The 55444-nt window shown below is 42.1% G+C and overlaps 5 protein-coding genes and 1 long non-coding RNA gene across 11 annotated transcripts; 4 read left to right on the forward strand and 2 right to left on the reverse strand.

Moving 5' to 3' along the window:
* Positions 1–5852: 5852 nt before the first annotated feature.
* LOC125771885 (uncharacterized) lies at positions 5853–22882 on the forward strand. Its single transcript, XR_007419419.1, has 3 exons — positions 5853–6221; positions 12359–12548; positions 20529–22882. It is a non-coding gene; the product is annotated as an uncharacterized LOC125771885 (long non-coding RNA).
* LOC125771880 (uncharacterized) lies at positions 13543–16213 on the forward strand. The gene is made up of 2 exons (XM_049443022.1): positions 13543–13753; positions 14197–16213. Exon 2 carries the CDS (start codon positions 14546–14548, stop codon positions 16160–16162), a length of 1617 nt encoding a protein of 538 aa, XP_049298979.1. The 5' UTR covers positions 13543–13753; positions 14197–14545; the 3' UTR covers positions 16163–16213.
* Positions 22883–25805: 2923 nt separating the features above from the next.
* On the reverse strand, positions 25806–28542 carry LOC125771871 (40S ribosomal protein S15Aa-like). Its single transcript, XM_049442995.1, has 3 exons — positions 28450–28542; positions 27513–27838; positions 25806–26258 (listed from the first exon to the last, which is right to left on the reverse strand). Exons 2-3 carry the CDS (start codon positions 27809–27811, stop codon positions 26165–26167), a joined length of 393 nt encoding a protein of 130 aa, XP_049298952.1. The 5' UTR covers positions 27812–27838; positions 28450–28542; the 3' UTR covers positions 25806–26164.
* A 79-nt stretch (positions 28543–28621) lies between these two features.
* On the reverse strand, positions 28622–37867 carry LOC125771852 (proton-coupled amino acid transporter-like protein CG1139). 6 transcript variants are annotated; one of them, XM_049442965.1, is made up of 4 exons: positions 37834–37867; positions 30443–31651; positions 30191–30366; positions 28622–29982 (listed from the first exon to the last, which is right to left on the reverse strand). In XM_049442965.1, the coding sequence occupies exons 2-4, from the start codon at positions 31624–31626 to the stop codon at positions 29747–29749; spliced, it is 1596 nt and encodes a 531-aa protein (XP_049298922.1). In that variant the 5' UTR covers positions 31627–31651; positions 37834–37867; the 3' UTR covers positions 28622–29746. The 6 variants fall into 6 exon arrangements, with proteins under 6 accessions (XP_049298922.1, XP_049298896.1, XP_049298941.1 ...); XM_049442939.1 differs by lacking the exon at positions 37834–37867 and adding an exon at positions 35377–36122; XM_049442984.1 differs by lacking the exon at positions 37834–37867 and adding an exon at positions 33239–33264.
* Positions 37868–39564: 1697 nt separating this feature from the next.
* On the forward strand, positions 39565–45326 carry LOC125774742 (uncharacterized). Its single transcript, XM_049444922.1, has 2 exons — positions 39565–43001; positions 43077–45326. The coding sequence occupies exons 1-2, from the start codon at positions 39673–39675 to the stop codon at positions 43669–43671; spliced, it is 3924 nt and encodes a 1307-aa protein (XP_049300879.1). The 5' UTR covers positions 39565–39672; the 3' UTR covers positions 43672–45326.
* Positions 45327–45661: 335 nt separating this feature from the next.
* On the forward strand, positions 45662–46686 carry LOC125762329 (uncharacterized). Its single transcript, XM_049424292.1, has 3 exons — positions 45662–45781; positions 45842–46192; positions 46270–46686. Exons 1-3 carry the CDS (start codon positions 45662–45664, stop codon positions 46684–46686), a joined length of 888 nt encoding a protein of 295 aa, XP_049280249.1.
* The last annotated feature ends 8758 nt before the right edge of the window (positions 46687–55444 follow it).

The following is a 55444-nucleotide window of genomic DNA, read 5'->3' on the forward strand; positions in this document are numbered from 1 at the left end:
CAGTCCAAGAAGAAAATGTAGCCATTGGTGCCATCTATCGACCACAGGTTAAAGATTGGCGATTCGTTGGATACCGACCGAGTTATAGGCAAAACTTGGTGCAAAAATGAGGAAAATTTTCATTTTTTTTTTGAATTTTTTGATTTTTTTATTATTTTTCACTCTTTTTTTATTTCTAGCATTATTAGAGTGCAAAGAAACTCATTGCAACCGATTGGCATTAAAATAAATCAATTTAATTTTTTTTGCAAAATTTCCCAAAAAAATCGTAAGGGGTAAGCCTTATGAAATTTTCGAGTGGAAAATTTTTTTGAAATTTTTTTCTGATTTTTTATTCTTTTTTTAATTTAAAGCACTATTTAAGTGAAAAGAAACTTATTGCAATAAATTCCCATCAACATATATCACATTTCAAATTTTTGCTACATTGCTCAAAAATGAGAAAAATTTTACATTTTCTCAAACAGGGTAAGGAACATGGTTCCTCGAATAACTTCTGGCACAGACATCTGAGAGCATGGCCGTCTAAGAAGAAAATGTAGCCATTGGTGCCATCTATCGACCACAGGTTAAAGATTGGCGATCCGTTGGATACCGACCGAGTTATAGGCAAAATTTGGTGCAAAAATGAGGAAAATTTTTAATTTTTTTTTAAATTTTTTGATTTTTATAATATTTTTCACTCGTTTTTTTATTTCAGGCATTATTAGAGTGAAAAGAAACTCATTGCAACCCATTGGCATTAAAATAAAACAATTTAATTTTTTTTGCAAAATTTCCCAAAAAAATCGTAAGGGGTGAGCCTTATGAAATTTTCGAGTGGAAATTTTTTTTGAAATTTTTTCTGATTTTTTATTCTGTTTTTAATTTAAAGCACTATTTAAGTGAAAAGAAACTTATTGCAATAAATTCCCATCAACATATATCACATTTCAAATTTTTGCTACATTGCTCAAAAATGCGGATTTTTTTTTCAATTTCTCAAACGAGTATGGAACTTGGTTCTTCGAATAACTTCTTGCACAGACATCCGAGAGCATGGCCGTCCAAGAAGAAAATGTAGCCATTGGTGCCATCTATCGACCACAGGTTAAAGATTGGCGATTCGTTGGATACCGACCGAGTTATAGGCAAAATTTGGTGCAAAAATGAAGAAAACTTTACATTTTCTCAAACAGGGTAAGGAACTTGGTTCCTCGAATAACTTCTGGCACAGACATCTAAGGGCATGGCTGTCCAAGAAGAAAATGTAGCCATTGGTGCCATCTATCGACCACAGGTTAAAGTTTGGCGATCCGTTGGATACCGACCGAGTTATAGGCAAAATTTGGAGCAAAAATGAGGAAAATTTTACATTTTCTCAAACAGGGTAAGGAACTTGGTTCCTCGAATAACTTCAGGCACAGACATCTGGGGGCATGGCCGTCCAAGAAGAAAATGTAGCCATTGGTGCCATCTATCGACCACAGGTTAAAGATTGGCGATTCGTTGGATACCGACCGAGTTATAGGCAAAACTTGGTGCTAAAATGAGGAAAATTTTCATTTTTTTTTTGAATTTTTTGATTTTTTTATTATTTTTCACTCTTTTTTTATTTCAAGCATTATTAGAGTGCAAAGAAACTCATTGCAACCGATTGGCATTAAAATAAAACAATTTAATTTTTTTTGCAAAATTTCCCGAAAAAATCGTAAGGGGTAAAGCCTTATGAAATTTTCGAGTGGAAAATTTTTTTGAAATTTTTTCTGATTTTTTATTCTTTTTTTAATTTAAAGCACTATTTAAGTGAAAAGAAACTTATTGCAATAAATTCCCATCAACATATATCACATTTCAAATTTTTGCTACATTGCTCAAAAATGCGGATTTTTTTTTTCAATTTCTCAAACAGGGTAAGGAACTTGGTTCTTCGAATAACTTCTTGCACAGACATCCGAGAGCATGGCCGTCCAAGAAGAAAATGTAGCCATTGGTGCCATCTATCGACCACAGGTTAAAGATTGGCGATTCGTTGGATACCGACCGAGTTATAGGCAAAATTTGGTGCAAAAATGAAGAAAACTTTCATTTTTTTTTTTTGAATTTTTTGATTTTTTTATTATTTTTCACTCTTTTTTTATTTCAAGCATTATTAGAGTGCAAAGAAACTCATTGCAACCGATTGGCATTAAAATAAAACAATTTAATTTTTTTTGCAAAATTTCCCAAAAAAATCGTAAGGGGTAAGCCTTATGAAATTTTCGAGTAAAAAATTTTTTTGAAATTTTTTTCTGAGTTTTTATTCTTTTTTTAATTTAAAGCATTATTTAAGTGAAAAGAAACTTATTGCAACAAATTCCCATCAAAATATATCACATTTCAAATTTTTGCTACATTGCTCAAAAATGAGGAAAATTTTACATTTTCTCAAACAGGGTATGGAACTTGGTTCTTCGAATAACTTCTTGCACAGACATCTGAGGGCATGGCCGTCCAAGAAGAAAATGTAGCCATTGGTGCCATCTATCGACCACAGGTTAAAGATTGGCAATCCGTTCGATACCGATCGAGTTATAGGCAAAATTTGGTGCAAAAATGAGGAAAATTTTCATATTTTTTTTGAATATTTTGATTTTTTTAATATTTTTCACTCTTTTTTTTATTTCAAGCATTATTAGAGTGCAAAGGAACTCATTGCAACCGATTGGCATTAAAATAAAACAATTTAATTTTTTTTGCAAAATTTCCCAAAAAAATCGTAAGGGGTAAGCCTTATGAAATTTTCGAGTGGAAAATTTTTTTGAAATTTTTTTTTCTGATTTTTTATTCTTTTTTTAATTTAAAGCACTATTTAAGTGAAAAGAAACTTATTGCAATAAATTCCCATCAACATATATCACATTTCAAATTTTTGCTACATTGCTCAAAAATGAGGAAAATTTTACATTTTCTCAAACAGAGTAAGGAACTTGGTTCCTCGAATAACTTCTGGCACAGACATCTGAGAGCATGGCCGTCCAAGAAGAAAATGTAGCCATTGGTGCCATCTATCGACCACAGGTTAAAGATTGGCAATTCGTTGGATACCGACCGAGTTATAGGCAAAACTTGGTGCTAAAATGAGGAAAATTTTCATATTTTTTTTGAATTTTTTGATTTTTTTATTTTTTTTCACTCTTTTTTTATTTCAAGCATTATTAGAGTGCAAAAAAACTCATTGCAACCGATTGGCATTAAAATAAAACAATTTAATTTTTTTTGCAAAATTTCCCGAAAAAATCGTAAGGGGTAAGCCTTATGAAATTTTCGAGTGAAAAATTTTTTTGAAATTTTTTCTGATTTTTTATTCTTTTTTTAATTTAAAGCATTATTTAAGTGAAAAGAAACTTATTGCAACAAATTCCCATCAAAATATATCACATTTCAAATTTTTGCTACATTGCTCAAAAATGCGGATTTTTTTTTCAATTTCTCAAACAGGGTATGGAACTTGGTTCTTCGAATAACTTCTTGCACAGACATCCGAGAGCATGGCCGTCCAAGAAGAAAATGTAGCCATTGGTGCCATCTATCGACCACAGGTTAAAGATTGGCAATCCGTTCGATACCGATCGAGTTATAGGCAAAATTTGATGCAAAAATGAAGAAAACTTTACATTTTCTCAAACAGGGTAAGGGACTTGGTTCCTCGAATAACTTCTGGCACAGACATCTGAGGGCATGGCCGTCCAAGAAGAAAATGTAGCCATTGGTGCCATCTATCGACCACAGGTTAAAGATTGGCGATTCGTTGGATACCGACCGAGTTATAGGCAAAACTTGGTGCAAAAATGAGGAAAATTTTCATATTTTTTTTTGAATTTTTTGATTTTTTTATTATTTTTCACTCTTTTTTTATTTCAAGCATTATTAGAGTGCAAAGAAACTCATTGCAACCGATTGGCATTAAAATAAATCAATTTAATTTTTTTTTGCAAAATTTCCCGAAAAAATCGTAAGGGGTAAGCCTTATGAAATTTTCGAGTGAAAAATTTGTTTGAAATTTTTTTCTGATTTTTTATTCTTTTTTTAATTTAAAGCATTATTTAAGTGAAAAGAAACTTATTGCAACAAATTCCCATCAAAATATATCACATTTCAAATTTTTGCTACATTGCTCAAAAATGCGGATTTTTTTTTCAATTTCTCAAACAGAGTAAGGAACTTGGTTCCTCGAATAACTTCTGGCACAGACATCTGAGAGCATGGCCGTCCAAGAAGAAAATGTAGCCATTGGTGCCATCTATCGACCACAGGTTAAAGATTGGCGATTCGTTGGATACCGACCGAGTTATAGGCAAAACTTGGTGCTAAAATGAGGAAAATTTTCATATTTTTTTTGAATTTTTTGATTTTTATAATATTTTTCACTCTTTTTTTTATTTCAGGCATTATTAGAGTGAAAAGAAACTCATTGCAACCCATTGGCATTAAAATAAATCAATTTAATTTTTTTTTGCAAAATTTCCCAAAAAAATCGTAAGGGGTAAGCCTTATGAAATTTTCGAGTGGAAAATTTTTTTGAAATTTTTTCGGATTTTTTATTCTTTTTTTAATTTAAAGCACTATTTAAGTGAAAAGAAACTTATTGCAACAAATTCCCATCAACATATATCACATTTCAAATTTTTGCTACATTGCTCAAAAATGAGGAAAATTTTACATTTTCTCAAACAGGGTAAGGAACTTGGTTCCTCGAATAACTTCTGGCACAGACATCTAAGGGCATGGCTGTCCAAGAAGAAAATGTAGCCATTGGTGCCATCTATCGACCACAGGTTAAAGATTGGCGATCCGTTGGATACCGACCGAGTTATAGGCAAAATTTGGTGCAAAAATGAGGAAAATTTTTAATTTTTTTTGAATTTTTTGATTTTTATAATATTTTTCACTCTTTTTTTTATTTCAGGCATTATTAGAGTGAAAAGAAACTCATTGCAACCCATTGGCATTAAAATAAATCAATTTAATTTTTTTTTGCAAAATTTCCCAAAAAAATCGTAAGGGGTAAGCCTTATGAAATTTTCGAGTGGAAAATTTTTTTGAAATTTTTTCTGATTTTTTATTTTGTTTTTAATTTAAAGCACTATTTAAGTGAAAAGAAACTTATTGCAATAAATTCCCATCAACATATATCACATTTCAAATTTTTGCTACATTGCTCAAAAATGCGGATTTTTTTTTCAATTTCTCAAACAGGGTATGGAACTTGGTTCTTCGAATAACTTCTTGCACAGACATCCGAGAGCATGGCCGTCCAAGAAGAAAATGTAGCCATTGGTGCCATCTATCGACCACAGGTTAAAGATTGGCGATTCGTTGGATACCGACCGAGTTATAGGCAAAATTTGGTGCAAAAATGAAGAAAACTTTCATTTTTTTTTTTTGATTTTTTTGATTTTTTTGTTATTTTTCACTCTTTTTTTATTTCAAGCATTATTAGAGTGCAAAGAAACTCATTGCAACCGATTGGCATTAAAATAAAACAATTTAATTTTTTTTGCAAAATTTCCCAAAAAAATCGTAAGGGGTAAGCCTTATGAAATTTTCGAGTGGAAAATTTTTTTGAAATTTTTTTCTGAGTTTTTGTTCTTTTTTTAATTTAAAGCATTATTTAAGTGAAAAGAAATTTATTGCAACAAATTCCCATCAAAATATATCACATTTCAAATTTTTGCTACATTGCTCAAAAATGCGGATTTTTTTTCAATTTCTCAAACAGGGTATGGAACTTGGTTCCTCGAATAACTTCTTGCACAGACATCCGAGAGCATGGCCGTCCAAGAAGAAAATGTAGCCATTGGTGCCATCTATCGACCACAGGTTAAAGATTGGCAATCCGTTCGATACCGATCGAGTTATAGGCAAAATTTGGTGCAAAAATGAAGAAAACTTTACATTTTCTCAAACAGGGTAAGGAACTTGGTTCCTCGAATAACTTCTGGCACAGACATCTAAGGGCATGGCTGTCCAAGAAGAAAATGTAGCCATTGGTGCCATCTATCGACCACAGGTTAAAGTTTGGCGATCCGTTGGATACCGACCGAGTTATAGGCAAAATTTGGAGCAAAAATGAGGAAAATTTTACATTTTCTCAAACAGGGTAAGGAACTTGGTTCCTCGAATAACTTCTGGCACAGACATCTGAGGGCATGGCCGTCCAAGAAGAAAATGTAGCCATTGGTGCCATCTATCGACCACAGGTTAAAGATTGGCGATTCGTTGGATACCGACCGAGTTATAGGCAAAACTTGGTGCAAAAATGAGGAAAATTTTCATATTTTTTTTAATTTTTTGATTTTTTTATTATTTTTCACTCTTTTTTTTATTTCAAGCATTATTAGAGTGCAAAGAAACTCATTGCAACCGATTGGCATTAAAATAAAACAATTTAATTTTTTTTGCAAAATTTCCCAAAAAAATCGTAAGGGGTAAGCCTTATGAAATTTTCGAGTGGAAAATTTTTTTGAAATTTTTTTCTGATTTTTTATTCTTTTTTTAACTTAAAGCATTATTTAAGTGAAAAGAAACTTATTGCAACAAATTCCTATCAAAATATATCACATTTCAAATTTTTGCTACATTGCTCAAAAATGAGGAAAATTTTACATTTTCTCAAACAGGGTATGGAACTTGGTTCTTCGAATAACTTCTTGCACAGACATCTGAGGGCATGGCCGTCCAAGAAGAAAATGTAGCCATTGGTGCCATCTATCGACCACAGGTTAAAGATTGGCAATCCGTTCGATACCGATCGAGTTATAGGCAAAATTTGGTGCAAAAATGAGGAAAATTTTCATATTTTTTTTGAATTTTTTGATTTTTTTATTATTTTTCACTCTTTTTTTTATTTCAAGCATTATTAGAGTGCAAAGAAACTCATTGCAACCGATTGGCATTAAAATAAAACAATTTAATTTTTTTTGCAAAATTTCCCAAAAAAATCGTAAGGGGTAAGCCTTATGAAATTTTCGAGTGGAAAATTTTTTTGAAATTTTTTTCTGATTTCTTATTCTTTTTTTAATGTAAAGCATTATTTAAGTGAAAAGAAACTTATTGCAACAAATTCCCATCAACATATATCACATTTCAAATTTTTGCTACATTGCTCAAAAATGAGGAAAATTTTACATTTTCTCAAACAGGGTATGGAACTTGGTTCTTCGAATAACTTCTTGCACAGACATCTGAGGGCATGGCCGTCCAAGAAGAAAATGTAGCCATTGGTGCCATCTATCGACCACAAGATAAAGATTGGCAATCCGTTCGATACCGACCGAGTTATAGGCAAAATTTGGTGCAAAAATGAGGAAATTTTTTAATTTTTTTTTTTAATTTTTTGATTTTTATAATATTTTTCACTCTTTTTTTTATTTCAGGCATTATCAAAGTGAAAAGAAACTCATTGCAACCGATTGGCATTAAAATAAAACAATTTAATTTTTTTTGCAAAATTTCCCAAAAAAATCGTAAGGGGTAAGCCTTATGAAATTTTCGAGTGGAAATTTTTTTTGAAATTTTTTTCTGATTTCTTATTCTTTTTTTAATGTAAAGCATTATTTAAGTGAAAAGAAACTTATTGCAACAAATTCCCATCAACATATATCACATTTCAAATTTTTGCTACATTGCTCAAAAATGAGGAAAATTTTACATTTTCTCAAACAGGGTAAGGAACTTGGTTCCTCGAATAACTTCTGGCACAGACATCTGAGGGCATGGCTGTCCAAGAAGAAAATGTAGCCATTGGTGCCATCTATCGACCACAAGATAAAGATTGGCAATCCGTTCGATACCGACCGAGTTATAGGCAAAATTGGGTGCAAAAATGAGGAAATTTTTTAATTTTTTTTTTTAATTTTTTGATTTTTATAATATTTTTCACTCTTTTTTTTATTTCAGGCATTATTAGAGTGAAAAGAAACTCATTGCAACCCATTGGCATTAAAATAAATCAATTTAATTTTTTTTGCAAAATTTCCCAAAAAAATCGTAAGGGGTAAGCCTTATGAAATTTTCGAGTGGAAAATTTTTTTGAAATTTTTTTCTGATTTTTTATTCTTTTTTTAATTTAAAGCCCTATTTAAGTGAAAAGAAACTTATTGCAACAAATTCCCATCAACATATATCACATTTCAAATTTTTGCTACATTGCTCAAAAATGAGGAAAATTTTACATTTTCTCAAACAGGGTAAGGGACTTGGTTCCTCGAATAACTTCTGGCACAGACATCTAAGGGCATGGCTGTCCAAGAAGAAAATGTAGCCATTGGTGCCATCTATCGACCACAGGTTAAAGTTTGGCGATCCGTTGGATACCGACCGAGTTATAGGCAAAACTTGGTGCAAAAATGAAGAAAATTTTACATTTTCTCAAACAGGGTAAGGAACTTGGTTCCTCGAATAACTTCTGGCACAGACATCTGAGAGCATGGCCGTACAAGAAGAAAATGTAGCCATTGGTGCCATCTATCGACCACAGGTTAAAGATTGGCGATCCGTTCGATACCGACCGAGTTATAGGCAAAATTGGGTGCAAAAATGAGGAAATTTTTTAATTTTTTTTTTTAATTTTTTGATTTTTTTAATATTTTTCACTCTTTTTTTTATTTCAGGCATTATAAGAGTGAAAAGAAACTCATTGCAACCCATTGGCATTAAAATAAATCAATTTAATTTTTTTTTGCAAAATTTCCCAAAAAAATCGTAAGGGGTAAGCCTTATGAAATTTTCGAGTGGAAAATTTTTTTGAAATTTTTTTCTGATTTTTTATTCTTTTTTTAATGTAAAGCACTATTTAAGTGAAAAGAAACTTATTGCAACAAATTCCCATCAAAATATATCACATTTCAAATTTTTGTTACATTGCTCAAAAATGAGGAAAATTTTACATTTTCTCAAACAGGGTAAGGAACTTGGTTCTTCGAATATCTTCTGGCACAGACATCTAAGGGCATGGCTGTCCAAGAAGAAAATGTAGCCATTGGTGCCATCTATCGACCACAGGTTAAAGATTGGCGATCCGTTCGATACCGACCGAGTTATAGGCAAAACTTGGTGCAAAAATGAAGAAAATTTTACATTTTCTCAAACAGGGTAAGGAACTTGGTTCCTCGAATAACTTCTGGCACAGACATCTGAGAGCATGGCCGTCCAAGAAGAAAATGTAGCCATTGGTGCCATCTATCGACCACAGGTTAAAGATTGACGATCCGTTCGATACCGACCGAGTTATAGGCAAAATTGGGTGCAAAAATGAGGAAATTTTTTAATTTTTTTTTTTAATTTTTTGATTTTTATAATATTTTTCACTCTTTTTTTTATTTCAGGCATTATTAGAGTGAAAAGTAACTCATTGCAACCCATTGGCATTAAAATAAATCAATTTAATTTTTTTTGCAAAATTTCCCAAAAAAATCGTAAGGGGTAAGCCTTATGAAATTTTCGAGTGGAAAATTTTTTTGAAATTTTTTTCTGATTTCTTATTCTTTTTTTAATGTAAAGCATTATTTAAGTGAAAAGAAACTTATTGCAACAAATTCCCATCAACATATATCACATTTCAAATTTTTGCTACATTGCTCAAAAATGAGGAAAATTTTACATTTTCTCAAACAGGGTAAGGAACTTGGTTCCTCGAATAACTTCTGGCACAGACATCTGAGGGCGTGGCTGTCCAAGAAGAAAATGTAGCCATTGGTGCCATCTATCGACCACAAGATAAAGATTGGCAATCCGTTCGATACCGACCGAGTTATAGGCAAAATTGGGTGCGAAAATGAGGAAATTTTTTAATTTTTTTTTTTAATTTTTTGATTTTTATAATATTTTTCACTCTTTTTTTTATTTCAGGCATTATTAGAGTGAAAAGAAACTCATTGCAACCCATTGGCATTAAAATAAATCAATTTAATTTTTTTTTGCAAAATTTCCCAAAAAAATCGTAAGGGGTAAGCCTTATGAAATTTTCGAGTGGAAAATTTTTTTGAATTTTTTTTCTGATTTTTTATTCTTTTTTTAATTTAAAGCATTATTTAAGTGAAAAGAAACTTATTGCAACAAATTCCCATCAAAATATATCACATTTCAAATTTTTGCTACATTGCTCAAAAATGAAGAAAATTTTACATTTTCTCAAACAGGGTAAGGAACTTGGTTCCGCGAATAACTTCTGGCACAGACATCTGAGGGCATGGCCGTCCAAGAAGAAAATGTAGCCATTGGTGCCATCTATTGACCACAAGATAAAGATTGGCAATCCGTTCGATACCGACCGAGTTATAGGCAAAATTGGGTGCAAAAATGAGGAAATTTTTTAATTTTTTTTTTTTAATTTTTTGATTTTTATAATATTTTTCACTCTTTTTTTTATTTCAGGCATTATAAGAGTGAAAAGAAACTCATTGCAACCCATTGGCATTAAAATAAATCAATTTAATTTTTTTTTGCAAAATTTCCCAAAAAAATCGTAAGGGGTAAGCCTTATGAAATTTTCGAGTGGAAAATTTTTTTGAAATTTTTTTCTGATTTTTTATTCTTTTTTTAATGTAAAGCACTATTTAAGTGAAAAGAAACTTATTGCAACAAATTCCCATCAAAATATATCACATTTCAAATTTTTGTTACATTGCTCAAAAATGAGGAAAATTTTACATTTTCTCAAACAGGGTAAGGAACTTGGTTCTTCGAATATCTTCTGGCACAGACATCTAAGGGCATGGCTGTCCAAGAAGAAAATGTAGCCATTGGTGCCATCTATTGACCACAAGATAAAGATTGGCAATCCGTTCGATACCGACCGAGTTATAGGCAAAATTGGGTGCAAAAATGAGGAAATTTTTTAATTTTTTTTTTTAATTTTTTGATTTTTATAATATTTTTCACTCTTTTTTTTATTTCAGGCATTATTAGAGTGAAAAGAAACTCATTGCAACCCATTGGCATTAAAATAAATCAATTTAATTTTTTTTGCAAAATTTCCCAAAAAAATCGTAAGGGGTAAGCCTTATGAAATTTTCGAGTGGAAAATTTTTTTGAATTTTTTTTCTGATTTTTTATTCTTTTTTTAATTTAAAGCATTATTTAAGTGAAAAGAAACTTATTGCAACAAATTCCCATCAAAATATATCACATTTCAAATTTTTGCTACATTGCTCAAAAATGAAGAAAATTTTACATTTTCTCAAACAGGGTAAGGAACTTGGTTCCGCGAATAACTTCTGGCACAGACATCTGAGGGCATGGCCGTCCAAGAAGAAAATGTAGCCATTGGTGCCATCTATTGACCACAAGATAAAGATTGGCAATCCGTTCGATACCGACCGAGTTATAGGCAAAATTGGGTGCAAAAATGAGGAAATTTTTTAATTTTTTTTTTTTAATTTTTTGATTTTTATAATATTTTTCACTCTTTTTTTTATTTCAGGCATTATAAGAGTGAAAAGAAACTCATTGCAACCCATTGGCATTAAAATAAATCAATTTAATTTTTTTTTGCAAAATTTCCCAAAAAAATCGTAAGGGGTAAGCCTTATGAAATTTTCGAGTGGAAAATTTTTTTGAAATTTTTTTCTGATTTTTTATTCTTTTTTTAATGTAAAGCACTATTTAAGTGAAAAGAAACTTATTGCAACAAATTCCCATCAAAATATATCACATTTCAAATTTTTGTTACATTGCTCAAAAATGAGGAAAATTTTACATTTTCTCAAACAGGGTAAGGAACTTGGTTCTTCGAATATCTTCTGGCACAGACATCTAAGGGCATGGCTGTCCAAGAAGAAAATGTAGCCATTGGTGCCATCTATCGACCACAAGATAAAGATTGGCAATCCGTTCGATACCGACCGAGTTATAGGCAAAATTGGGTGCAAAAATGAGGAAATTTTTTAATTTTTTTTTTTTAATTTTTTGATTTTTATAATATTTTTCACTCTTTTTTTTATTTCAAGCATTATTAGAGTGAAAAGAAACTCATTGCAACCCATTGGCATTAAAATAAATCAATTTAATTTTTTTTGCAAAATTTCCCAAAAAAATCGTAAGGGGTAAGCCTTATGAAATTTTCGAGTGGAAAATTTTTTTGAAATTTTTTTCTGATTTTTTATTCTTTTTTTAATTTAAAGCACTATTTAAGTGAAAAGAAACTTATTGCAACAAATTCCCATCAACATATATCACATTTCAAATTTTTGCTACATTGCTCAAAAATGAGGAAAATTTTACATTTTCTCAAACAGGGTAAGGGACTTGGTTCCTCGAATAACTTCTGGCACAGACATCTAAGGGCATGGCTGTCCAAGAAGAAAATGTAGCCATTGGTGCCATCTATCGACCACAGGTTAAAGTTTGGCGATCCGTTGGATACCGACCGAGTTATAGGCAAAACTTGGTGCAAAAATGAAGAAAATTTTACATTTTCTCAAACAGGGTAAGGAACTTGGTTCCTCGAATAACTTCTGGCACAGACATCTGAGAGCATGGCCGTCCAAGAAGAAAATGTAGCCATTGGTGCCATCTATCGACCACAGGTTAAAGATTGGCGATCCGTTCGATACCGACCGAGTTATAGGCAAAATTGGGTGCAAAAATGAGGAAATTTTTTAATTTTTTTTTTTTAATTTTTTGATTTTTTTAATATTTTTCACTCTTTTTTTTATTTCAGGCATTATTAGAGCGAAAAGAAACTCATTGCAACCCATTGGCATTAAAATAAATCAATTTAATTTTTTTTGCAAAATTTCCCAAAAAAATCGTAAGGGGTAAGCCTTATGAAATTTTCGAGTGGAAAATTTTTTTGAAATTTTTTTCTGATTTTTTATTCTTTTTTTAATGTAAAGCATTATTTAAGTGAAAAGAAACTTATTGCAACAAATTCCCATCAACATATATCACATTTCAAATTTTTGCTACATTGCTCAAAAATGAGGAAAATTTTACATTTTCTCAAACAGGGTAAGGAACTTGGTTCTTCGAATAACTTCTGGCACAGACATCTAAGGGCATGGCTGTCCAAGAAGAAAATGTAGCCATTGGTGCCATCTATCGACCACAGGTTAAAGATTGGCGATCCGTTCGATACCGACCGAGTTATAGGCAAAACTTGGTGCAAAAATGAAGAAAATTTTACATTTTCTCAAACAGGGTAAGGAACTTGGTTCCTCGAATAACTTCTGGCACAGACATCTGAGAGCATGGCCGTCCAAGAAGAAAATGTAGCCATTGGTGCCATCTATCGACCACAGGTTAAAGATTGGCGATCCGTTCGATACCGACCGAGTTATAGGCAAAATTGGGTGCAAAAATGAGGAAATTTTTTAATTTTTTTTTTTAATTTTTTGATTTTTATAATATTTTTCACTCTTTTTTTTTTTTTTTTTTTTTTTTTTTTATTTCAGGCATTATTAGAGTGAAAAGAAACTCATTGCAACCCATGGGCATTAAAATAAATCAATTAAATTATTATTTTTTTTTTTTTTTTTTTTTTTTTTTTTTTTTTTTTTTTTTTTTTTTTTTTTTGCAAAATTTCCCAAAAAAATCGTAAGGGGTAAGCCTTATAATACTTGAGCGAACCACCGTGGCGAACAGACGTGTTTTTGGTAGCTCTAGTGCGTGTGAAAGTGTGCGGAATAGGAAATCTAATTTCCTTCTGATCCCGTGGTGCCAGGAGTGGAAAGATCACCAATCGACGCGTGGTGCGAATACGCATCGATTGGTACCTCGTGCGTGAAAATCGGTGGGAAAACACGCGAAGAAGAGACATAAAACCGACACACGTGGTTTTGCGGCAAAATCTCAAACGGTGCGTGGCGGCTTCCGCAGCTGGTGTCTGGTGTCGCCGCGTGTGTTGCCGTCCATGTGCCCGATGTGGCGTTGTCGCCGCGTGTGAATTCGGTTAAAATAAAACCAGATGTTACATTCGGTGTAACACTTTGGCTAAAGTGCTGCCTGGAAGGCACTTTTGTTACACCGAGTGTTTCTGTGTACGCAGTGTTGTGCGGTGAGAAACAGAAAAACGGACATTCCGGTCAAATCCGTGGGGCCAGGATTTTGGCTCTTGGTGTGCGACGCGGAATCGCGGGCCTAAAACATTTTCCGCGAAAATTTTCCGCGAAGCCGGAAAAACCTAGGAGTTTTTCGCGGATCACTTTTCCGGCGATAACTCCTACAGTTTTCCAGTTACCGGAGTGGAAAGCACATCAATCGACGCGGGGTGAAAAAACGCATCGATTGGTACATCGAACAAGAAAATCGGAGTGAAAATACGGGTATAAGAGACAAAAAACCGACATACGTGGTGGTACGGTAAACTGTGTACAGTGCGTAGCGGCTATTGCAGCCGGTGTTGTGTTGCGTGTTGCCGCGAGCGTTGTCGGGTCAAGGTGGGAGTGAGTGCCGCGCGTGTGTGTGCCAACAAGAACAAAGAGCGGTGAAGTCGGGCGTTGGCGGGTTGCACACCGGCTAGGCGTCTAGGTCCGGCGACTTCAACGCTGGACAAGGCGTCAAACCGGGCAACCCGTAAACAGTAATGTCGGTGATAAATAGTGTTGGGTCATTGGATGCGGAGGCCACCGAATCCATGAACCCAAAAAAGAGGAAGATGTCCAAGGTGAACATGTCCCCGCGGGTGGTGCTGACGTTGCTGGACTTGACGAAGTCCTCATCGGTTAGGAGCACGCCGGAAAGGGCTCCTACGCCAGCCCCGAGGATGTCTCAGGAGATTCCGGGAGAACCGGAAACGGCAGCGCGTAAGCGTACAGCGCCTACGCCGTCACCGAGGAGAACGGTCACCCCGGAGATGCCGGCCCCAGCCGCATCGCCGTCGGAGGCAGAAGCCGGCAGTTCCAACCCGTGGCCGCTCGTGAACGCGTCACATGAACAGGCGATCATGTATGAGCGTTTGGTGGAGCAGCTTGAAGAGCTTAACCGGCGGTTAGAGCGTACCGAGAGGGAGAACGCGAGGCTCCGGGCTGAGCTCAACTTATACCGGACCGGTATTAACACGGTGGTGAGGCTGGAGGATTCAGCGACTGGAGTGCGCTTGGGAAACCAAGCCACGACCAAGTCAGGCCCCAGCAAAAAGACGCTGAGGCGTAAGGCCCAAAGGGATAGAGTCCTAGCGCGTCAGTCGCAGGGTCCTGCCCAGCAGCGATTGCTGGAATTGCAGGAGCACCTACGGCGTGAAATAGCGGAGGAGCAGATTACGACGAGGAACGGACAGGGACAAGGGGAACGGCACAAATCCCAGTCCCTGCAACGGGATTACGCCTTTCCTCCATTGGAGGTTAGGCAGCAGCAGCAGCGATCATACCGGGATATGGTCTCCGGATGGCAGGTGGTGGGACAGCGGTCAAAGGCCCAGCCTTCAGCCGCACCCCAGCAGCAGCGGCAGCGGCCGCAACATCCGGTGCAGACTCAGCGCCCCGTCCAGACGAACCAGAGATCCGCACGCCGACGACCAGATGCCATCTTGGTTGTCCCGGCACCGGGGGTCTCCTTTGCGGAAATGTACCGGCCAATCCGGACGTGCCCGGCCTTAGAGGATGCCCAACAATACATCCGCATCGGGAAGCGGACGCCGAAGGGCAATCTCCGGATGGAGCTGGCCCGGGACGCGGACTCCGCGGCGTTGTGCCGCCGCATCCAGGCCACACTGGGTGAGCTGGGGACCGTGAAGGTGCTGACGGAGATGGCGGAGGTAGTGCTAAAGAATGTTGACAACCTCACCGAGGAAGATACAATAAGGGAGGCATTGAGGGAGGCACTCACCAAAGAGCCGGCGGTGGCCTCGCTCAAAATGTGGGAGAGGGCGGATGCCACAAAGAGAGCACGAGTGCGTCTGCCGCGGGTGGAGGCGGAGGTGATCCTAAGCAAAAACCATCTGCGTATCGATCACTCCTCCTGCCAATTGGAGAAGGCCCCCAGGTTGGAAGCGGCGAAGCTCCGCTGCTTCCGATGCTTGGAGAGGGGGCACATGGCGGCTGTATGCTCCGGGCTGGATCGCAGCAACTGCTGCATCCGCTGCGGAGTAACTGGACATCGAGCGGCCGCCTGCAGCAGTGAGGTAAGCTGCATTCGGTGTGGAGGGCCACACCGCATTGCAGCGCATGGCTGCAGAGGAGCTAACGTTCCCCCACGCCGATAAGCATGCCAGGGGGGAACCACCACCTACAGGTCCTGCAAATCAATACCAACCGGAGCCGGAGCGCGCAGGACCTGGCCCTCCATACGATGCGGACGGAGCAGGTGGATGTAATGGTGATCTGTGAGCTGTATTCAGCACCGGACAACAACGCGAACTGGGTGGTGGACCGCGACAGGCTGGTGGCCATTGTTGCGAGCAGTTGCTCCCACCCGGTTCAGCGCATCCGGAGCACGAGCTTTCCTGGCATCGTGGCGGCAGACGTAGCGGGCGTCACCATCATAGCCTGCTACGCGTCGCCAAGCATCGGGGTTCCTCAATTCATCGAGATGATGCAGTGCATCGAGGTACTCGCCTCAGGACATTCCCGAGTGTTGCTTGCTGGTGACTTTAACGCTTGGAATGGCGCCTGGGGCAGCACGAGGACGAATACCAAGGGCGAGGAATTACTGCAGCTGACGGAGGGGCTCGGGCTCAGCGTCCTGAACCTGGGGAGGGAAGCCACCTTCGTTGGGAACGGCGTCGCTCGCCCGAGCATCGTCGATGTCGCCTTCGCCAGCTCGACCATCTGCAGAGAGGACCTCGTCGGGAACCCCGACAGGCAATGGAGGATGCCAGGACTGTACTCGTACAGTGACCACAGATACATCCGCTTCGAGGTGGGGGAACGGCCGGCGACCAACAGCCGGCAAACTCCGGGAAGGGAGGCAGCACCAGCGGCGAGAGCAGCGGGCAGACGCTGGCGGGCGAAAGAATTCAACAGGGAGCTGTTTGATATAGCGCTGCAGACAGCCAACTTTGTGGAGGAGGCCACGGACCCTGAGGGCCTGACCCGAGTCCTGAGCCGGGCGTGCAGCGAGATTATGGCGGAGGTCTCCCCGTCAGTTGGCCACACTGGTAAACCGGCGTACTGGTGGACAACGGAGATTGGCCGGCTGCGGGAGGAATGCCGTCTGGCTTGGGATCGGCTCAGCAGGGTGCCGATCAGCGATCCGGAGAGCCGTCAAACAGCGTCCGCACAACACCAGGAAGCCCGCCAGCTGCTGAAAGCGGAGATCCGAGCCAGCAAGCAGAACCGGTACAACGAGTTCCTGGAACATCTGGAGGACGACGAGACGGGTAGGTGGCAGGGAGAGCTCCTGCGACGGCTCGGTGGAAGCCGTGTCGCACAAGAACGCGACCCGGCCGTCCTGCAGCGTACGGTGGATGCGCTGTTCCCGAACCACCCCCCTGTTACCTGGCCTGTCATCGAACCGGACGGCGTCAACATCAGGCCAGTCACGGAGCAGGAGCTGCTCGACATCGCGGCTGGCCTGAATCCTCGGAAGGCGCCGGGCCTGGATGGGTTGCCGAACGCTGCCCTTTCGGCAGCCATCCGCACGCATCCGGCGACGTTCGTGCGGCTGATCCAGGGGCAGATGGATGCTGGCCGCTTCCCGCGGCAATGGAGGAAGGCGAAACTGGTGCTGCTCCCCAAACCGGGGAAACCACCGGGCGAGCCGTCTTCGGTGAGGCCGGTGATGCTGCTGGATACACCCGGGAAGGCGTACGAGCGAGTATTGCTGAACCGCCTGAACGACCATATCGAGATGCCGACAGAGCCGCTGCTCTCGGAACACCAATTCGGCTTTCGACGTGGTCGGTCAACACTTCAGGCGGTTGGGCTGGTGACGGAAGCCGCCAGATTGGCGATGAGTTTTAAACGGACGAACCGACGAGACAAGCGCTGCTTGTTCGTTGTCGCCCTGGACGTCCGCAACGCTTTTAATTCCGCCAACTGGCAGGACATCGCACAGGCGCTGCAGGATAAAGGAGTTCCCTCAGGACTTCGCAATATCCTGAAGGAGTACTTCTCGGACCGTGAGCTCACGTACGACACCAGCTCCGGTCCGGTGACACGTCGAGTAACGGCAGGAGTTCCACAGGGGTCCATCCTGGGCCCCACCTTGTGGAACATATTGTACGACGGCGTGTTACGAGTGCAGCTGCCGGAAGGTGCATCCGTCATCGGCTTCGCCGATGACCTAGCAGTACTCGCTCGGGGGTGTACACCGGAGGAGGCGGCAGGTGTAGCGGAGGAGGCCGTAGCAGTGATCGCCGCTTGGATGGAGCAACATCGGTTGCAGCTGGCCCCGGAGAAGACCGAGATCGTCCTCATCTCGAGTCTGCGCCGGGGACATCCGGAAGTGCCCGTACTCATCGACGGTGTGGAAGTTCGCCCGAAGCCGGCGATACGCTACCTCGGGGTCATGCTTGACGACCACCTATCGTGGAAGCCACATGTGGAGAAAGCCACCGCCAAGGCACTCCGTGTGGTGAAGCTGGCCACCAGAGTGATGCACAATCACGCCGGACCGAGGATGGCTAAACGTCGGCTGCTAGCAGCAGTAGCGGACTCGGTGGTGAAGTACGCGGCACCCATCTGGGCGGAAGCGGTCAGGCTCCAGTGGTGTAGGAAGAAACTGCAGCAGCTGCAACGGCCTCTGGCGAAAGGTGTTGCCAGAACCTTCCGTACTGTGGCGTACGACACGGCGGTGGTGCTGGCGGGACTGATTCCGCTACACCTACAGGTGAAGGAGATAGCGCGGCGGTACGAGAGACACCAGCAGGCGCTACAGAGAGGCGTCCTCATCGATAAGGACGCCATCAAGAGGTTGGAGCGATCGGCAACCATCGCGCAGTGGCAGACATCGTGGGACCAGGATGCCGCTCATCCGGAGGCGAGCAGGTTCAGACGATGGGCTCACCGCGTGCTACCGGACATCGCCGGCTGGGTAGGTAGGAAACATGGCGAGATGGATTTCTTCCTTAGCCAGGTGCTCTCCGGACATGGCTTTTTCCGGGAGTACTTGCACGCTATGGGATTCACCTCTGCCCCTACCTGCCCCTTCTGCGCCGACGACACCGTGGAGTCGGCCGAGCACGTGGTGTTCCACTGCCCGAGGTTCGCTGATGTACGCACACAGCTTCTGACGAACGCGGAAGGCGTTGTCATCACCCCGGAGGAGCTGGAGCGTGTCCTGCTGTCGAGCCCGGAGGCTTGGCAGAGTACGGCGAAGGCAGCAAAGCGGATCTGCAGCTTCCTGCAGCAACGGTGGCTGGAGCAGCAGGTTGCCGAAAACGCGGCAATCACTGGCGAGATCATATCCGCCAATGAGCTGGCGGAACGCATTCGGCGGCAGGCCCGCAATGCTGCCAGAAACGCCGGCCAACGACGAAGACGCCGAGAACGACAGCAGCAGGTGGTACCAGCAGCCGACGAGGACGGAGGGCAACATCGTCCAGCTAGCAGGCAGCCGGAGAGCCATCCGCCCAATCGGCCCGTACGAGACCCGCCATCGGCCGAAGAACTGCTTCGTCGTCGGCAGAGGCGGAATCTTCGGCAACAAGAGTTCCGCGCCCGACTACGCCCCGGTACACTGTCGCCACCGCGTCCGGGCCGAACGAGGAGGAGCCGAGTACCGCCGACGGAGGAAGAGATAGCCGAACGACGGGAAAGCAGGAGGGTACGCGAACGGGAACGTCGGCAAGAGATGGCGGACCGCAACAGGGGACTTATGTCGGCCGACGTTGAGGCAGCCATCTCAACCACGAATACGTCGACGCGCTGATCGACGACTAGGAGGGGTGAAAGCCGTTAAAGACGGCTTAGGAGGAAAGTGGGGCTATTAACCGGGAGAGACCGGCATTCACCGTAGCCGTCTCCGCTCTGCGTGATAGTAGAACCAGCATTTGTGTGTGCAAACGTTTTCGGAAATTAGGCGCCAGAGCAGAAAGCGGGCAAGCCCGCATCGTAAGATGCCAGAAGTTTTATGTTGTATTGTGTACCTGTTAAAATGTTACGTCGATATAATAGATAGGAGGGCGCGTGCCCTTACTGAATGTAGCAGGGACGCGAATGCTGCCGGTGGCTACGCCTTCGCCGGGAAGGCTGCCGGTAATGGAGATATTTGTTTATTGTAAATTTGCGTATTGTACTTGCGTGTTTTATGTTTCGTTGCGTAAACTTTATGTATTACCGCGGCAATTTATGTAAATTTACGTCTCAATAAACAAAAATGCATTCAAAAAAAGGGGTAAGCCTTATGAAATTTTCGAGTGGAAAATTTTTTTGAAATTTTTTTCTGATTTTTTATTCTTTTTTTAATGTAAAGCACTATTTAAGTGAAAAGAAACTTATTGCAACAAATTCCCATCAAAATATATCACATTTCAAATTTTTGCTACATTGCTCAAAAATGCGGAATTTTTTTCAATTTCTCAAACAGGGTAAGGAACTTGGTTCCTCGAATAACTTCTGGCACAGACATCTGAGGGCATGGCCGTCCAAGAAGAAAATGTAGCCATTGGTGCCATCTATCGACCACAGGTTAAAGATTGGCGATCCGTTGGATACCGACCGAGTTATAGGCAAAATTTGGTGCAAAAATGAGGAAAATTTTCATTTTTTTTAATTTTTTGATTTTTATAATATTTTTCACTCTTTTTTTATTTCAAGCATTATTAGAGTGAAAAGAAACTCATTGCAACCCATTGGCATTAAAATAAAACAATTTAATTTTTTTTGCAAAATTTCCCAAAAAAATCGTAAGGGGTAAGCCTTATGAAATTTTCGAGTGGAAAATTTTTTTGAAATTTTTTTCTGATTTTTTATTCTTTTTTTAATTTAAAGCACTATTTAAGTGAAAAGAAACTTATTGCAACAAATTCCCATCAAAATATATCACATTTCAAATTTTTGCTACATTGCTCAAAAATGCGGAATTTTTTTCAATTTCTCAAACAGGGTAAGGAACTTGGTTCCTCGAATAACTTCTGGCACAGACATCTGAGGGCATGTCCGTCCAAGAAGAAAATGTAGCCATTGGTGCCATCTATCGACCACAGGTTAAAGATTGGCGATTTGTTGGATACCGACCGAGTTATAGGCAAAATTTGGTGCAAAAATGAGGAAAATTTTCATTTTTTTTAATTTTTTGATTTTTATAATATTTTTCACTCTTTTTTTTATTTCAAGCATTATTAGAGTGAAAAGAAACTCATTGCAACCCATTGGCATTAAAATAAATCAATTTAATTTTTTTTGCAAAATTTCCCAAAAAAATCGTAAGGGGTAAGCCTTATGAAATTTTCGAGTGGAAATTTTTTTTGAAATTTTTTTCTGATTTTTTATTCTTTTTTTAATGTAAAGCATTATTTAAGTGAAAAGAAACTTATTGCAACAAATTCCCATCAACATATATCACATTTCAAATTTTTGCTACATTGCTCAAAAATGAGGAAAATTTTACATTTTCTCAAACAGGGTAAGGAACTTGGTTCCTCGAATAACTTCTGGCACAGACATCTGAGGGCATGGCTGTCCAAGAAGAAAATGTAGCCATTGGTGCCATCTATCGACCACAGGTTAAAGTTTGGCGATCCGTTGGATACCGACCGAGTTATAGACAAAAGTTGGTGCAAAAATGAAGAAAATTTTACATTTTCTCAAACAGGGTAAGGAACTTGGTTCCGCGAATAACTTCTGGCACAGACATCTGAGGGCATGGCCGTCAAAGAAGAAAATGTAGCCATTGGTGCCATCTATCGACCACAAGATAAAGATTGGCAATCCGTTGGATACCGACCGAGTTATAGGCAAAACTTGGTGCAAAAATGAAGAAAATTTTACATTTTCTCAAACAGGGTAAGGAACTTGGTTCCTCGAATAACTTCTGGCACAGATATCTGAGAGCATGGCCGTCCAAGAAGAAAATGTAGCCATTGGTGCCATCTATCGACCACAGGTTAAAGATTGGCGATCCGTTCGATACCGACCGAGTTATAGGCAAAATTGGGTGCAAAAATGAGGAAATTTTTTAATTTTTTTTTTAATTTTTTGATTTTTATAATATTTTTCACTCTTTTTTTTATTTCAGGCATTATTAGAGTGAAAAGAAACTCATTGCAACCCATTGGCATTAAAATAAATCAATTTAATTTTTTTTTGCAAAATTTCCCAAAAAAATCGTAAGGGGTAAGCCTTATGAAATTTTCGAGTGGAAAATTTTTTTGAAATTTTTTTCTGATTTTTTATTCTTTTTTTAATTTAAAGCATTATTTAAGTGAAAAGAAACTTATTGCAACAAATTCCCATCAAAATATATCACATTTCAAATTTTTGCTACATTGCTCAAAAATGTGGAATTTTTTTCAATTTCTCAAACAGGGTAAGGAACTTGGTTCTTCGAATAACTTCTGGCACAGACATCCGAGAGCATGGCCGTCAAAGAAGAAAATGTAGCCATTGGTGCCATCTATCGACCACAGGTTAAAGATTGGCGATCCGTTGGATACCGACCGAGTTATAGGCAAAATTGGGTGCAAAAATGAGGAAAATTTTCATTTTTTTTAATTTTTTGATTTTTTTATTATTTTTCACTCTTTTTTTTATTTCAGGCATTATTAGAGTGAAAAGAAACTCATTGCAACCCATTGGCATTAAAATAAAACAATTTAATTTTTTTTGCAAAATTTCCCAAAAAAATCGTAAGGGGTAAGCCTTATGAAATTTTCGAGTGGAAAATTTTTTTGAAATTTTTTTCTGATTTTTTATTCTTTTTTTAATTTAAAGCACTATTTAAGTGAAAAGAAACTTATTGCAACAAATTCCCATCAAAATATATCACATTTCAAATTTTTGCTACATTGCTCAAAAATGCGGAATTTTTTTCAATTTTTCAAACAGAGTATGGAACTTGGTTCTTCGAACAACTTCTGGCACAGACATCCGAGAGCATGGCCGTCCAAGAGGAAAATGTAGCCATTGGTGCCATCTATCGACCACAGGTTAAAGATTGGCGATCCGTTCGATACCGACCGAGTTATAGGCAAAATTGGGTGCAAAAATGAGGAAATTTTTTAATTTTTTTTTGAATTTTTTGATTTTTTTATTATTTTTCACTCTTTTTTTTATTTCAAGCATTATTAGAGTGCAGAGAAACTCATTGCAACCGATTGGCATTAAAATAAAACAATTTAATTTTTTTTGCAAAATTTCCCAAAAAAATCGTAAGGGGTAAGCCTTATGAAATTTTCGAGTGAAAAATTTTTTTGAAATTTTTTTCTGATTTCTTATTCTTTTTTTAATGTAAAGCATTATTTAAGTGAAAAGAAACTTATTGCAACAAATTCCCATCAACATATATCACATTTCAAATTTTTGCTACATTGCTCAAAAATGAGGAAAATTTTACATTTTCTCAAACAGGGTAAGGAACTTGGTTCCTCGAATAACTTCTGGCACAGACATCTGAGGGCATGGCTGTCCAAGAAGAAAATGTAGCCATTGGTGCCATCTATCGACCACAAGATAAAGATTGGCAATCCGTTGGATACCGACCGAGTTATAGGCAAAACTTGGTGCAAAAATGAAGAAAATTTTACATTTTCTCAAACAGGGTAAGGAACTTGGTTCCTCGAATAACTTCTGGCACAGACATCTGAGAGCATGGCCGTCCAAGAAGAAAATGTAGCCATTGGTGCCATCTATCGACCACAGGTTAAAGATTGGCGATCCGTTCGATACCGACCGAGTTATAGGCAAAATTGGGTGCAAAAATGAGGAAATTTTTTAATTTTTTTTTTGAATTTTTTGATTTTTTTATTATTTTTCACTCTTTTTTTTATTTCAAGCATTATTAGAGTGCAAAGAAACTCATTGCAACCGATTGGCATTAAAATAAAACAATTTAATTTTTTTTGCAAAATTTCCCAAAAAAATCGTAAGGGGTAAGCCTTATGAAATTTTCGAGTGGAAAATTTTTTTGAAATTTTTTTCTGATTTCTTATTCTTTTTTTAATGTAAAGCATTATTTAAGTGAAAAGAAACTTATTGCAACAAATTCCCATCAACATATATCACATTTCAAATTTTTGCTACATTGCTCAAAAATGAGGAAAATTTTACATTTTCTCAAACAGGGTAAGGAACTTGGTTCCTCGAATAACTTCTGGCACAGACATCTGAGGGCATGGCTGTCCAAGAAGAAAATGTAGCCATTGGTGCCATCTATCGACCACAAGATAAAGATTGGCAATCCGTTGGATACCGACCGAGTTATAGGCAAAACTTGGTGCAAAAATGAAGAAAATTTTACATTTTCTCAAACAGGGTAAGGAACTTGGTTCCTCGAATAACTTCTGGCACAGACATCTGAGGGCATGGCTGTCCAAGAAGAAAATGTAGCCATTGGTGCCATCTATCGACCACAGGTTAAAGTTTGGCGATCCGTTGGATACCGACCGAGTTATAGACAAAAGTTGGTGCAAAAATGAAGAAAATTTTACATTTTCTCAAACAGGGTAAGGAACTTGGTTCCGCGAATAACTTCTGGCCATCTATCGACCACAGGTTAAAGATTGGCGATCCGTTGGATACCGACCGAGTTATAGGCAAAATTGGGTGCAAAAATGAGGAAAATTTTCATTTTTTTTAATTTTTTGATTTTTTTATTATTTTTCACTCTTTTTTTATTTCAAGCATTATTAGAGTGAAAAGAAACTCATTGCAACCCATTGGCATTAAAATAAATCAATTTAATTTTTTTTGCAAAATTTCCCAAAAAAATCGTAAGGGGTAAGCCTTATGAAATTTTCGAGTGGAAAATTTTTTTGAAATTTTTTTCTGATTTTTTATTCTTTTTTTAATTTAAAGCACTATTTAAGTGAAAAGAAACTTATTGCAACAAATTCGCATTAAAATTAATCAATTTATAAAATTTTGCTATATTTGCCTAAAAAAAGCAAAGGATAGACCTAGGAGATTGGCAAATTTATAGAATTTTTGGGAAATGTCCACGAGATGAGGTTTTTCTAGATTAGTGACGAGGTTACTCGCGACCGACACTTACCATCGAAAATTATTTTTTCTACACCAAGAGAGCATCCACCCGAAGAGGTAACCTCTAACCAGTCAGTTCAGCTTTATTCAGCGGCATGCTACCTCCTAAAATGAATGCTCTCTTGGTGTTGAAATCAGACCCAACCGTGCGCTCCGATTCGGAACCGTGCTTGAAGTGAGCGATGAGCGACCCGATAACGATAAGCACGGTTCCGATTTGGAGCGCACGGTCGAGTCTGATTTCAACACCAAGAGAGTATTCATTGGAGGAGGTAGCGCAAACCACTGTATGAGGTGCTATCTCTTTATATGGATGCTCTCTTGTATTCTCGGTGGACAAATTTCATATTTTCAAATGAAATATGTTTCAAGGAAATCTTTCTAGTGGAATATTTCATCGAAAAGGTTACCTCTTCTGTTGGATGCTCTCCTGTTACTTAAATTTCAAAAAACGCTGTCAAACGAAACTGGTTTTTCGGATCAATAAACAATTAATAATCGTACAAATAAATTAACGACAAAGACGTATGGAAAGAGATGATTTATTTTTTTTTGCGATATAAAAGAATGGAACATATTTCGATAACGTTCCAGTTGGTTTATTCTCATAAAAAAGAAGCACTTTTGATTGCGTTTTACTTATTTTTACCAAATATATCATTGAATAAATACACACGCATGTGATATTACGCTACCAATTTCCGAAACACGTGTTTCGCGGCAACTAATTCATACACAAAATGAAGAAAGAAAAAAAACCGTCACTGGTAGGTACAATTTCGCTTCTTTATATTTCTTTCCGGTTCACATCAACCACGTTTCCAGTCATACGATTTCCATCTTAAAATAACTGCAGCCATAAAGCAATAGAAAATACGTTCGTACAGACGGCCATTCGAGCACAACACTTTGCACAACACTTTTAATTCAACCATCGAACACTGGAGTACAATGTCCTCGTATGCCAAATGCAAGGAAAAGCATCGGTTCAATGGTTGATGGTTGATTGTGTTTCTCAATTAGGTCCACGCGCACGCTGTGTGTGTGTTTCCCACCGCAGTTTCGGTTGTCTGAGTCGCTGTACATTGAACGGCCTTGCTTGATGTGGTGTGTGTGTGTGTGTTTTAGAAGAAATATCCCAGAATCTTTCCACCGAGATGCTTCCTTCTGGCTTCCTCGTGATCCATAATACCACCGCTGGTAGTAAGGACGACGTAGCTGTTTGTTGATGAAACGAGAGAGAGAAGAACAGTAAGAAACGTTTTGTTAAAATGTGATCACATAATTTGTCTTATTCATTTAAAGCTGTGCGAAATGGGAACAGTTGTGACATGCTGTATCCAAAACCAATGAGACGAAACAACACAGTTTTGAAGATGTTGATTAGTGATTAATGGAGGATGTATTGTATTGATTGTTCTAGCCCCCTAATACGTAAAACATCACTCCATTACCGAACGCATGCAGTGACATAAAGTAAAGGAAAGAAGGCATACGTTGATAGAGTTTTGATTTTCCAGCACAAAAAAATAAAGTATTAATTGTGACTGTAATAAAGAATGATTAGGCGCTTGACAACGAGCGCTGACAAAAAGGTGTCAAATTTTTCAAGTGACAAAAACAGCTTGTCCACTGCGAAAAATAGACCTTAAATTATTTAAATAAGATGGTCTGCGTCCTTGCAGGGATGAAATACAAATAATTCAACGAATGGGAACATCGCAATGGTTTGCAATTCACGAAATACGATTTTTCAAGCGCGTTTGTTTACGTTTTGCGCGAACGTCAATATTTCGTCAACTTTTTGTCGTGGATTGTCCAGGAAATAAAATTTTGCCAAAAACTCAAAAAAAGGGACAAAATAAGAAACAAAAATTTTGACAAATTTTTCACCTTTTTGTCAGCGCTCGTTGCCAAGGCACCTTTCTCTCTTCTTGGCTTTTAACGATCTTACAGGTCACACCGACCATTTCTAGCTTACTAGACTTATTTTTATCGCGTAGCCGGAAAGTTAGTCCTTGCTACGGGGGGACGGTCCGGATGGGATTTGATCCCCGGTACTGCCGTGTGTACCGGCGCCTTTTATCACATGCGCCACCGAGCCGCCCCCATGACCAAGCACCTATTGACGGTCATTAACAAAAATTGTGCTATTGTTATATACATTTTGACCTAAGCTTTGGTTGTCTACATTAGACAGTTCTTTTCAACTATTCGCACACTTTAAACATATATTGATTCACTTTCCATTAAGGAAGAAATTTTTAAAACGATGTTTTCTTCTACTGTTCCCATGCTTTTGAATCGAACTGACGCAGAATTTCGCTAGCTCGGGATTAAAAGTGGAAATTATACTGCTCTCGCCTCCTAACATATACCACCGTTGGTTCATCGATAAATGGAATCCAACGGCATAAGCATAATCGAAGAAGGCTAACCAATGTGCATCCTTAGTCCAACAAACTAACTTACCCAAACTGACGGGAGGGCAGCAGATTGTTCGTCCACCGTTCGATATCGTCCAGCTTGACGTCGAAACGGGGCGAAATGATACCGGCCTTGTTGAGGCGACCGGTCAGATTGACCACAACCTTGCCGCTGCGATGGTCGTCCACAATCTCAAACTCGCCAATGTAGCCGTGCTTCATCATCACGGTCAGGAACTTGATCACGACCTTTGAGTTGGGCCGGATAAGCACCTGGCGCTTGCCACGCTTTTCCGCATTATGGATACACTTGAGGGCATCGGCCAGCACGCTGATACGGACCATGTTTGAAACTCGAACTTTGGCAGCTCACTAAAAAAGGGAATGAAGGGAGAAAAAAACGGTACAAATTAGTAATGGATAACCTCTTCTCTTAAGCACTAGTGAAAGTAGATTAACGAAAGTAATTGTGTGTGCCGCATCATTCTCGCGCCAAAATTTGTCTTTGCCAATATATTTCTTCTCGAAAAAGCCACGTTCGTCTACGGTGCTATTGATCGATGTTGCTGGAGGGGTATATTGATGGGGAAACATTTCTCAACAATGTTCCTGTACCATGGTAAACATACACAAGCACACACATCTACATTCATGCACAATGAATCGCTTTTCTAAAATCTACTCCAAGGTAGGAAATTTGCACCGATTTTGATTGTTGTTTCAACTTGCTGGCAGTTGCGCTTCTGCTAATCTGTTTAGGGCGCTAGTTGTATTGTCCTCTTCATCACACAGTTGCCCCCATTAAACCGGGATTCAGGCATACGGTTCCACACGCACACGCATGATTCTGGTCATGAATTTGCTTAAATTTCTGTTCAACAACACCTCGGCACTTTTCCGCAACTGCTCTATTTGGGCGCTTTCCATCGCTGCAGCAAACATGTACCAACGTGTATAAATAGGGTAGCATTTAAACTATTTACCTCACTGAACACCCGCAAAACACGACGTGCGTCGACGACGGCTCTTCGTAAAAGAACAGGAAATGGATGCCACGCGAGGCTCTCGGCATGGTGACAGCCGGTTGACGTAAGCGTTTGACGTTTGACGCAACGAGTTGACAGCCGAAAGCGGAAGCAGCATCAATTACCAGGTTGGTAAAAGCGATGCGATGTTTTCACAAAAGGTAACGCTAACGATTGTTTAAACTTATTGTAGATTTTCATGGAAATACAATTAATTTTGTTTTATTTGCTTAAGAAATATAAAGTGTACTGAAGTGTGTATATTTTGCTGTAAAAAACATGTAATATAATGTGCTGTACTCGGAAGGTTACAAGTTGTACGCGTTAAAGTTTTCATCTAACTTTTCATTACGGGTGAAATATTTCATTTCGAATGAAAATTTTCATTTCAAATAAATTTAAACATGATCATTCTTTTTCCGTTCAATACGAAATTCAATTTTAAAACCTTCAATAAAATTAATTGTTTTTTAATATACCATTGATGCAAGAATTCAATAAATTTATGAGAAAATTTTAAATTTCTAACCAATTTTTTTAGAGGAAAATTTTGATCCGAACATTCGATAATTCGGGCAGACGTTGGAAAAACTAAATTCAATGGTATATTACGGTTCAAAACAGATATCCTACCCCTATTTCGTATGTGGTGTTTGTTCGTTTGTTTGTTTTGTTTGTTGTGTGAACGGTACTGATTTATTTTTTTGCCGTGAGACTCGTTTCAACGGCTCAAAAACGATCGTCAGCAACGTTCATACGTGTAATTCATCACAATTTTCGTTTTGCTTTTTCTATGAAACTTATGTATGCCTTTTCGTGTTGCTTGTTATCCTGATGGATGATATACTACATCTCGCTTATCGGCTACTCAGTGATTGGGTTTGTCTTATCGCGTGTAAACTTAACGGGTACTTATCATACGAGGCGTTTGATGCAACTAGTCGGTAACGAAATGTAAGTACTTTTGTGATACTTTTTGCTTCCCCCTTTTAAACTCTAGTGGACTATGGCATTGCCACTACTTAACGTAGTAAGAGTTTGTTCCTAGCCATGCTACTAAAACAAGACGACGGGTTGTTTTACTTTCTTAACTCCCTTGGTGGGCTAGAATGGCATGTTGCAGCGCAATAAAAGAAACGGTAATAAATATGAAATATGATGTAAAGTGGCTTAATTCTACTAAAGGATCTATTCCGAAGGTAACGTATCCCGTTGAAGGTTTCCGAAGGCACGCTTGCTTCTACGGTCGGGTACTTTAAAAATCTTTGGCAAGTGCTGAAACACTTTCGTACGTGCCGGTGGCAAAGCCAAGGAACGCCAACAGCAGTATAATAACATTTTTCAGCACCAGCCAAACGCCAAGCTTTCCATTCGTCCAGGCAACGATCAGCTCAATCAGGGGCGGAAACATGAGGGCGAGCGAGGACGAGCAGAAGGCACCGATGAGCGAGATGAATGCACCAAGGTTGGGAACACACTCTGCGACGAGGACTGTAAGTGGGAAAAATAAAGTGAGATAAAGTTCGGTAAAGGTGCACACTAGAGATGAGATTAATCATTCTTTTCACAGAATTGAAACAGAGTGAAAGATTATTAAAAACTCTTCATGCTGAGTTAAAACCATAAATTCACATGCAGGATTAAGCTCACTCTAACTCAGTGTGTACTCTTCTAGTTCATACCGTATAGGGATACTTACACGTCACCAATACCATGATGATACGGAACACCATCTCGCATCGTATCGGATGCTTACCGGCAAGCGCTATGCGACTTTCCACCATCGGCCACATAATCATGATGGCGACAAAGAACTGGAGTGCGTATCCAAGCAAAACACCGGTAGCAATCATCAGCTTCACACTCTCCGCTAACCTGCGAGTTAGGAAAACGGGAAGCCGAGAGTAACGCATCTAGAGGTGTAAGAGAGTGTCGAGAGTCGTATACTTACATTTCGTTGTCTGGAAGGTTCAGCGTGAGACTTCCTTGGACTGCTTCGCCCCACTGCCAATAGCCGAAGAACCCGAACGTGGTGAACAGCAACACGATGAAGGTACTGCCAATGTTAAGCACACCGAACGGCTTTCCAAAGTCGGCCGGTTTTTTCATTTCGTTCTGCAGCGGCAACACGAGTGCGATTCCTTCGAATGCAAAGATGGCGGTACCGTAGAATAGGGGCAGTTGATCGAGCCGTCCAACCATGTTCCGTTCTGCTAGCGGTGGTAGGTCCTGCGATGCATAATAGAAGGTGATACCGATGCCGAGTGTCATGAAAACGTTGGCGGCGAGTGAACAGTACGACAGGAACTTTAGCTTGGTAATGATGGACGTCAGCACGATCGGTAGGACCAGCAGTGCCATGTGGATGTGGACATCCAGCACGACCCCGTGCCGGTCCGCGATCTGCTTGAAGTTCGAGCTGATAAACACGAAGTAGATGCAGCAGAAGCCGAGCTGCGTTACGCAGATGAAGATGTTGACCGCGTTCTTCATGGCCGGTGCCCACGAGCGGACCGACGGTGGTCCAAAGGCGAAACAGAGCGCCACCGTGTCGGCAAAGTCGAGCGGTTCCGATACCGGGGGCACTGTCGGTGTCGGCTGTACGTTCAGTACTTTCCCATTGTTAGCTGCCACCGTCGTTGTCCCATTCGCACGCTCTTCCGCTTCTTGTTGCCGCTTCTTCGCCTGCATCAGTTCCGCACAGTTCAGCAGCACGTGCTGGCAGTGCACGCACACAAACCCGATGAAAAGTGTCAGTACGGTGGCCAGCACTAGGCCGCCATTTTTGAACGCATCGCCCATCGCGTAGCAACCGGTACCGATGTTACCCTTGAACAGATGCATCATCGTCTCGGCGTAGTTAGTCTTGTGGTGCGGCTGAACGCCCTGGGGCGTGATCACATCCTCCGCATAATCATGGCCGGGACGTTCACGATGATGATGGTGGCGCACATGATACCGCATGTCCGGCTGAATGTGCTGCATCTCCATCGTGGGTGGTACGTCCGGTGTAGGTTTTTCTGTGCCATTTCCTGCTGCAGTGTCTCCATTGACTGGCGAGATCTGGTCATGGTGACGCGCACGGTACACACCCGGTGGACCGCAGTAATCCTCTACGGAAATTGCCACAGGCATCTTTGCTTCTTAGCTGGCACGTTAACTGTAAGTGACGTAAAGAAATACAAATTAAGGAAATATTCATTTCATTAACAACAGTCTTCTGTTTGCAATCTTCCGGCAATACAGATGGAGGCGCCTGGTACATCAAGTAAATCGCAAATTAAGTTATGAACCCCTTGCTGATCATTCAGTTCTAACTGAGAATCTTAACCTCAAATTAAACCAACCTAGCTGTCCTATTCTGCGCACCGAAAGCCTCTATCCAAAACAGAGGTCTAACTTATGGCGGGCCGGTGGTGTAATGTAATAAACAGCGCCGGTCCACAAGGCAGGACCGGGGATCAAATCTCATCCGGACCGTCCCCCCGTAGCAAGGACTGACTATCCAGCTACGTGGTAAAAAAAAGTATCGTAAACCAGAAATGGCCTGCATGACCTCAGTGGTCGTAACGCCAAGAAGAAGAGAAGAAGAAGAAGGTCAAACTTCACCACAACACTATTTTCAGTGGAACTAAGCTTAATCGCTCTAACAACGAAAATTTTGGGATAATATGAAGTCGTACCTAACCTACTCGTGGTCGAAAAGTAATGCGCAGCAAGCATACAAGAATTCTCCAAACCCTTCGCTACTTGGAACTTATATACTGGAGCTTGCCGAAGACGAAGCGTTTGCTTGCACTACACACTGAATACTGAATAATGGCAGTAGGAAAGCTTCTATACTGCATGAGTAATAGGGGGTAGCGCAAGTGTACATATCGTTTTCCACAGTAACTCACATTGTCTTGAAGTCACTCATGAGTGCTCGCGGTTATGAGTGCTGCGTGCTCTGTGCAAGAAGACAACTGTAAACACTTCTAAAATAAGAAAGGAACGGTGTGTGAAGCTCACTATCTACTCATAACTTTAACCTTAACAAAATTCAACTTTTAATTGACTTCTAACTTTGAAAATATTAATATGCGATAAGTTCCCTGTATACGACCACGGATTCTTACCTACCCTACCTCTTTCACACTTTGGACTTATGGACTGGAGTTACTGAGCTTACTGGAGGCTGAAGATTGATGGCCGGCGTTGATTGAAAGCTGTTGTAATATATCACAACTGTGTATTCTTGAGTTATGGGATCTTCTACCCGCTTCAAATGAAGTCTTATAAATTATTGGTGAAGAAACCACACCACCTTGCCGTAACTCAAACCTATGATCACAATTTAAGCCAGAGCACTTTCGTAACATTTGGAACGTTTCCAGGCCATAACACAAGGCACAGAATAATGAAGAATTTAAATTTCACCAGGTTAGCCAGTTTCGTTGAATATCCCACAAACGATCACCACTTCACAAAACCTACCGCTTTTGCAATTGGAACTTATGGGCTGAAGTTGAAGGAGACGGTACGATTGCTTCGACTGTTTGCTGAAGACTGAAGACAGAGACGTTCTATGAAATATCACAAAGTGTGAGTATATCCAGGATATTGTTCTCCACAGTGACTCACGGTTCAATACGAACGATGGGTTACTTAGGTCAAGGCTAGCACTCACTTCTCACTCAGAACTCTAATCTCAACTGAACGCAAGTGAGGAGTTCGACCTAAGGGATCGCAAAAAAAAACCAATTACCCAACGTTTTAACACTTGGAGCTTATGGATTGGACTGAAACTGTTGACGATGCGCTTCCACTAACTGCTCACCGAAGAATAACGCTCTCAAACCGGAATGGCGACACGTGCGATCAGGGTATTGTTCTCCACAGTGATTCACCGATGGAGTTACGATCTTCCCATCGTATCTGAGCACATTCTTCGGGACGCTGTGCTTGAATGGAGATGAATTTCTGGAACAATGCAAGTCTAGACACTTGGGTTTTGTTTACGAAGCCTTGGTTCCAGACTAACGGAGCAACTAACTTTCTGCGGACAGCTTTTTCTGTAGCTGTCACCATAAAAGTTGATTTATTCGTACCGGCTCAAGAAGCTCGTAAAGTCCGTTGGAAATTATTGGAAAGCGAAATCCAAAACGCCTCCCAGTACGGTTGTCTCATTTTCTTCCGGGTGCATATGCACTCGATAGCACACGCGATAGCTTACGCGGGAGATCATTACCTTGTCAGATACCACAATTATTAGCGATTGTTGGACATCATGTATAGCATCATCTTGTACTAAATTTTGACGACCACAGTGTCGTCGAGAGAAGATGGCAAAACAAAACGCAACAAAAGAAAGGGAGGGACAACAACACATACAGCTCCAAACCGAGTCCGTATCGTCGGCAGTGGTTTGGTGTGAGGTTATTTTTAATGTGTCTAGCACAATCCTCTATCGGGCTCATTCGCTTCGGTTCGCACAACACATCATCGTCAGCCTTTATTCTCTGCACGAATGCAAGGAGACACACGTCGATGCGAACATATTGGCGAAGCCGTACGGCAAGAATCGTAAAATCAAAATCGATTATTGGAAGGAAGAAAACAAAAACTAATTAACATCTTTGGAATGTAGTGAGGGGCGACATGCAATGACCTACGGAGATGATGATCGTGTTGGAGATCGTGTCACCCTCTCTGTTTGGAACTTTAGAAGAATGTGTGGAGGTGGAATGTGGAGTGTGTGAGAAGAGATGAAGTAGAAACTCTGGAAGAGGTAACAAATAAAGGAAAGGATAAAGCTTTTGCAACATTTCCCCCAAATGTTCGCATGCGCAACTCGCTCAGGCACCTACCGGGTGTCGTCCATTCTGTATGTATAACAAGGGCAGGGAATTGTGATGCGAGCGGACACATGAACAGTGGAATGGTGCGGGATGTTTTATTGATGCGTCTCCCATCCCATCCCCACAACAAAAATCCCTCTCTTAATGACAAACAGAGAGTACAGCGCATTTGCTTTTGGGATATTTTTTGTTGTATTATCACAATACTCTTTCTATCACTGTCACGGTGCTCTTGCTTACAGCGTACTAATTGTAGTTATTTATTTTATTGTTTTTTTTTGTTGCTCCATTGTTGTTGTAGCACTCATCGAAGCTATGCCGAAGTGCAGGGACAAAATAAATGTTTATATATTTATATTTATATACATAGACAGGGAGGAGGAGGAGAAGGGAACAGTTCGTCGGTGGTTGGTATAATGTGTGTGAATGCTGACTGTTCAAGATATGTAGCGAAAACAAAACACACCGTGACGGATGATTTTTAGGAGGACGCCAAAAATAAAAAAAGGTATCCCGCAACACCAAATCTTGCTCTCCACCCCTCCCCTTGATTCTTATCCTCATCCCTTCTCACCCATGCTAGCTAACCCTTACACACATTCCCCGGGAGTGACCGGGAGTTGTCCGTAAAACGAAGTTCCTCTAGGTGCGCACCGAAGTTCACCCATCCACCGGCTGACGGTGATAAAAACAATTCAATCCCGAGCAGCCAAATAAAGTCGTCGACGGTTGATATAAGATAGCTAAACGTTCGGGCGCTTCGTGTGCCTCATGATGGCTTTGTCTCATCAGCTCATCTCCATCTGCTTTCCCATCTCCCGCAAGGCCATGCCGATGTGGTACACGGTTTTGCAGCTGCAGCTTTTTTTTTGCAGACCCTCGAAGTGATCATCAACTTTCAGTGCACGTTACAGCCCATACCCTTGAACCCGTTCGGCAATAAACTCTCACCACTCGAATCTCTACCCCCCCTCCCCCCACCCCCCTCCCCACCCGACTAACTCCCTCTCTTCTTCACATTGGCTGCGTTAGCGCTGTAGCTTACCTTTCAGCTGATGTGATGGGTTTTTGGGGTGGTACAGAGAACCGGCAAAACGCGCAACTGCACGTGTCACTAGCCGGCACTATGGAGTTTCGGAAGGTTTTTTGGTTCGCAAAATTTTTTGATTGAAGATCACACGTTGCTGCGGGGAATGTTTGATTGGAATCACAGACACACACACACAAACACAATGCGTCACCTTTCAAATACACCGCAAACGCAGCACGACCTACTTCGACCAGTAGCAACACAACAGTGACCGGATCGGACCGTCCGTTTTGTGACTCTGTTGCGCGCCCGAAACAACAACAGCCACACTTCATTCACAACGCGAAAAACGCACAAAACTCCTGACGATCCTGACGCTTGCCGTATCTTCGACCGCTTTGGCTTTGAGAATTGGTTTATGAGGTTTTCTGCACATACACGCACACACGTACGGTCGGGGGAGAAGAAAAAAAAATCCCCCCGTCGATAACATGCAACCAAGTCTCCGTCACGATCCGAAGGTAAGATGTGTTATGAACGTAACCGTTTGCGAGAGGTCTGTACTATACCCGTAAGGGGTGGGAAGCTGCATCTGTAAACGGTTGGCGAGTTTGACAACATTGACGGTGGGTGAGTTTTGTGCGAGAACTTTTATTTTTTCCTTGGTTTGTTGTTTTGCGGGTATTGCTGGTGCGTCTTTGGCTTACTCTCGCAACGTTCTCTCGTGCGTTCTCGCACGGCATCACAACGGTACGGTGACGAACGGAAGAGACCGTTTTTTTTCATATCCCCCTTTTTCTTTCACTCCTTCACCACCTTCCTCCCCCCCCCCCCTTCTCTCCCGCGTTGCCCATTCAGCATATTTTGCGGACACGTGCGTTCCGGTAAGTGTGGGAAGTAGTAGTAACTCACCACCATTAGCAGTAGTAACTCACCACCAACAGTACGCAATACAACGATACGCGCGCGGAAGGTGGAACTGTTGCGGTGTGGGTTATTCTGTTCATGTTACTTTTTGTACTTTAGAATTCTAGACCCGTATGTACAGTATACAAATACTTACAAATCATGAATGGATTTCTACTAGAAATTTTTATGATATGTATTTTTTTCTTATTTCCTTTGAAATAAGCAATTATGAAAGGTTTTGAGAGTGTGTGCAAATAATGCCAAACACTGAAGTCACTCGCATTACGACGCATGCCACTCAAATCACTCATCAACGATCAACAAAGAAACCTCCCACCCCACCCCCTTCTCTCCCCGGCGATGCTGGATGCTTACAAAAAATGCATTGCGTTAGTGTTCTGTACAATTTCTGAAATGCGCCACAAAAAAAGGTTTCCGAATTGCAATCTATGTACAGTGAGCTCTCTTCGTGAGTGTGCTTAGTCATACTCGTATGCGTGAGTGATTGCGTGAGTCACGCTTAAATGCAAAAGCAAATAAGTAGGCAACGTAACTCACGCTTGGGAAAGTGAATTGAGCTCTCGCAAATGTGTTTTGAGTGCTAGCAAATGTTCGGCAAAATTGTTGCGTTTGCAAAAAAATGCCATGGCCGCCTGACTGACTGATAATTGCATTTTTTGACACGGGTTGCTCATGAGTTCTTTCCACTCATGAGTGTTTTGTTAAGTAACTGTCAAAATTGCACTAAAAAAGTTTTTTTTTTTCGAAATGTACTATAGGTGGGGATTTTCACACAATGGTCACTCATTGCTCATGTCAGCTATAGTCACTCATTTACTATGAGAATGTTATCTACACGATCCAGTGGGAATGATATTTGGTTTTGAATAAGCAGCAGATTAAAAAAATTGGTTTGGCTCTCTTGTGGTGTGTGATGTGTTAAACGGCGCCGGTTCGAACACGACAGGAACGGGTATCAAATCCCATCCGGACCGTGTTCCCCCTTAGTAAAGACTGACTGTCCGGCTACGTGGTAAAAATAAAGTAAGAAATGGCCGACATGACCTTAGAGGTCATTAAGCCAAGCTGAAGAAGAAGAAATGATTGCGAAGTACGCAACTACTCTCTTACACTCATGCTGTAGTCCATTAACCTGCTGACGTACGCAAGGGAGTACACGCAGGGAACCGCAAGCAAATGGCGTAAAATAGCGTTAGAATTTTCTATATTTTTAGCTCATCTTGCCGTTTTGTTGATGTCTTGCGTTTTCTCTGCCTTCGTGTACGGGGGCTATCAAAATCGTTCGGGGAAGTTGAATGTCAAGCAAAAAACAAAATCTTACGTTATAAGAAATTATTAATAGTTTGATATGGTTGTGTGTTTCAGCTGTGAGAGGGTTGAAAGGGTAACATTGAAATGCACAAACTCTTCGAAGCAGTATTAGAACCATAGCAAAATGTTATCGGGAATTAATGAATGGTGTTGCAACATGGCAACGGAAGTGGATGGGATTGGTTTTTTAGGGATTTTTTTTAATAACTACCTACACCTGCTGTTGCTTACCTTCATCACTTAGTTCAGCAGCTCAAGTTAACCGCGCTCAGCTGACTGTAAGGAACCGGCTGGAGTGTGGGACTGCCCCAGTCCGTGACTTCATTATCACCGGCGTTAGGCCACGTTTTCGATTCGCTCTCACCCCGCCCGATCCTTCACCGTTCGTCCTTTGCCAACTGTGCCAACTGTGCGAATAACCTGATCAAAACAAAACAGGTGAGAGACCGGAGAGCGCACAGAAATGGCTAAACCCACCCCAGGTCCGTTGAGCAAATCGACGCGGAACGGAATGGCGCGTGCTAGGGAAAGTTGTCATACCTGTTATTCGGTGCTGGCTGACCTAGAAACGGCTTTGCTCGCATGAACACTTCAGATAAGTTGTCATTTGTTTGCTCTTGTTGTGTTTGTTGCGCGTCCGTTCTTTGTTGATTTGCAGCAAGCGGGGTAGAACGTGAATATTTCTTCCTTCTACAGCCAACAGAACAGTAGCTAAACTGGAAAGAAACTGATGATTAATAAGCACTAACAGCCGTACTTACATGCTACTGATCGGTTAACAATGTTTTTAACAAGGTTCACTCTCTCTCTCTCTCTCTCGCACCGCTCTGATTCGCTGCTTGGTACACTCACACATACACTTAGCCGTTTGAGCTGTTTGAAATCTCATCTGACACCTGTTCAATTAAGCATAGTTTTATGCAGGTGATTGTGACCCGAAGATGACGTTCGGCTCCACGTGCAGGGGATGTACGCGCCTGCTTCATACTTTATAATCGAGTAATTGGCGAGTGATTTATTCGGTATTTTGTTAAGAGATGTCTATAGCAAATACACTTTTAATCAGCATAAAATTACAGTCTTTCTCTCCCTTCTTGGCTTTAACGACCTTACAGGTCACGCCGGCCATTTCTGGCTTACTACACTTATTTTTACCACTTAGCCGGATAGCCAGTTCTTGTTAATGGGATGGGATTTGAACCCGGTCCGGCCGTGTGGACTGGCGCCGTTTATCACATGTACCACCGGGCCGCCCCTTACAGACCCATAAAATTACAGTGTAAGGGATAATTTAGGACAGAAACAAATAGAAAAGAACATTAAATGTTTTCGAACATAGGTTTCACTAAAAAATTATCTACAAACAATAACATCTGTCTGCTCGCTGTCTTGTCGCAAACGACAGTCGTTTAACAAGGCACAGCCACAAATCCGAAACCATTATTTGCATATCATTTGCATTAAACACAATGACAGGCTAAACTTTCCCTCTAAAGCATATACACACACTTTCCATTCTATGTTAGTTTATGATGCCCATATAATCGCAGAAAGTAATTGAGCCGATGCATCTGATGAGTTGTCTGTTTTGTCAAAAACCCTAGCAGAACTAACGATCTGCGACGATCGAGACCCTCTAAGAGTAAGTTTGACAAACGGTTAGATGCCTCCCTGCTAGTGACTATTATCCACGCAACCCAAACCGAAGCAAGTAATTGTACCGATGTAGCGCGATGTACCTTGGCGTGTGGAGATAATGCATCTGTTTGCGATTGGTAGATCGCAAATAAAGCAAATGTCTCGATCGTGGACCACAACTGGAGCATATCGGCATTCACCTGGCGCAAGGTTAAGTGCCCGTTGGGTTCGCTGCCTGCAACTTCTAGGCTACTGGAGCGTTTCAGTTCACCGCACACGGGAAGATACTGGCAAAATTCTGGAACCGAGATACTCTTTACGTTGGGCTAGACGATCAGTAGAGGTTCATCCGTCGTTCCATGAAGACCGTACAGTGTTGGTAAAGTGTCCTTTAGTTGACAAACAGTGTCCCTGTAGTGTTTGTGCAAAAATATGGCGCCACTAGCGGGCCCTGCGCTAGCAAGCTTTACGACTCTGCTAACGATGATGGTACTAATGGTGCATGATGTGCACGCGGTCAGTGGTATATACGTGAACAATCACAAAATTGACAAGTTTGAAACGGATCGCGTTAAACTGATTCGTCCATCGGACAGCCAAACCCAAGAATCGACGAGCTATGTTAATAAAAATGGTTTGCTTACTAAAGATAATTTTACCACCGTGCAGCAGTACTATCAGTACCTGGTGGGTGAAGATCCTGTCAACTATATCGATCTACTGTGGGGCAAAAATAAAACCCAACTACCGTCGATCTTTCGTATCGGTGCTGTATCATCTGCTAATTATCACTTTACGACTACCGCATCACCAACCGCACTCAACTATTCCGATGATCAATCACCAATCAAAAACACGCTCAACAACACGAATCTTGCTTACTACGGGGATTACCAACGTCCACAATCAGCGCAATCAAGTGTGGTAACTGCATTACCTTTACGGCAACCGGTTTCCACTATCCGGTCACCAACGAATCCCACTAGAAAGCGAAGAAAGAAGAAGCCAGCTGATGCTGTGGTACCGTCCAAGCAGCAGGTGTCACATCCAGCAGGGCACGGTGTGATCGGTGTACCGCCATCGGATTTAACCGCAGCCGAACTAACGCCCGAGACGCTGTCCTTGTTAAGTCGTTACTATTCCTTTAGCTGCACGTTGACACCGATACAACCGACACCGTCAGCTTATCCAACACCATCCACCGTCCCACCGTCAATTAGTACAACGCGCAGAACGAAAACACGTTACCTTACGACTAAACCAACGGTCAAACCTGCTACAAAGCGTCCAAAACCCAGCACTGTTACCAGTGGCGTTAAACAAAAGAAACCCGTCGTGTATGTGGATCCTCCCGTGATAAAGCGTATCGGCGGTATGCTGGAATCGGTGTACACGTTTATGGAGAACGCACTCACGAGCACCGAGTACGTGGAAGACTCCGCAGAGACACGTGCGGCGAAACAGCGTACCAACATCCCAAACCAAACGACCCGAAACATGGCGAACGGATCGAAAAGTGCCAAAGTGAAGCGGAACACCTACACGAAAGCATCTTTCGAAGAACTGGAATACGTTGGCAGTACATCCGGTGAGCTAGATAGTGCGTCCCGTGCAACACTCGCGGATACTGAACAAACATGGCTGCCGGTGGCGAGTGATGGTACGTCTAAGATTACGAAACAGTTTACCCCCAAGCTGGTCACAATTTCTGGGCTACCTTCGACGCTCAGTACCGATGGGAATAAGAACAAAATGACTACCAACATACAGGTGACGAGTGAGTATACGGCGGCGACACCACCAACCGTTACGCACGGCAAACCTCGACCCGATGATAGTGCGGATTACGATGACAGCAGTGAGGAGGAATCGGAAGAGGATTACTTCGACGGTTTTGGAGGTTTCGGTGAAGTAGACGACGAGGACGATGATGAGGAGGAGGATGAGGATGACTCGAATGATGAGCAGTACGGTGATGGTAGCAATGGACCGGTCCGTCCTAACCGTCAGACAGCGCTCACTAATGATAAGGATTACGAGGACGTCGGTACACACGTGGAACGTCCAGTGCGCATTAAGCGTGTGAAGAGACGGCGCAGAAAAAAGCGCCCCGCAGTTAGTTACGAAAGTACCTCAGAGTACAGTGATGAAGATAGCTCCGACGAGGTGGAAGACGAATACGACGACAGGAATGAATCGAACGGTGAGGAGGAGGAGGACGACGATGACTACGATTCTGGTGAGGCGCCAGAGGATGCGGAAGGATTCTTTAGCCGTATGTTTTCCACGTTCGGACGGTTCGTGCGGTCGCTTGGGTTTGGGGCAGCGGCACGCGGCACACCTAACGACTATGATGACTACGATGGTGGGAATGCGCGCAGTACGACACCGCGCGTACAGAGTGTACGGAGACGTCCCACGCGCAGCACTTCGGGCGATGCCTCACCGGTGACACCTAACCGTCAAACAATGCTAGCGCCTGAGGGTAGTCCCATCAATTGGTTCGGTATGCCGGGAGCTTATCTTTTGAACGACATCGAGGAGGAGGCTGCCGTGGATCAGCTCGTTCCACCGGTGGAATTTCCTGCGGTAACTGCACCGTCCACCTCCACCACCAATGCCGGGTGGTTTGAACTGATGATGCCTTGGGATTTTTTCAACCCGTGGACATCGGTTGAATCGTCCGGGGATGTAGACGAACAGGAACTTCCCGCAACGGTACAACCTGTTACAGTATTGCCCCAAATAGAGCAGCAAGCCACACCGACAGCATCCTCCCCAATGTCAGGCTGGTTGTCACAGTTTTTCGTTGGGAGTACCACTAGGCCACCAACTTCAACTACTGCGTTACCCAAACCAGACCAACTGCTCTCAGCATTAGCACAATATGTCGCACAAACTGCATCAATCAAACGTCCGACAGAGGCGGGATTGGTGCACACAACCAAACATCCAACACGACCGGTGTCCTACACAAACTACCAACTATGGCGCATTTTCATACACACCGAGAATCATTTACAGCGGCTGGAAGAATATCGTCAGTCACCGGACGGAATACGGCTTCAGTGGTGGAGCAGTCCATCACTGGTGCGCCCGACAGACGTATTGGTACCACCTACGGGAGTACAGGCCGATTCCTTACGCGAGTTTCTGGAAGAGGAAGGACTGCGGTACGAAACCACCATACGCGATGTAGGACAGGCGATTGCATACGAAAACCCGCGCCTAACACGTCGCGAGCAGATGGAGATGGAACTACTGCACGGCCATCCTCTCACCTGGTATCGGTACCATCGGTATGGAGATATTGTGAAGTTTGTCCACTACCTGCAGCGACGATATCCTCAGCATGTACAGCTGCTACATATAGGTCGCTCGTACGAAGGTCGACCCGTGACGGTGGTGCGCGTATCATACGCCACACAGCAACCTAAACGCTCGCGCAAACCGTCCAAGAAAAGACCGGCCGTGTTTGTGGAGGCTGGTGCACACGGTCACGAGTGGATAGGACCTGCCGTTGCCACCTGGCTGCTGAACCGGCTGCTTGAGCTGCCTGACACGTTGCATGGCAACAGTACACCGCCCACAGAGTCCGTTGACCTGAAGACGGTACAATCCTACGATTGGTATGTATTGCCGGTACTTAACCCGGATGGGTATGAGTACAGTCACAGGCGCGATCGGTTGTGGTCTAAGAATCGTTCAAACCAAACGCAACATACACCGTCCGGAGTTGGACAGGCGATCCTATCAAGCGCGTAGGTATCACCATACCTTTCGGTCTAGATTCCTTATAGTTCTCTTCTCAAAAGCAATTCCTTTCTTCCACGTAGGATCAACTGGTGGAATGCTCACAAACCTCAACTTACAGAGGACGCATATCCGGAGGAGACTTGCTACGGTGTTAACCTAAATCGCAACTGGGCGTACCATTGGCAGCAAGCATCTGACCCGATGTACCGGAATCCGTGTAGTGACAGTTACGCTGGTACCGAACCATTTTCCGAACCGGAAACACGTGCATTGCGTGATTTTCTTCTAACAAGACGTCGCAATGTACGGCTGTACCTATCACTGCAGGCGTACGGACAGGTGTTAACATATCCCGATACGGATAGCATTACAACGCGCGACAAGGAACGATACGGGCCGGAAGCTTTCGGTGACGTGCACGAAATGGCATCGGTCGGATTGGAAGCGATGCGTGGTGAGGTTGGTGAGTTTCTGTACAACCTCGAGCCGGAAGCTGGCCCGCTTACGTACGGCACTGCGACTGGTTATGCGCGGCACGGTGCAGGTATACGGTACAGCTACACCTTAAGGCTACCGGATAAAGGGACGCACGGTTTGTTACTGCCTCCCTCGAGCATCGTGCCGATCGGCCGTGACGTGTTTGAGCTGCTAAAAGGTATGATTGAATATAGCTAAGAGTCCGGATAAGAGATAGTAACAACTTCCAGCAGGAGAGGCTTATTTTAATTGTTTCTAAATAAAAGTAAAGAACCGTTTTTTTTACCACGTTTCATCGCGATCAAACACGCGTCGATCGTTAGGTAGTTTGACGTATAGATGGCGCTCGCAACAATGAGGAGAAAATGAAACGCGCAACGCACATTAAAACAAAACAAACTGTTACATTTAATGTAAGGGTAGAATAAAGAAGAAGCGTGAGTTTTAAGTAGACACTAACTATGGCCGCTGCTTTTGCTAGTTTATAGGTGCAACTCTATTACTTTCACCGCTTATCGAAAGCATGCATCAGCAGAAAGAGAATCCTTTAGTTCCCATAGTAGCGTAAAGAATGGATGATTTTAATGAAAACATTTAAGACTAATTAAAACATTTCCCTTACTTTTACATGTTGTTACATCCATGCTGTCTTAATATAATATCACACACAGAAATTTCGTAGAAAAAAAATACCCCGTAAAACGAAAACACCTGACTCATCCTCACGCTTTCCCTTCGTTCCGAGCTAAACGATTGATTTAGGTATATGGGTCTGACTTCCCGCTTTTATCCTTTTTGCTACTGTCTGCCCCTACACTACCGTGTCGGTACAATTTGGTGGAACAACACAACAACTTTTTGGGCAGTCGCGTGCCGTAGGTCCATTCAATTTGTGGCCAAAGGCAACTAAAATACAAAAAAAAGACCGAAGCGAACACAACTTCTGAAGAGTTCAGGTCTGCCACAAGTCCCTGAGAATGCCGGCTTGCGGTATATGGTCGGTACCTAATGTAGACCTTTGCCGCTTCTAGCATTCTGGAACTCCATTATAGTTATTAATACCATTAGAAGTTAACTACCTGTGCGACCGCCCGCCCGTTCCTTCTTGCTCGCTGTTTTATGTTTGTACTTCTGTTGTGTAGGTGGAAGGAGAATGAGTGGTGGAGAAGTGGAGAAATTTTAAGCTCCAAATATACCGCGTGGCGGTGTGTATCACTCGGTATGATTGATTGTAAGTTCAAAGTCAACCACATGCGCTAGTGTAAGTTAGTAAACAACTATGACAACTAATAATGCGGTATAGCGTACAGTGTGTGGCGCTTCTTTTTTGTGGAAGTTAACACAGTCATACCAAAAATAGGAATTCCAAATAATATAGTCATTTAGTATCAAATTGCAATTACATTTATATATCATCCTGTTTTATTGACTTCTATCGTTACATCTACAATATTACAACACTACACTTCACTGTACCGCATTATATCGTCATGTCCGTTACCTCACCCCAGCGCTGTAACCAATCATCGACCCATTTTCGCACTTCTGCAACATTTCTAAACCGTATTTCCCCCCGGTAAGGGGGTGTACCGCATCGATTCGAGCTGGTGGTAATAGGGCACTACTTCCGGTGTATGTGCTGATGTGCGAAAGGATTTACCCGCCAAGGTTGTAGCAGTGTTTCCTTCACCGTAGTACCCAACTGGTTGAAAAATGTTTCCCAATCTTTACGTTGGTTTTTACATCAAGATTTAAATTGAATGAGAGAGTGAGTGAGAGAGTGAGTGAGAGAAAACTTGGCGACAATTCCCGACATGGAAGCATAACAAATTGGAAACTATTGCGAACTATTTTGAGGTTGAGATACTTGGGATATTTCGTGTGCGCTATCCGACTCGAAAAACCCTGCCCTTCCACCCGATGGTTGCAAACATGCAAGAACAAAGTTTGGCAAACTCGCACCATACACCGTGCCTTGGGACTATCTCCAATACCTTCTGCCGTACCGTCTTTCGCCAATTTCCGGCTTTAAGCTAGGGGAATAGAATCAACCAGCCTGCACCAATGGTCGAAGCAAACGCTTAACGTAACCTCAGTTCTTTACGACACGAGTTCGGTAGTGTACGGTTGTGTCCACCGGATGGTGCAAAGTAAGCAAACTGGGAGAGTTTTTAAATCCAATTCTACAATGAGCCTCAACGAAGGTAGCGAACCGGCTCGTGGTGTGGCCACGATACGGCTCAGCTATGAGCAGCTACGAGATACGTTAGGACGCTTCGAATACTTCCGCCACTGGACGGAGGATCAGGTATATTAGTCAGGTGCGAGAACCAACTGTTTGTATTATCATGTGTGTTTTGCTATTCAGATCCGTGAGTGTAGCATCCTGGCACGTGTTGTGCAGTATGCACCGCATCAGACGATACCGCTCGATTTGCAGTTACCCTTTGTCTATCTCGTTCTAAGCGGACAATGTATGATCATGCAGTGTTTGCAGCTAGCTCGCGATACTACGCTACTGTCCCGGGGAGAGTTCCGGCTTGCATCTACTGAGGATGGAGGCGCATCACCTCCGCCTTCCTACCCGAATACATTAAGCCCCGAGACACAGCTTGATTTAATTCAAAATCTGCACACAACTTTTAGCTCCGCAAAGTTAACCGATGCCGACGATAATTCGCTTCAATACGATCCAGATAAAGCAATCTGTTTCCTAAAGGTATCGATAGTAGTTACGAAGCACGATAGTAACCGTGAGATAATTGTTTGCTCCTCTTTCTCATCCCGTTGCAAAAGACACCCACACAGGAGGGTCCAGTTGTACATCGGTTTCTTGACGTCGGAACGCTACGATGTGGTGCAGTGTTTGGTTTGGGCGAACGGCATCATCATCGGACGATTGTCGCACGTACCAGGACGCAATGTCTGCTCATACCCCGGTGCTGGTTGTTTCTCAAACCGCAAAACATTGGCAACACGTGGCAGCGGCTCTGCATGTACCTCGACTGGACCATACCCGGACGGGACGAGCTGTTTCAGCAATTTTTACGCGACAAAGCGTGGCACGAGTATCGAAAGTGGTTAATTGGCGAGACGGCAAAACGGCCCAGTGGAACGGTAATGGCGGACGTACCTGTTATGTGTCGTATTTTACAAACCAACACGCTTAGCAAGAAGCAGGATGCGAAAAGCTGTAAGAAGAAAAGAAGATGAGAGCGAATATCAACGATCGTCTCCAAATGTCATGGCTAAGTAATAAAGCCTTGCTGTAAAAATTACCGGAATATAATGATCTCAACATTTCAAATGTCGATTGATATAAGATTCAGATACTTGGATCAGAATATGAGAAACAAGATCCATTCGAGAATTAACTCTAAACGTAGACCTTCAAAACAAATATTTCAAACTTGAAGTGTCAATTGGAATAACTTGTCAAAACCTAGTAGTAGCGTAACTGTCAGTGTGACAGTAAGTATTAAAGTCACTGAGTATATTTAATGGCAGGACATTAAAAGGCAATAGCAACAGCATCACAGGCAAATACACAGCATGAAACAGGTTATATCTTAAGGACATCCTTTCGATGGCAGTCTTTTATTGGAGAAAAATTAATCATCACATTAGGGAAAATCCTTAAGAAATGTTGAGAGTATCAGATCACTCCATTTTCTTCTATTTCGAAGCGGCCTATGAAACAGGAAGGTCATGAACATTGGATCAATGTCAAGAAGACGAATTACAAAAGACTTCACCAAACCTCAACATTGCTTGTGTACTCAACTGTGCACTCACAAAACAAACTTTGAATATAAATTAATCGTTCTTAATGTTTGCTGGATATCTTTCCATTATATCTCCCCGTTTGCGTAATCTATCAAATCAATTATGAGCCGTGCCCGTATGGTGAAGGTTTCCATCCCCAAAGCGGACTCCACCATCGATCGAAAGTTGAAGAAGCTTGCATTCAGGGCCGGTGGGTGCGCACTCGCTGGTGTATGGCATCCGTTGTAAAGATATGCAACCGGAGCAGGAATCCAACGTACGTGCGAAAAAGGTTGCTGCGCGAAAGTTGAGCATCGGTTCCCCTTCCATCCTTTAGCCATGGCACGGTGACGGGATGAGCTGACATCCAGCCGGGTGCGCAACAATAAATTATGCATATGTGTCCACTTTATGCGTGGATGATTTCGCCCGACCGGTTTTCGGCTGACGTTTTGTCTCTCATTGACCTCTCGCTTACTTATGTTGTGTGTGATTTTTTTTTTGGTGAGTTCGCTGTGTGGGAATTTGTACTCTTTCCATTCAGTGGCCATTTTTTTTTGTGTCACAAACCGGCGCTTGGGGCAACACTTATTTTTAGAAAATTGCTTTTGTAAATTTGGTTATATTACAAAAAAAACTCCGCATATACACAGCGACCGCATCATATAGTCACCTAGAAAAATAAATAACTGTAACTTCGACGTAAGGATAGTGAGTAAAAGGGAACGAGGACGAGAATGAAAAGGTCTCGTGTAGCCAAAAGGAGATTCCTTTTGACGGACAACTAAATTCCAATCAAATGACGGTGTACCGTGCAACGGTCAAATGCCGTTTAATTGTTTAAAACGCCATTCCGAAGGTTTACCGAAAACCGAAACCCACTGTTTGTAAAGCCATGACCTTTTCTCCCAAATCAGACTCAAGTGTAAAAGTGAGTACACTTCGCAGAGGATACTGAAGTGAGTGCCAACAGAGCAGGATTACTAACCCTGTGTGCGGTGTATCGCACATCACAAAATCAGGACAATAGTATACCCGCCCGGTCTGCTGACTAATTGGCGTGATATTCAACTGACACTGACACCTTTTTATGGCGTCCGCCATATTGCCGCACCATAAGGTTTATATCCTGCGCCACGGTGTGTCGCCTTTGTTTCACCCATTTACGCAATGTGATCCACATGCATAGAAAGAAAGATGGCCATTGCCCCGGTACGGGTGCATCCATAAGTCTTAACAGGGTGTTTGGTTTTTGTTGTGTGTGGGGGGAGGGGGGAGGGGGAGGCATGTGGGATGCTTTTTTCCCCTTCCTATTGAAATGCTCCAGCTCCTGTGTGATGAAGCGTTTATGGTTGTTTGGAAGCGACCCGTTTACATTACTCAACAGTTTGGTCCAACACAAACGCGCACACATTAAAATGGTTCCAAATCGTATCATCTTCACGGCATCCGTTACTCAATACCCCAATACGATTGCTTATGGATCTTGCTAAAGAGCACTACATCGCAAGGGGAAGAGAGTGATGGAGTGAGGGAATGAGGGGGGAAAGAAGACGAAAGAAGCCATAAAAAAGAATACCTAAAATTGTCCAGTTGCGATTGACAGTTCAGGTGGAGACACGGAGAGAGGAAGAACGCAATGTCGAATGATCGCCATGTTAAAGGCATTGTGTAATGTTGTGACAGTGCGTTAAGCTTGAAGTTCACTTGAAGCGGCGATTGCACTAATGTAGTAAGCAGGGTGCACTTGAACGTCACCATACACTTCGCCCAAAACTCACTAAACACACTAAACACGAGAAGATATAAAAACACTCCGATGCTATAAAGTACACTTCACCGTACAGCAAGATGGTGGTGAGGTTAGTAAGATGGATGACACTTAGCCGGGTAGCTTTGGCTATATGCTGGTGATGATGGCGATTTAAAGATGGCCGATTATAGCTTCGCATTATACAATGCGCCTGAGAGGGCAAGATTAGTGCACAATTAACACGTCCGGATGTGTTAAAATGGAGAACCAGTCTGGCTGTTTTATTTTTTTTTTTCGAGCCATTTTCGGTTAATTTAAAAATGCGTTATGATTACAGATTATGCTCGCACAACGTGTCCCATTGATTAGTGATACTGGTACTGGTGACATAAACTCTTGCATCGAACGTGGTGTGCCCGAAAAGTGTAAGTAAATGCTTGACTAAGCTTTCCTAGCTCAAGGTCATTGTCCATAAACCACACATTCAATAATCCAATATGGCAGCCACTCGGATGGCAGAGCGTGGCAATAGGCGTCATACGAAGGATTTATTTTTCTTCTTTCACGTCCTTCAGCACCATCGAGAAAGTAGCGTCGGTGAACCAAAATTTCACTGGAATCCGCTAGGCCGGTTTGCAGCTCATCAGACATCCCGAAAGCGGGAACACTAAATAATATAAAACGCTATTAGCATATCACATAATATTTGCCAGGTCTAAACACTAGCGGCTGATGGCTGCACCATCGCGAAGCTCGTAAATATCGCATTAGAAAATCAGCTTCCAGCTTTTACTGTCGAGTGATCAACACGCGCATAACAACAGCAGCAACAATAGAAATGAAGTGGCGTACGAATGGAATCGGTGTGCCGGTGCCATCTTGATCCGACTAGTTGCGTCCCGTTACGTCTCCACTTTGATTGTATGTTATTTGTTTACCGCTTGGACGGATGTGATTACCTCATAGTCACTGATACGGATGCGGAATATAAAGGATTTGACTCTTCCTTACTACCGCGAAGGACTCCTCAAAAAATGGACGAATTATTTGACATCCTGTAGCAACAATACTAGAGCGAATGCGAAACGCACTTCTCCAGTGATTGTTAAAAGCCCATCCTAACCCCTAGAATCGTACACATCGGGAATATCGTGCACCGGCACATATGAATCTCGGTGTCCCACAACGGATGGGAAGAAAGAGTTTCGGACCCCCCAACCGCCGGAGAGATTTGTTACACCCGTTCCGGTGTGTGTGTGTGTGTGTGGCCGAGAAAGCAATACAGTCGCATATGATTTGGAAAGCCACCGCCAACGGTGTCGTTGGCGATAAAAATCGAAGATGCCGCCCCGGATGAATGTTTCGGGATTTTGGGCTGATAGGAGAACCGGGAGGTGAAATCGAGCGCAAAAAGCGAAAGTGTCGTCACCCGGTCTCGTCAACCGATCGCGAGTATTTCGCTTTTCTTTCCTCCACCCTTTACCCCTTCTCGCTCTTCCGCCTCTCCATTTCTTGGTCTTTTCGCTTGTCTGAGCCGGAAAGAGTCGTTGCATACTCATAACCGCCGGGAAGATATACTGGGAAGAGGGTGGCTAAACTGTGGAATCGGTTTTTATTATTATTGTTATTATCTGCGGGTGTGCAGTGAACATTGGTTGGTTAAAACCGACCCTAAAGACATCGTGCACACCAGTGTACACCATCGGGGTCAGATGATCTTTAGGCGCCGTGTGACCTTTCTTGAAGATGAGTGCATGTCAGCTTTCCATCATCGTATGATTCCGCCAACGTCCACGATTTGGAACTATCGTCTGGCTATTACATGAATGTATTGGGGGGTAACGCTCGGGGAAGACACAAGGGCGTTACCAATGCCACCTTAACCTATTAGATAAGCGCAACTTCAAAATAGCAAACCGACATCGAGGGGATAGAGCATACTTGGACCTGCTGGAAACGTGCTACGATCGTGATAAAACATAATTGTTCTGAGATGCTCCACCCATTCATCGAGCTGCTTCACAATATCGACATACAACGGAATTGAAAGAAGAAACAAGAAAATAAACAAATTTCTTTTGACATAATTATTAACCCTTGCTTAGGTAACGCTGGACATACCGGTACCGGGCCTTGCGGCAGTTGTCACTGACACATATTGGGTTCCCGTCTCTCATCTGCCGCCCTTTTTGCTGCATGCACAATTTCTCCAAAAAACACAGCCGTCAGGGGCCGTCCACATTGAGCTCACGCACTGAATACCAGTTTGAGGTGAGGCGGGGGGTTTTCTTTCGCTCTTTCTCCATGCTGAACTTCAAGCCTTAAACGAAGTTCGAACCCTTAACTCAACGCCGTGCTGCGACGCTCCGTTAACGCCGATTCGAGCTGTCAGATAATGCATCCTTCTCCTCAACAGTGACCACAAAAGGATTACATCCCTCCTTTATGTGGCATATCTTGCATTCATCCCCAAAAATAGGGGGTCCAGCACGAATCATTAGGTTCATTAGTGGTGATATTAGATTCCAACCAGGGATTAACGATTCAAGGGTTCCGATACAATCTTACGTCTATAGGCTACCCTGCGTGTCACTCGTATAACTTTGCCATCAAAATCACACCACCAAAAAAATTGCAATAAACGGCCTTAATCTGAAGACGGATTGTTTGCCGATTCACCATTGGAAGGACAGCTGTACGGCGCATCTTGACCTTTCACCCGCACAACTTGACGTATCGGGTTGCCCCGTGTAACCCGGATAGGTGTCATAAGATCACCCGATGGCTCCCAACACACCATCCAAGGTAAGGTATGGTTTCAAACAAACGTTTTATTTGTGCAGGTTGTGCGCGTGGTTTGCTTTTTTGCTTTGCCAATACTACAGCTAATTGAATGTTGAAAATCCACAATGAGCACCACTCATACTCGCTTACGTAAAAAAAAAGAAAAAGAAAAAGAAAAAACCAAAACCTAAAAAAAAGAAAACAAGGAAAACATATGTGATCACTCAAGACAATAGCAAATAGAGGCAAATGAAAGTGAACAAACGTTACAAATCCAAAGCAAAAGCGCAACAACAGCAATAACAGGATTGAATCAACAAACTCATCCAAATCAAGTTCCACCAGTTTTGCTCAATCGGCGTGACATTTAAATAAAACACGAGATAACGAAACAAAACCAACAACGTATCAACAACAACAACAAAATACAGGAGAAGAAGAAGAAAAAAACAACCTAACAGCAACAGAAATCTCTCGTGCCCGAAAGCTAACTTTTGGATGAGCCGCTGTAAACACGATGGGGTAGTTAGTCGAACTAAGGATACGAAAGATGCTGCAGATTGTGTGGTTTGTTTTTCTTTTTCTGACTATTTTTGAACCAAAATCAATACTATTAGAAATTCAAACACTCCCAATCGAGGCTGGCTTTCGTTTCTTTTTGGCAAACTTTTTTTTTCTTGTTGTTGTGTGTTTTCTTTCCCAACCGCCCATAATGGCGGTCTGTTCCCCGCCCGTGGGACAGTGGAAGACATCTTTGTCGCTATCATTTCCGCTGCAAATCCTTGCGCGATTTCTGATGTGCGACGATTATTATCCAACGATGCTATTTCGTTGTGTTTTGATCACAAGCGCACTCTTATGGGATAATAAAAAATCATAACGATCGGGCTATGGAAACCGGATACACGTGATACACGGAAATAGCCAGATCGTCATCACGAGAATTTCTAATTCATAACCAGAACCTCTCAGAGCCGTAATTGAGTGTTTAGGTGCGTCCGAAAAAAAGTAAGAAAGAGCGGGAAAAGAAAAAAAAATGAAAGTGTTACGATCCGTCAGGACGATTATTTCGGAACGAAATTCAGACATTATTTTTCGAGGCGCAGATATTGTTGAAGATTTAGAGCTACCCTTTTTGCGGTATCCCGGACCGGATAAAGTTCGACCTGAACCTGAGTCCGTTATTCAACTGGAGCTCGTTTTTTTATTTAAGTTCAGCAGCCTGTTCCAAGGGAATTGGTTTCGAGAAGAGTCTCTGCCGCCTCTTAAAAACTTTGGTGCATGAGATCCCTCGGCGTGAGGGATGGTAAGAAGCGGGAAGAAGCGTCCGGAACATGGGAAGATGACAACGAACGAAGGGGAGCGAAGCTGGAAGAAAGAAACGCGTACGAAGGGAAGAAGAAAGCGCGAAGCATAAAAACCGAATATCAATAACAACGACCACAGCACCTGAAACCGACCGACCGGCGGGTATCATCGATGGGCTATAAACTGCGAAAGGACAAAGCGCGTGTCGCGTACGACAGGAAAGGAAAATCAGCCAGAAACAGATGATGCAGGGTTTTACCACTTGGTAGCTGGGTGTGGTGCCGCGAAGAGAAGCGTTGCTGCACGCGTATCTTCTTATCTTTGTGTGAAACCAGCAGACATCTAATTCCAATATAGTACATTACGATCAAGACAAGCAACACAGAAAAACAAAAGTACACAGTGCACGAACCCTGCAATGAAAATGTAAATTTATCAAACAATTAAAACACACTCAGCTGAGCTGAGGTTGCGTGTGAAGCGTGTGATGCTTGGTTATGTTTTTTTTTCGATATTTCTCTTCTTCCCCGTATCGTACTGGAAGATGAGATGTGATGCTTGAGGTAGTCACCGACGGTGGAATGTGCTCGATGACCATTTGCCGAACGGTGAAACGGTAATTCTCCAATGTACGAAGGCGTCATTTGGAAGCAAAAATGTCACCACGCTGTCCAATTTTTTCCTAAACATTATTGGAGAAACATTAGGAGATGATATTCGTTGAGGTGGTGAGATGGAACGGCACCGTACCAAAAAGCGAAAGTGAATCCGGAAAGGGTGAGGATCCGCCAAGGATCGAAACATCATCGTCAGTAGTATCTAATAATCATGGTAATCAACCGTATCCGATGATGGTAATTTATTCCACCCGGATAATTGGTGGAATTGGTGCCTTCAGGAAGGTTTAGTGGAACGGTATGAAACACGGGATAAGTATGACGACTTCATACGGTTAGAAAATGAAAGGATGAATGGAATTTGGAAAGGATAAAATTATTGTCTTAGGTTGCAGTGGATGACATTACTACTATAATTTCTAGTGCAACAACGCCAACTATCACACTTCAAACAATTATTCAGAAAGAGTTCTTTCAAGTATCAAAAAAGGAGATGATTTCTAGCCTGTCATCTTACACTCAACTATCAACGAGGCAGTCAAACAGTTATTAGTTGAATGAATCTTCTATCAACCTTTTCTTTGTGGCCCTGAAACCTTGGAAATTGTGTCTTCCAATTTTGGTATTGTTTGATTTTTAATTTAACCGTAGCTTAGTGTTATCTTTCATCTCGATTGTCGTCAGTTGGGATAATTAACTGTCAAATTGAGTTTGACAGAAAAAAAAACCTGAGTAAGATTCATCCAATTTATCTGTCAACGTGACAGTTTGAAATGGAATAGATACTCAAGACGATTTATATTCTTCTTCTTTTTGTTGAGATGGTCTTGGATCTTCGGAGATCTTTTTGTTGATTTGTCCTGTATGATACAAGAAGTTATTCTCCTCCTCAGCCATATTCAAGGGAATAATCACTCCTAGCGTTTTCGACTACTAGAGTCATATGCCTGATATATAAATAAATGATAAATGAAGACCATTTTTAACATAAAAAGAGTAATTTAACTCATATGAAATGAGGAATTCATTGAGGATCATCCCTATGATATCATTATCCTATGTCAAGAAAATTGAATAATAGTAACAATTGTAATTGTAAATACGTCAGTTTCATAAGACTAACCAAATCGTGAACAACAGCTATGCTTTCTTCCTTCCGCGTTTGTCGTTTAACGTCCATGATCTAATTTTGTAGAGTGTTTTTGAAATGTTGTTAAACATTCGTACTAGCTATACCTTCTGCTCCAATGCTCTATTCTCGCCGTTCCACTTAGTACCGGTGTGTCCATTACCAAACGTCAAGCCGTTTACGCCACCGCAAAGAAGAAGACCCCTTTAAACGAGGTACACCGGCGAAAGAGTTTGAGCGAGATGCATCTTTTAATACTCAGCCGCGTGTTTGTATCCACCGTTTCAATGATGAAACGTTCGAAGCCTACGGAAACCGGTGTGTGAATGATGATATTATGGTTTTATTGTGTCTCGCATTATCTTCCATATTCCCGCCCTGGACCGACGAAAAAGCATAAAAAAGCACACACACACACACACACACACACACACAACAAACCACCAAACTCTCACTCTCTTTCACTCTCACTAGCAATCCACCTGCCCACCCACTACCCTGCTGGTGTTTCATCCCTATCCACTTCCTTTCATCCCTGCCGGGTCTACCTTCGTCAACGTCAGGGGCCATGGGGCTTGCATCCTACACACCACCCGCCCATTGCGCCTTGCGTGT

The sequence above is a fragment of the Anopheles funestus genome, chromosome X (genome assembly GCF_943734845.2).
Source record: "Anopheles funestus chromosome X, idAnoFuneDA-416_04, whole genome shotgun sequence".
NCBI classification, from domain to species: Eukaryota; Metazoa; Arthropoda; class Insecta; order Diptera; family Culicidae; genus Anopheles; species Anopheles funestus.

Coding starts and splice junctions, on each gene's coding strand:
- LOC125771880 (XM_049443022.1), top strand. CDS start 14,546: ATGTCGGTGATAAATAGTGTTGGGTCATTGGATGCGGAGGCCACCGAA.
- LOC125771871 (XM_049442995.1), bottom strand. CDS start 27,811: ATGGTCCGTATCAGCGTGCTGGCCGATGCCCTCAAGTGTATCCATAAT. Junction 26,259..27,512: donor CTGCCCTCCCGTCAGTTTGG/GTAAGTTAGTTT, acceptor ATCAACAAACAG/CTACGTCGTCCTTACTACCA.
- LOC125771852 (XM_049442965.1), bottom strand. CDS start 31,626: ATGCCTGTGGCAATTTCCGTAGAGGATTACTGCGGTCCACCGGGTGTG. Junction 30,367..30,442: donor AACCTTCCAGACAACGAAAT/GTAAGTATACGA, acceptor CCTAACTCGCAG/GTTAGCGGAGAGTGTGAAGC. Junction 29,983..30,190: donor CATCATGGTATTGGTGACGT/GTAAGTATCCCT, acceptor TCCCACTTACAG/TCCTCGTCGCAGAGTGTGTT.
- LOC125774742 (XM_049444922.1), top strand. CDS start 39,673: ATGGCGCCACTAGCGGGCCCTGCGCTAGCAAGCTTTACGACTCTGCTA. Junction 43,002..43,076: donor CAGGCGATCCTATCAAGCGC/GTAGGTATCACC, acceptor TCTTCCACGTAG/GATCAACTGGTGGAATGCTC.
- LOC125762329 (XM_049424292.1), top strand. CDS start 45,662: ATGAGCCTCAACGAAGGTAGCGAACCGGCTCGTGGTGTGGCCACGATA. Junction 45,782..45,841: donor GCCACTGGACGGAGGATCAG/GTATATTAGTCA, acceptor TTTGCTATTCAG/ATCCGTGAGTGTAGCATCCT. Junction 46,193..46,269: donor AAGCAATCTGTTTCCTAAAG/GTATCGATAGTA, acceptor CCGTTGCAAAAG/ACACCCACACAGGAGGGTCC.